The sequence below is a fragment of the Polyodon spathula genome, chromosome 1 (genome assembly GCF_017654505.1).
Source record: "Polyodon spathula isolate WHYD16114869_AA chromosome 1, ASM1765450v1, whole genome shotgun sequence".
Lineage (NCBI taxonomy): Eukaryota > Metazoa > Chordata > Actinopteri > Acipenseriformes > Polyodontidae > Polyodon > Polyodon spathula.
Genome location: NC_054534.1, coordinates 57366742 through 57438830, shown reverse-complemented (window position 1 = coordinate 57438830; position 72089 = coordinate 57366742). Strand labels below are relative to the sequence as shown.

The following is a 72089-nucleotide window of genomic DNA, read 5'->3' as shown; positions in this document are numbered from 1 at the left end:
GGTTGCTGTGTGAGAAAAGCTCACTTGAAGGTTTACTCAAGTGAAAAGAAAGGTAGTGTGTAAAAGCCTTTTTGTGTGTTGTGTATTTTGGTGCTGCAGGTAAACAGCTTAGCTGTCCCTTTGTACAGTTTAGGTTCCTGTTTATGTAGATAGTGCTCTGAAGGAGCTAGGTGTTTATTTTGTGTTTTGTTTATTTCCGTTTTCTGTTTTTGTGTTTATTAAAAACTTCTATTTTTGTGTCCTGGGTCCTGCTTAAAAGGGGCAATGAACCGTGTGAGTTGCAATCATTTTACTATATATATATATATATATATATATATATATATATATATATATATATAATCTATATATATATATATATATATAGTGCCTTGCAAAAGTATTCAGAACCTCTCACAGTTTTCACATTTTGTTGCTTTAAAGCTTGCAGTCATGACACTTTGAAGTAGGAATTAATATGTGTTATATACAGAACCTACTCCACACATTCAAAGCAAAAAGAAAGAAAGAAATAGATAATTAATGTGAAATAAAAATGGAAAAGTCATGATTGCATAAATATTCAAACCCTTTGCTCTTTAAGTGCACAAAATGACCTTTAACGAGCCACACAATTAGTTGAATGGCCTCTGTCTGTGTGAAATAATAGTGGTTCTCATGATTTCAAATAAAAACACCTGTCTCTGTGAGGTTCCTTGGTCAGGTAGGGAATTTCAAGCAAATCAAGACTCAACCATCAAGACCAAGGAGCTTTCAAAGGAAGTCAGGCATACAGTCATTGAAAAGCACAGATATATAGAAGTCTCTCAATATCCCTGTGAGCACAGTTTACTCAATCATCAAGAAATGGAAGGTGCATTGTACCACCTAGATCAGGCCGTCCCTCCAAACTCAGCAGCTGGACAAGGAAGAAACTGGTGAGGGATGCAGCTGTGAGGCCCAACAACAAGTTTGAAAGATCTACAGAGTTCAATAGCTGAGATGGGAGAAAATGTGCATTAGTCAACAATATCCAGAACACTTCACAAAAGTAGTCTGTATGGTAGGGTGGCAAGAAGGAAGCCATTAGTAATAATAAGCCATCTCAAAGCCTGCATGGAGTTTGCAATAAAACACCTGAGTGATCCTGCAAAAATGTGGCAAAAGGAGTTGTGGTCAGACGAGACCAAATTGGAACTTTTTGGTCTAAATGCCAAGCGTTGTGTTTGGCGCAGCCCCAACATAGCACATCTCCCAGTCAACACCATCCCTACAGTCAAACATGGTGACGGCAGTATCATGCTATGGGGATGCTTCTCCTCAGCAGGGACTGGAAAGCTTGTTAGGATTGAAGGAAAAATGGGTGGAGCAAAGTACAGGCAGCAAATACTAGAGGAAAACCTGTTTCAGTCTGCTAAAGACTTAAAACTGGGGTGAAAATTCACCTTTCAGCAGGACAATATTCCAAAGCACAAGGCCAAAGCTACACTGGAGTGGCTTAAGAATGAGAACGTGAATGTCCTTGAGTGGCCCAGTCAAAGTCCTGACTTGTCCTATTGAGAATCTGTGGAAAGACTTGAAAACTGCAGTCCATAAGTGATCTCCAAGCAATTTCAGAGAGCTTGAGCAAATCTGCCAAGAAGAATGGGCACAAATTGCACCAAGCCGGTATGCAAAGTTGGTAGAGACTTACCCAAAAAGACTTACGGCTGTAATTGCTGCCAAAGGTGCTTCCACCAAAAATTGAGTTGACGGGTCTGAATACTTATGTAATCAGCATATTTCAGTTTTTTCTCTTTTATTTTATGCTGACATTTACTGTAACTTATCTTACCCTGGCAAAGTCTTCAGTTTGAGCATTCAAGTTTTGAATAAAATATTAAGTTTAAAAAAATGTGTTTACATCATTTTGTAATTTCACAAAATGTGACACCATATGAAGGGTCTGAATACTTTTGCAAGGCACTATATATATATATATATATATATATATATATATATATATATATATATATATATATATATATATATATATATACACACACACACACACACACACACACACACACACACACACACAGTTGTAGTCAAAAGTTTACATACCCCAGTGGAAATATACAATTTCTAGAAATTTCTGAAAAACAAATAATTATAGGAAAAATCCTTTGTAGCAAAAGTTTTGCTTTTGTGGATGAGGAAAAAAAATGACAAGAAATAATCTACAATTATTTTTCAGCATTTTTTTTTTTTTTTTTTGTGCAAAATTCCAAAATTGCTAATTCAAATGTATTCACATCCTTTGATGCTGTGATTGTATTGTCTGCAAGGTGCTAGAAAGTTCAATATGATAATGCAGAACCTAATTCTAGAAAATGCTTGATTGCAGGTGAACATTCTTAGAGTTAAAAGGGTTTGGTTTAGGATGATTGCTGTCTTACCAATAAGTCAATATGGGAAAATGTAAAGAGCTATCTGAAAATGGAAAATTATTTATTGTCATAAAGCTGGAGAAGGATACAAGAAGATTTCCAAGCATTTGAGTATCCCAATTTCAACTATTGTTTCTATCAGTGAAAGTACAAGACTCATCATGGTACTGTCACACCACTCCATCGTCTGGAAGAAAGAAGGTTCTTTCACCAAGAACAAGCAGACAAATTATGAGGAAGGTTAATAACAATCCAAGATTGACTGCCAAAGATATTCAAAGTGAATTGTCTGCAAGTGAGACTGGGGTTTCCATTTCAACCATAGGACAAGTATTGCATGGTTAAGGTCTCAATGGTTGCCAGCCAAGGAAAAAGCCACTCTTAGGAAAATGTCACAAGGACAATTGCTTAAAGTTTGCAAAACGGTATTTGAATGATGGTCTGTGATTCAGCCTCCCGACAGTAGATGGCATCAAACCAACTCGGGACTTCCCTTACCAAGATCTCGTGACCATGGCAAAAGTCATCTTTTGAGGGGTGGCACCTTGGTGAGGGGCGGAAGTACGAGTATGTAAATTCCAGCCACTGGAGTCAAGTGAAGGATAAGGACACTTGTCAGTTGGGGATTGGTGTTCCACTGACTACAGAGGCGGGACATTACATACTAAAGGGAACGTACTACTGTGTTCGGGGTTGGTCCAAAAGTAAAATAGGAGGAGTAACGGGTGGAGGGAGAGTCTAGTTTGGTGCAGCGGGATTTTTAAAAAAAACACTAACATTTCTTTTGTCTTTTTTTGTTTATGTATGGTTTGCCACGAAGACGATTAAAGACGAGTTATCACGGTCTGTTTGGATTTCACCCCTGCACTCCTTCCCTCACACCATTTTGTTTTCTTTTGTTATTTAATTATTTTGTTGTGTATAGATAATAAAAATAAATTATTTTATTTCTGTACACATAAATTACTGTCTGGACATTCCATTTAATACACTCTCGCCACACAGATGGATATGAGTTCTGATCAAAGGTTTTGTGGAGTGAACAAAAATCTAGCTATTTGGTCACGCTGATAGTCGTTATGTTTGGAAAATGTCTTGTGAGGCATACAAAGAAAAGAACATCATACCTACTGTCAAGCATGGAGGTGGTAATATCCTTCTATGGGGCTTTTTTTTCTCTCTAATAGCACAGGACATTTAGTTTCAATACATGGTAAAATGGATTCCATAGCATACCAAAAGATATTGGCCAATCTTCTGAAACCCTCCATTACAAAACCTGTCTTAAAGCGCAACTGGATGTTCCAACAAAACAACAAACTAAAGCACATATCAAAATCTACTTCAGAATGGTTAAATAAGAATAAAATAAAAGTTCTTGAATGACCTAGTCAAAGTTCTGATCTAAATCCGATTGAGAATCTTTGGTATGAGTTGAAGAAGGCTGTGCACAAGAGAAGTCCTCAGAAGTCCTGGAATAATTTTGTATTGAAGAATGGCCAAAAAGCACTTAAGAATCAAGAACAATCATTTAAAAGAGGTTATTTGCAAAATGTTCCTCAACTAGTTATTAATTTAATTTTCCTTGTCAGGGTATGAATACTTTTGAATTAGCATTTCTAGAGTTTTGTAAAAAAAAAAAAAAAAAAAAAAAAAAAAGTTTGCTGAAATAAATAATTGTAGACATCTATTGTAACTTATTTTCCTCATCCACAAAAGTAAAACTTTTACTACGAAAGATTTTTCTTACAATTCTTTGTTTTCAAGAAATTTTTAGAAATGATAAATTTCCATTGGATTTGGTATATGTTAAAATTGGATATATATATATATATATATATATATATATATATATATATATATATATATATATATATATACATACACGGATGCTTCGGTATAAAGATTTTGGCAGCACTAAAATCCGGACAACACTGATTTTGGCTGTTGTGGAAGTGTAAAATAGTGCTATTGAACATGGAGTGTTGTTTTAGTGAAACCTATACACTGGCACAAAAAAAACACACATACGTAACCTAATAACAATAATAAATGCCCTGTGACGTTGGGTATAATAGGTGACCAAATATAGTCATTTTTTTGTAATGGCGACACACACAGTACGCACCGCTGTGCCAGCCCTCCTTGTGTTAACTGTTTGACCATCAGGCCGTTTGGATATACAAAATTAAATAAACCATTTCTCCCGTACTTTGTTGTTTGTCTTTCATTGTTGGATTACTGCACCTGCACTGCACCTGCTCTACACCTGCACACTAATTACCACATTGCCACTCCTTACATTATTACAGAAGAACTGTGGAGTCTGTGTTTAAATGGTCAAATATACCCTAAGCTTATGCTCTGAAAAACAACTTTATGTATATTATCAATAAAATAACACATCATTTTTAAAAGGGCATTTTTAAAAAGGCTGGTTTAGAATAAAATAAAAAAAGTATCCTTTTATTTTTCTTTTAATATTTATTCAGTTTAAATACACACACACACACACACACACACACACACACACACACACACACATATATATATATATATATATATATATATATATATATATATATATATATATATATATATATATATATATATATATATATATATATATATATATATATATATATATATATATATATATATATGTTTTAATGTATTCAGTTTATATTTTATTGTTTCTTTTTTTCTTGTGTATATACTGTATATTGTTTTAGTATTTATTCAGTGTATTTTTCTCTGTGGGTTTTCTGTGGATTTTAATGTATTTATTATTAAAGGAATACATACATAGCAAAGACAACTCTTAATTGCCTCTATCCTATTCCTGTGAGATTGTGAATCCCTTGTTGAGCGAATCTTGGGGACTTAGACTATGTGCATTTATAAAATAACATCTGATGATGACCTGTGCTATAAACAAGGGTATAATGAAAATATTTGCAAGGTAGTTACATTACTGTAGGTGTCCCAGGGAAGGGGGTGTATACATAAATATAAAGCACATAGCAACCCAAATACACCACAGAGTAGGTAGTCTAAACTATGAGACTGCATATTAATGCCAGTGATGAGTTTGAAAAAATGTGAGGAAGGCAAGGAGTACAAGAAACACTCTGTTTGAATACAATTCTATTGCCAATTGAACATACAATATGTTACACACAAGTTTTGACTATGCTAATGTTAGTTATTGGTTAAGACTACATAATGTGACAGGTTTAAAAATAAACAGCAGTGTGGCACAAGATGAAAACTGTCAGCTGAAACTGGGAGCCAGGCAATTCTTGCTTTAAATATCAAGCAACTTCCTTTTATAGTACCATGTTTGATACTCTCACGTGCGAATATGAAGACTTGTCAAGGAAATATCACTTAAAACCCTCCATGCAAAACTTTTATTTAGGAGTTTGTGGCTCATCCTTAGCAAAAACAGTTTGGGTCACCAAAGAGATCAACGTCAATCGAACTTCAGGAATGAATTATTCCAAATGCCTCACAAACATGTCATGTATCCTGCTACAGGAAGTCTGTGCCTGCTTCCTGTATCCTGACTGCCGTACACCTCTCCCTCACATAAGGGCTTCAGCTCAACCCCCTAGCATTTGTTTTGTGAAACTTAAGTTTAATTTAATGTCGAAGGCATGCAATTGTCCTGTTTAATTGCACGACTATATTGTTTAAAAGGTTAGGGAAACAGTGACAAGTGACTTTAAGGGTTTAGTTACCCATTGAGTTGCAATTCTATCTCCCGACCAGGAAAGGCGCTAAGTAAGGTTGGTGGTACGCTTTCATAGGGATGAGCCAACTCAATGGTAGGACAGAACCAGAAGCCACCTTGACGGAAGGGCGTAGTTGTAAGACTGCTAAACAAATCTATTGTGATCAGCTGTGGGGTACGCAGCAACTGGATATAACGTGGCGCCAGACTGATCACAGGGAGGAGTTTGTTGTTTTACTGTTTTTTTCTAAATGTGAGGTCTTGTCATAAATATTTTGTTTCAGATACAGCACATGGCGTACAAAGGGGATGCAGCTATGTGAGTACAGCCCCTTACACTGAAATAATGCGGCGGAGCTCTGTTGTTTTTGTTTGTGTTTTAAAGCACGAGTAGGTCCTGGGAGCTGTTGCCACGGAGCCAGCACAATCACCCACGAGCACCCCTACCTCTGCACAGCACAGCCACCACCCTTTCCTGTACACTGGGTGTAAAACTGAACTTTGGGATTGAAACACACACTGTTTGTAAACTCGTACTAGTGTTAGTAGAGGGGCCAGATTGGAGTTAAAAGAACGATTGTAAATACAACCCCGAGTTGGTACATTCACTTCCTTCACACACCACTCGTATCCGGACAACCATACAATTTTAGATATAATTGTACAGGTGTTTTAGAAATGTAATAACTCATGGTAAGAATATTATATGAGATATCAATGATATTTTCAAATAACAAAAGCAGCATATTAAAAAAACAAAGTTTTCTTTTGAGACTTCTTTAATATCCTGCTTAGGTAGTTGTAGTTCACAGGGTGACAGTGTCCAAAAGGCTTAATGGATGGAGGAATCCTGAACTGAAACCACATTTAGAGAAACTAAACTAACTTTGAGATGAATTTGAGTAAACAGATGAAAAACTATGAATGTAGTAAATTAATGTATAGTCACTAGGGAATCAGAACCACCTTCTTCTTTTCTGTCAATGTTGATTTTTTTTTTTTTTGGCAGCCAAAAATTGATTAGTATTTTGATTCCCAACCTGCATGTGTCAAATAAATATTGCATGAGAGTAGTATTCCCTTACCAGACACAATACACCCATTTATTTGAGTTTAGGAAGGGGCTGCCAAGTCAAACTCGATTAAATACCGTAAAAACGTTTTTTTTGGCTTGCATGGGCATGTCCATCTTGTACCAGTATAGTGTTCCACTGAAACACACTACACACACCCACAATGGTGGCATTTCATCTAAATCCCAAAATAATGCCGAAAATTGAATGTCACAGACCTGGGTTATGTTAAATCGAACATTTTCATGAAACGCAATGTATGGAAAGACATAAGGAATGCCTGATGTTAAAACAATGGTACAATGGAAATCATTTCTTAACACTTGTCATTTTTTTGCAGTTCACCGTGCTTTTACTGTTTATTTTCTGTACTTTACTGTGATTAATCATGATTTCCCCATTGCTTAACCTAACCATGCTTATCTGTGATTTGCCATTAGGTGCCAAGTCAAATAGATGAACATTTCAGACAGTTTTACCCTACAATCTACGTAAGCTATTTTATTTATTTATTGATCAACCCTAACCCACTTACCAATCAGGAGGACTAAAGAAGAATGTACAACCTTCCACTGAAGTCATTATGGTCTTTTGACATGCAGAACCAAATGTTGTCAAATTACTGAGCTCTAGAGGTGTAGCCCAGCCTGGCTAATACTCATCTAGCATCATTGGCTGTCTGAGAAGTAGGGGTAAACTATCCCCCAATTATCCTCCCTAACCCTTTTGTACAGTAAATTCAATGAGTCCCTATCCAAGGTGAACTTCTAGGGACCACAGAAAATAAGTGATTCGTGGGGGGAAAAAAGAGAAAACAACGAGTAGTTATATTGTTGTAGTGCAGTGAAACAACATTTAAAGTATAGGTAAAGAAATACAAAGCCCACATTTGTCTTCAGTTTCTCCAGGTATTGTAGCTGATTTAACAACATGAGATCCAGGCTTTAGTGATAGAGCTACAAGGAATGTTTGGCTCGATGCTAAGATTTCAGTGGTTTTATCAGCGACATTGGTGGGGTGTATATAATATATAAAGTATATGTGATTTTTATTTCTAAATACAGTAATCCATTGTGTATCTGCCCATCACATATCCTAACCATTTATCTACCATGATCAAGTTCTTCAGCAATGTCACCCACAAAATGGCTACAGGAAAGTGAGTTGTGCTTCCAATTGAAAAAAAAAAAGAGTGGGTGAAGTGCGATGAAGCAGATCCTGCCTATCATCTTTTAGATGAGGAAGAGATTGTGAATGCAGTAAATGGAAATAACAGCAACAAACCAGAATGTGACGAGGAAGATGAGGAAACAAAACCAGTCGTTTCCCACAACTATGGAGTGCTTTGCTATCAGAGAGATTTGGACTGGCGGGAACAGCAACCCGAAGATGATCCGACTCAACTTTTGCTTGTCCGGTCTTTGATAGAAATGGCAACTAAAAAGTGAACCAACCCGCATTCAAGACTTTTTTGCTCCAACACAGTAATGTAAGTACAGTAATCCGTCATGTGTCTGCCTGTCACATATCCGCTCTAAATGTAAATGTAAATCAATCTTTTCAGCAATGTTGATTTTTGAAGAAAGAAGATTAGTTCCGAGGTTTTAGATCCTACCAAAGTTTCCCTACACTGTGTTGTATGTGCTCTGTGCGCTGCCATTGCTGGTAGTGTCACGTGAGCTGTTCAATGTGTTGATATGTAAATAAATCCTGTTTGCCTGCGGGGCGTATCAGCCTCCATCTCAATCTCCTGCCCATCACTCAGCACTGAATGCACGCACCCACATGGCAGACGGCTACTCTGCCACAAGCATTAATACATTTTTTACTTTTCTGTTTTGTTTTTTTAATATTGCTTGAGCAAATGGACAATACTATTTATTTAGTAACCCTATGTATATTGCTACTGTGTAAATTACCCTACACTAATGCAAGTGTATATAGCACTAATACCCTACATCTAAACAAGGAATTTAGGAGAGCTCCCTAATAAAAGCTAAATCTCAAAACAATAATTGTGTGAATATAGTAATTGTTACAGCTGTGTAGAATGATATTTAAAACAGGATTAATTTATCTGACTTTTTACATATCCACCCTTACTCGTTTCCCACTGCAGTCGGATATAGAGCAGGTTCAGTAATCCAACAATGAAAGACAGACAACAAAGTTCTGTAAATGTATATACAGATTTAAATGTTTTCAGATTACTCAGGGGCCTTTCCCTAGTTGGGACCTTTTTCAGTTTTCTTTTTTTTTTTGTTTCATCTTGCATTATTTCTTGTAATGTTGTGTGACAAGCATTTTCTAACACAAGATTGTCAAAAGATTATTGAAGTGTATTCAATTTTTTTGAAGTGTATTTTTTTATTTATTTTTTTTATCTCAGTAAGGTGATGATTCTTCAATCTGTCCCAGGAATTTGACTAATTTTGGAATGATGTTAATCGAGACAGGCTCTGGCCTACCACCTCCAGACGTTCCTTGCTAGGAACACGCATCTCCAAAATCTAAAGAAGTATAGTACGATTATGGTATAATGACATCAACAATTTAGTGAGTGTAAACATTGTTTGTTTTGTTATTTGGCATTATTTAAAAGCTGTCATAAAGGCCACCATTTAACAGGCAATCCTTGGGAAAATCTGAATTATGTTAGGAATAATATCAGTGTACCTACACTGTTTTAGTAAACCTTTTGAAGACCCCCGGGCTTTTGCTAACAATCCCAATGAGTGTATACACAGGCTGACATTCTGACAGACTGGGGTGCCAAAGTGCACTCCGCAGTGCAGGATAATAGCCATTAAAGCCTATTAGGCCACCTCACAGACGTTGACTTTCTTAATCAGCTTAAAAAGTTGCTGATGCCACTCCCGCTTCTTTCTTTCTTTCTTTTTTTTTTTTTTCCTCTGACAGGAACCCCATGGAGGCTTGCTTTTCCTGTGCTGTATTTTTCTTACTAACAGCCATGGTAAAACTAAGTAGGGAGGGCTGTTTTTATTATCTCACACAGCTTGATAATCTTATCAGCAAAACTGCAGGCCTCCTTAGTAGTATAGGCTTTTGACCTGCTATGAATGTTTGGATATTATTTATATGTGTATTTATTTTTTTGCTCTGCTAAAAAAATGCAAACAAGATCTTGTTTTAAAAAACACACCCTAACCAACATATTTTGTCACTTTTTTTTTTTTTTTTTTTTTTTTTTTTTTTTTTTCTTGATTACTGTACATACAATACTGAAATTTGAAGAAAGATGTCTTATTGTCTACAAAGCCTCTAAAAACAGCTACCCTTAAGTAGTAGGTCACAATTGCATCCTTATATCGTTAAACTGTACCTATTTTTTCTTGTGCCTGTTTTCTTGGCCTCAGTTTGAAATGAGCCATCACCGTTCCCTCGCTCATCTTTCTTTTAAACTTGCCTCTATTTGCTACGACAGCTAATAAAATTATACATTTCCAATGAGATCAAAAAAGATGCCCCACACAACCAGAAAGAGGCTGTGTGTGTAAACGCCATATGCTGTATTTGAAACAGTAAAACAACAATTAACCTGTGTCTACTGTGTGCTGTATAACAAAATAAAACAGGAAAAAAAAAACTTATTACCATTCAAATGATTTTTTCCCATGACCTATTCTGAGCAATCTAGGAGCAGAGCCCTACGCAAACCTGATGAAAATGAGTGCGGAAGATTAGAAACAAAACAAAAAGAAACGATTCAGAATTTCAACAGGAATGAAAATGTATACACCGTCCTTTTAGCACCACTGAATTACAAATTGAAAAGATAATATGAACAGTGATAATTGTACTGAAGCTGCTAAAGGGGTAAGAATTGCTTTTTAAAGTTATAGTTAGAGATGCTACTGTTTTCCACTTCTGCAACTGTGACTGCCCAACCTTTGTAGCCACAATGAACTTCCATGGATGACAGACAACAGGATACCCTAATGTTAACAGAGCCCAGTGCAGGTGGAAATGATCCCAACATAAGTGGCCTGGGTCAGGAAACATGTGGAGTAACGAGATGTGATTGAGCAACTTTTTCTGCAGTTCTACACAACAAAAAGGAAGACTGGAGGCTATATAAACTGCCTTTCACTGGCTATGAATAACATTCTAAAACTGCAAAAATCACTTTATCTCCATTTTTTATTGGAGAAACATCAGAATGTTAACAGTGAGTTCAGTATTCAGTTGGATGCGGAAAAGTGGCAACAGGAAACTGAATGTGGTTTCAGAAACTACAATGAAAGGAAATAGCGTGATGCTGTATAGGTCCTGAATAGTAAATACAGGGCGTTTTTTTGATAGATAATCTTTCTTTCAGTTGATGAATATGAAGGCATGAGGCAATGGGCCTGCCCCTTTTTATGTATTTGTGTTGTATTATTATAATCATTATTATTATTGTTGTTGTTATAATTGTATTTGTGAGCAGATGGATGAAAGCTGTCTGACGTTATTGTTTATTATTTGTGGTGGGCTAAAAGCCAGCATTATTGTTATTATTTGGCAAGGATGGGGTTACTTCCGCATCCTTAAATAAACAGGGGAGAATGTGGCTGGAGCCTTACTAAGGTAATTGTTCTGTCAATGGGTAATTAAGACTCTAGCCACAGAATATAAAAGAGATCGCCTTGGCTCATTGCTGAAAGAGTTGTAAGGAAATTAAGAACGAATGCTACCAGCCAGCAAACAAGGTACTCGTGTGCTTAAAATAATTGAAATTGTTAGCGTTTATTTGGTTTGGCCAGAGAGCCCTTTTTTGGGTGTATGTTGTTTAAATCCTTATTTTTGTTATTTATTAAATAAGAGCGCAGCAGCACCGTTTTGCCTCGTACAACCTGTGCTTATCTTTAATTTCCGGGGAAACTGGGGGTGTATTTATTTCCCATATTTTTGTAATTTATTTTAAGTTTAAAAAAAAAAAATGGAAAAGAACGTCAAAAGAAAGACAATAGCCGCAACATCATCTGCAGCTGGAGGAACAGCAGCCCGGGTTCCACTGCTGTGCTGGACTGGGGCATTCCCATGTGAACTGTCCCTGATACCCTTCGTACAGCCACCACAGCTATGCCCCATCTTCGGGGGTGGGCACTTCTACCCTGTCCATCAGGAGAGGGAGGGGCAGGAGCCGCCTCGGTATCCACCACCAGCAGAGGGAGGTAGACTGCTGCTCCTACTGCCCTAACAGCAACAGCAACCTGATCTGGGAAGGAAGATCGCCGCTGCAGGGAATGCTCCGTCATTCTACCAGGCTGGTGTGGGCGATGTGAGGAGGGGGGACATGACTGGTCGTGATGCCCCTATGCCAAGCCTACAACACCTAGGGCTGTCTGCAACGCCTAAGGTTTGCCGATCCTGCGTCACCACGGGTTGCCACGCCTGCATGGAAAACAATAGCATGTGGTATGTTAAAGGGGAACTTTGTTAACTGAAAACATGTTAACTCTATACTCACACATAGTATTCTATTGAGTGGGTGTCCCGTTCCTATATTATGTAGCCATTGCTTTGCTATTGCCACCTTTTGTTGGTTTAAAGGCTTAGGCACACAAAAATACTTTTAGTTACTGTGTTTGCTTTTAATATTTTTTGCACCCGAACGCTTTGCATTCCAACATAATTCACCCAGCCGGTGTTCACTGGTGTGGGTGGCTCTCAACGATATAACTTAACAGCAGCGCCAGAAAGGTTCCAATAAGGCAATGGCCTGCATTTCCAGCTGACCCAGAAAACTAACATAAAAAGTGAAATACTGGTCAAATGCTAGACTTTGTAACATAAGTAGTGCAGCGAGACACATTTGTTATGTGTAGACAGCATTTAGAGAGCCTTATTTTGAGCACAGTTCCCCTTTAAAAGTATATAGCGTACATGTCCACAGGGGTTCATGTGTGCCGATCGCAGCGGATCCTAGATCTTGCACCTTTTTGACTCACAGGTGAGAATTATACAATTTGCAATTAACCGCATGAAAAAAAGTAAAAGCAAAAAAAATGGGTAAGAAAATTACTGTTTCGTTTTTTTTCACAACCCCAAACGAAGAAAAACACCAAAAAACTAGTGCTTGTCACTCCTATTCACCAGATTAGCTGGCCCACCGCTGGTATTGTTCAAACCTGAAAATTTTATTAAAACAGGGCTAGGCAAAGGCTGGCAGGCAGCTACCGACACCAGCAATAAGGCATGAAACCCAGACGCACATGAGAGCTTGAAGAGCATATATGGAAGCTACTGTAAATCACAGTCAGTGGAACATGGTGGAAGAAAGGCTATCCCTCATCCTTAATTATAAGAATCGGTACCTTTTTGTTTACAAATTAACCCCTGCATATACATGTGTTGATAACTGTGATGGAATACGCCCTGCCCCTATGTATATTATTATTATTATTATTATTATTATTATTATTATTATTATTATTATTATTATTATATTTAAATTTAAATGGTTTGTTTTGGGTTTGTTAAAAACGATGTTTTATGATTATTGTTGTTTTGTTTGGCAGAGAAGGACTTAAAAACCTTCTCTCCCAGAAATACTCACGTAGAGTGTGGCTGTCTTTTATTTGGCTAATTGTTCGCCAATTTGAGGACAGCCAGATCAATATAAACAGCAGCTGTACGCTGAGAAGGGGGAAAGTGAATCAGAAAGAAAGAGGAATGTCTCTAAAAGACAACTGCTACATGTACTGGAGTAAAAACAGCACGGTACTTATTGAGGTTTATGTATGTGTCACAAGTGACCAATTTGAGTGTGGGGTGGTATATACTTTGCAATTATTGTGTGTAGTTATGTGTTCTTTTGTATAAATTGTTATCATTTAAGATATTGGTTGAAATGTGCTGTGCGATTTATTTAGATTAATGTATTGTTTTGAACATACAACATTTATTTAAAAATCACAAACTTAGCACTGGTAAAATAAAACACAAAAAGGACTACCAATAAAACATATTGCACTTTCAAAACTAATATGTTTAGTTCCATTTCATCTTGTTACAGCTTTCAAGTCGATTATATAATTAATGCAAGTACCTCCAGTTTTGTTTTAACACATTCTAAATTTGTATACATTATCCATTAGATCACAAGTGAAACATGCTGAAACCTCAGTTTCACTGTACAAAGCAGAACTATCAAACTCGCTTTAAAACATATCGTTCGTGCAGCACTACAATTTCAACCCATTTTATTTAACCCAAGCCCTTTATAGCTCAGAACTTCTGTTCAAAGAGAAAATATCTATTTGTTCACGTAGCAATAGGGTTACCGTATTTCAGATCCTCAAGAAGAGGACACTACCCAGGGGGGTTGCTGACTGGCAGGACCAGTTTTTATTTAAGATTAATCTTTCATTGTACAAAATGAACACAGAAAGACTAAATTTAATTAAAACTAAACTAAAGTGTTTCTACTTTGAACATCTGAAAATGATATATCTGAAAAAAAGTATAATGGCCTGCATCAAATCTACATGTAACTTATTACAGTCAGTACTCTATTGCTTAGCAATCAAAAAAGTCTTTGCAATATAACTTTGTCAAATCTGTGCATCAAACATTCCTTTCCTACTGTGCTTCTTCAAGTGTGCCCGTGTATATTTATCTGCAGAGCGTATCTCGCAGCAGTGTGGTTGCTCATAAAGTAAATGTGTTCTTTATCCCTGATTGCTAGAGCTAGTGTGACATAATATAAATTTTATTGGGAGGTATGAGAATTCCCCTTAAAAATTATTATTATTATTATTATTATTATTATTATTTATTATTATTATTATTATTATTATTAATAATAATAATAATAATAATAATAATAATAATAATATTATTATTATTATTATTATTATTATATTATTATTATTATTATTATTATTATATCAATTAATAATTATTATTGTATCAATAATTATTTGATTAATAGGTAATTAAGGCTAAAGCCACAGAAGGGCCCACTCCGAGCGCAATGGGGAGGAGGAAAGAGACGGAGAAGTAAAGAGTAAAGAGTGAATGCTACCTCGACCAAATAAATACAAAGGTGCTTTTCAAACCTCCGGAATTGCCTTATGTGTATATCTTCCAGGTTTGTGATGTCATCCACCAGCCAGCTGTTCACAATGACATATTTTGAATATGGACCCCTGGAGAAGAATCTCTTGTACACTTATCATAAATTAACAAATGTTATCCACCTTTAACATTTCGGTGGATTTAAGGTGGACAAAATCTAAAATTGAATTCTTAGACACCTTGGTTAAACTTAATCAAGGATCTATTAAAACAGATCTTTACCTACTGATATGCATCAATACCTACATATATCATCTGCACATCCTATCCATACAAAAAGAGCCATTCCTAAAGGACTGGGTACAAGGATAACAATTATCTGTTCTGATGAAAATGACTACAAAAAAAAAGAGAAAGGAATTAAAAATAAATCTTAACAAAAGAGGATATAAAGAACAAATTATTGAGAGAGAATTGAGAAAAGTTGACAAACTCAGTAGGAATTAACTACATGATCATACGAAAAGGGAAGAGAGGGTTAAGAGAGTACCATTAACAATTGCACATTCCAAATTATTAGCCAACATTTCAAAAATAGTTTGGAAGAATTTACGTATACTTCATAATTCAGAAAAAATGTAACAAAAAAAAAAAAAAAAAAAATTTCGAAAGCACCTATCGTAGCTTTTAGAAGGGATGCAAATTTAGTTGACATTTTAGTCCACAGTAAACATAAAGGAGTCGTAGATACATTTAAGGTACATTGCAAACTGTAAAAACACATGTAAAGTGTGCAGATGTACTGGTAAAGATAAAAGTGAAATCGCAAATAAAGAAAATAAATATTTAGTCTTAAAAAACGTGTCATGTAAGGATAGCAACCCTATAATCAATGTATTTTACATGAAATAAATGGATAAATAGACTAGATACCGTGATGCCTGAAGGTTTAAATAGAAAGGAACAGTAGATTGTTATAGTGAATGACATCACAAAGACATTAGATTTAAAGAGAATGTTTGTTACAAACACACTTTCCCTTGACAGAGGTGTGTTAAACATACCGAAACATTGGAAAGTTGGCTCTTTGAGCAAAAACTTTTATATATATATATGGGCTGTCACTCGATTAAACATTTTTAATTGGTTAATTTATGGGAATTAGTTGATTAATCAGTAGATTAATCTGTGCACATTCTTGATAAATGTGCCTTCTGCCAGTTCTTTTGTCAATTCAATGCTTGTCTTTTTTTCTATTCCTTAAGGATATTATCTTCCAATATTGCTCATACTTGTTAGACAGCTTTTTGGGTCTTCCAGTCCTGTGTTTGTCAATTACAGATGATGTTTCTCTGTACTTGTTGACTATGTTTCGGATACCACACCTTGAAAATCAAGTGATGCTATTTCACTCGATGCTTTTTCCTTCTTTCTGCAAGTCATAATAGTAGAAAACACTAGTGGAGGCTTTGAGTAAATTGTTGATGCTCATAATGCATCAGAGTAGAGAAATGCTAAGACTTTTGCACAGCAGTGTGTGTTTGTGTGTATATGTATATATATACACAGTGCCTATAGAAAGTCTACACCCCCTTTCAAAATTTTCACCTTTTGTTGCTTTATAGCCTGGAATTAAAATGCACAATTTGTTTTGTTTTTTTGCATTTATCTACACATCCTACCCCACAACTTCCAAGTGAAAAAAATAGAAAATGTAGAAAATTAAATAAAAATAAAAACTGAAATAGCTTGGTTGGATAAGTGTCCACCCCCTTGTAATAGCAGTCCTAAGTTAGCTCAGGTGTAATCGATCGCCTTCAAAATCACACACCAAGTTAAGTGGCCTCCACCCGTGTTAAACTGTAGTAATTCACATGATTTCAGGATAAATTCAGCAGTTCCTGAATTTCAAAGAAAAGACTCAGCTATGAGCACCAAGACACTTTCAAATGAACTCCAGGACAAAGTTGTTGAAAGGCACAGATCAGCGGATGGGTATAAAAAAATATCAAAGGCCTTGAATATCCCTTAGAGCACGGTCAAGACGATTATTAAGAGTGGAAGGTGTATGGCACCACCAAGGCCCTGCCTAGATCAGGCCATCCCTCCAAACTGGATGATCGAGCAAGAAGGAAACTGATCAGAGAGGCTACCAAGAGGCCAAAGGCAACTTTACAAGAGCTACAGGCTTTTTTGGCCGAGACTGGTCAAAGTGTGAATGTGACAACAATATCCCAAGCACTCCACAAATCTGGCCTGTATGGTAGGGTGGCAAGAAGGAAGCCATTACTCAAGAAAGCCCACCTTGAATCCCGTTTTGAAGTATGCAAAAAAACAGCCAGGAGATTCTGTAGCCATGTGGCAAAACAAGTTTTGTGGTCTGACAAAACTAAAATGAAACTTTTTTGCCTAAATGCAAAGTGTTATGTTTGGTGCACACCCAGCATAGTGCATCACCCAAAGAACACCATCCCTACTGTGAAGCATGGTGGTGGCAACATCATGTTATTGGGATGTTTCTCATCGGCAGGGACTGGGGCACTTGTCAGGATAGAAGGGAAAATGAATGAAGCAAAGTACAGAGAAGTCCTTGAGGAAAACCTGCTGCCCTCTTTAAGAAAGCTGAAACTGGGACGGAAGTTCACCTTTCACCATGACAAGGACCCAAAGCACACAGCCAAAGCTACACTGGAGTGGCTAAGGAACAAAAAGGTAAATGTCCCTGAGTGGCCCAGTCAGAGCCTCAACCTAAATCCAATCAAAAATTTGTGGCATGACTTGAAGATTGCTGTCCATCAATGCTCCCCAAGGAACTTAACAGAGTTTGAACAATATTGTAAAGAAGAAAGGTCAAATATTGCCAAATCCAGGTCTACAAATTTGGTAGAGACTTATCCCAACAGACTCACAGCTGTAATTGCTGCCAGAGGTGCTTCCACCAATATTAATTCAGGGGGGTGGAGGCTTATCCAGTTATGATCTTTCAATTTTGTATTTTTAATATATAATTTTTTCTCAGTAAAATATTTTTTCCCCTTAACAGTGTGGAGTATGATATGTGGATAAGTGGAAAAAAATCCAAATTTAAATGAATGAAACTCTGAGGCACCGACACAACAAAATGTGAAAAAAGTTCAAGGGGGTGTAGACTTTCTATAGGCACTGTGTATATATATATTTTAGTAAATGTAACAAATTTTCACAGACCAATCGTTCATTACATTACCATTACAGCTATGTACTTCGCTTCTTGTATTTCTCCTTTTTATTGCATCTAGCAAAATCTGAGACACCAAAGAAATTAAGGGGTAGATGTATTAAAGTGTTGCACCTGTCACACTAGTTGCAAACCATTTGCAAATGATTCGGAAGTCTAGGGTGAAATGCAATAAACAACAATGCTGTTAGCGTCCTTTTAGGGAATGTTTTGCGCCAGCAGTTTAACTTGCAGTTTTTGGGAACTTCACACATGTGCCACTAACCCCTCCAGCTCATTCTGAGCATCTGTACAAGATCTTGATCTATTGTGAGTTAATTGTCTAGACTACTAAGTAGGCCAAGTTAAAAATAATAATAATTAAAATACAAAAATAAAAATAAATTTATAATAATGTTTTATCCGCATTGTACACCAATGTGTACAATGCAACAGCATGATTTATTTTGTGTTATCAGTAGGCTAAAGTAAAAAGAAAACACTAGGTATTCATTTTATTTTACTACTGTACTGTATACCGTACAGACCTCCTTATGTCGCACAGGCATGTCCGGTTTAGAGAGGGGCTACTGTATGATTATGAAAAGCTTTTTGGGAGTGAAAGTTGGGGCCCCACTATAGAATCTGATGGGATTAAACTGCCTTTCATTTTATATATAATACAGTATTAAAATAGGTAAAATAAATACAGAACAGAATGCATTGTACAGGTGATGTTTACATTTAACAGAAACTATGTTGAGTACTATTTTGAGTCTTGTACCCTTGTATAGACGTTATCCTTTGGGCTCCCTCTGCTGCAACAAACCACAACTCAACTCCCTCTATTTATTTGAACAATGTTGCACGACTCTCTCAATGTACGCTAGAGATCTCGCTAAGAAGCTGCAACAGATATTTAAATTATTATATTGCGGTTCTTTTCATTAACATATTTTCTCTTAGTACATACAACAGAATGTATACTTTGTGAATATTTGTTGCAATGAAAATGCTAACTGGGGTATGTTTGCGTTGTGACTGGCCCATATTAGTACATCTACCCCTAAGCTGTTCTGAATCTTGTTCAAGGTTCCCGAGAATACTGTGGCTATTGACAAGTGATTGCTTAACACGCTGTTGTAGAAAGTATCAGAGAAAGTAATTCCACATAATTACCTCTATTTGAGGAATTGGTGCCTTCATCATGCCCTTTGACAGTGGGTTCTTGCTCATTGTAATGTATTGTATCCCTACACTTCTGCTTATCCAGTAGAACATCAATATGGGCTTGTCCAAAATTTTTAGTATTACAGAGGTTCGCAAGTGAGTTTAGGAACGCTCATGTTTTTGTGCTGACTTGGTTAGATATCCTAGATTGCTGTAGACAGTGCTGTTCCATATCACCATATCTGTACTTTTTTCTAAAAAAAGACAGTTCCAGCAGTATTATTTTTTAATTGCCAGCTACTGGTAAGCCACAGATACCTTTAATAATTTAAATTTTTGAAGTGGTGAGTATATCCCTTCCTGCATCGGTTTGGGTATTTTTGGTATATACCTCCTTTTTTTTTTAACAATCTTCAGTTTTTTCTGAGAAAGTTCTTTTTGAAAATTGATTCGTAACTAAATCGACTACAATGCCTCTGTTGTCTGATTTAAAAAAAAAAAAAAAATTTGTGTAATGTAATTCGAAATAAGCAATATCGCGTGAAATTAACTATTCTCATGATTGGACACCTGTATTACAAGGGGCAGATCTTTAACTCTCCCAATGGTTAAACTACTCTCTGCCTACTTACTTCCGAGGAGAAAATACAGATCTTCTGTTGGTTGATTTTATTTTATATAACTTTTTTTAAAATGATTTTGCACGATTAAATTGTAAGTTTTGAAGATTCATTAAGGGAGAATGAAATGCTAGAGGAAAAGGGACAAGGGCCTCACATTGATTAATACTTTTTATTAAGTCAGTCAAGTCAATCAAATGAAATCCAACAACAGGAAGTAAACCATAGTTCGCAGGATATCAGCACCCCTGTGTGAACTGTGCGAGTGGTGTGATGAATAAAACAATGTCCAAACAGTCATTTCCCCAAAAATTTCTGAGTTTTTAATTATAGAATAGAAAAGAACCACCCCTCTAGCAGCAATGGTATCGCGGGGAACACGGCTGGTTTGCAGACCAAAACAATACATCACTAATCCCCTTGTCTCGTTTGCCAAATGCACACTTGCCCAGCTTGGCTGTCAGCCCTGCCTCCCTTAGAGATTGTAGGATGGCTAAAAGTCTAATAATATGCTCCTCCAGGTGGAGCTAAAAATCACCACATCATCAATGTACGTGGCTGTCCTGATCCATCAGTCTCTGAAAGGTGGCAGGGGCTCCATGCAACCTGAAGGGCATGGTCTGGAAATAGAACAAGCCATCTGGGATAGAGAAAGCAGTTTTCTCTCTCGAGCTCTGAGTGAGTTGAATCTGCCAGTATCCTTTCGTCAGATCCAGGGTTCATCTGGTCGAGGAGTTCATCCACTCGGGGCATTGGATACGCATCAAACTTGGAGATGGCATTAACCTTTCGAAAGTCCACACAGAACCAGGTGGAGCCGTCCTTCTTGCCCACCTTCACAATCGGGCTGCACCACTCGCTCCGGGAAGGTTCAATTTTAAACTCCAAGCTTGAGCATATCCTCCACCTCCCTGTGAACGGGCCCCCTGCGACTCTCCGGGATCTGGTATGGTCTCTCCCGAATCCTGACACCCGGTGGAGTAATAATGGCATGTGAAATAACATTAGTTCTGCCAAGCAAATCAGAAAAAACATCATTAAACCTTTTCACTAAATGGTAGAGCTCGCATTTCTGATCCGGAAGTAACTGTTCCCCCATCGGAATATTAGTTGTAGCCAGTGGATTGACAGTGGGACCAAAATCCTCTTAGTAACTGTCACCAGCTATAAATAGGGCCTCCCTTTCATTCCAGGGTTTTAGCAAGTTAATATGGTAAATTTGGGTTTTATTTCGGCGATCGGGTTGTCTGATTTCATAATTTACATTACCAATTCCCTGTATCACCTCATAGGGCCCTTGCCACTTAGGGTACAACTTAGATTCTGATGTGGGAAGTAGCAACACTACTTTATCACCTGGCCGAAAAGTCTGAATTCCAGCTTATATGTTGTACTGCTGCTCCTGGCGATGCTGAGCTAGTTTTAGATTTTCTTCCGCCAAACGACCAATCATTTCCAGGCAGTCTCTCAACATAATTACATACTTGACTATGTTTTTGGAAGTTTTTGTTTGCTCCTCCCATCCTTCTTTCACAAGATCAAGGATACCTTATTGTTGCCTCCCATACAGCAGCTCAAAGGGAGAGAACTCGGTCGAGCTCTGAGGCACCTCTCTCACTGCAAACATCAGGTAGGGGAGGAGCTTAGTCCAATGTTTCTGCTCTTGGTTGACAAACCGCATCAGCATCTGTTTTAAAGTCTGATTAAAACGTTCCATCAGACCGTCCATCTGCAGGTGATAAACAAAGGTTCGAATGGACTTAATTTGGAATAATTTGTATAATTATTTTAAACACTGTTACATAAAGTTTGTTCCATGATCAGTGAGGATTTATTTTGGAATCCCTACTCTCGCTATAATCTGTTACTAGTTCTCGAGCAATTGCTGCAGCACTAGTGGTACTCAATGGTACTGCCTCTGGATATATGTATGTCGTGGAAAGGCAGTGTTTAAGATAAGAACCTATGCGTTAGTCAGTGTGCCCACAAACAGCCAAGATAGATCAATTTATGCCCATGCCCAAATTACTTTGAGGACCACTGAATTAGATCATACATGGATGATATGATAATCATGACTACAACAGTAGCCTGTACTAATCGGTTGTTGGGCAAACTAATCAACAACACTGCATGGGCACGAATGCAATTCAAGCCCACTAAGTTAAGGAGCATCTCTATAATTAAAGGGAAAGTAGTGGATAAGAGGTTTTACATTAATGGTGAGGCAATACCAGCAGTGTCTGAGAAACCAGTGAAAAGTCTTGGGAGATGGTATGATGGGGACCTAAAGGACACAGTTTGTGTGGGAGAAGTTAGTCATCAAGCAGTGGAAGGGTTGAAGAGCATAGACAGTAGAGCTTTACCAGGCAAACTGAAACTCTGGTGCTTTCAGTTTGGTCTACTGCCAAGACTTCTGTAGCCACTCATTGTGTATGAGGTTTCCTTGACAACAGTAGAGAAGCTACTTAATCAGTTCATACATCAGGAAAAGGTTAGGAGTTCCACGCTGCCTCAGCAGAATGGGACTGTATGGTAAAGGAATATTGCAGCTGTGTGTATCAGCTCTAATTGAGTAGTTCAATTAGAAATTACATGCTAGGCTGTATAGTCCACTGGTTAAAGAAATGGGCTTCTAATCGACAAGTATCCAGTTAAAATCCCAGCTCAGCCACTGACTCATTGCTTGACCTTGAGCAAGTCACTTAACCTCCTTGTGCTCCGGCTTTGGGGTGAGACGTTGTTGTAAGTGACTCTGCAACTGATGTTAAAGCGCTTTGTGATGGTGGTCCACTATGAAAAGCGCTATAAAAAAATAACGATTATTATTATTATTATTATTATTATTATTTGTAGAGTGGCATGACTAATATGTGAGGGAGGAAGCACCTGTGTTGAAAACTGGAAGAAAGTGGGCGGCAAAGGAAGCTGTGGAAGATGCAAAGGCTGATCTTCATATCAGTGATATCATGGGGCAAGTACAGCATGGAAGAGGAGGCCTTGATCTCAGTTCAGCTCCTCCTACATGGCACAAAGCAGACCCAGCTCAATGGAGGAAACTGGTAGTCAAAGAGGTGCAAAAGCAGGAGGAGAGGATGAGGGCATGAAGGCAGTTTCCTAGGCCAAGCAGGGAGGATGGACAAGATGGGAGAGTGTGGAACTAACAAGATCGGCTGGTGAGATCTATGGACAATGGAACAGAGCAGGATCAGTTTGCTCATCATGTTAACATATGATGTTCTCCCATCACCACAGAACCTTAATCCCTGGGTAGGAGAGGATCCATGGTGTCCTTTGTGTTCATCGCCAGCTACATTGAGACACATTTTGACAGGATGTAAGGTGGGTCTTAGCCAAGGACAGTTTTCTTGGCATCATGACCAGGTGCTGCAATGTTTGGCCTTAGAATTGGAAGACAAGCATAGCATGACCAACAGGTTGCCACCAATTCCAGCTATATATGACACACAAACAACAGCATTCTTCCATCCAGGGGAGCAACCACCAAGAAAAGGCATTAAAACAAAAACTTGTCTCGGACAACCGGAAGCTCCTAGAGACTGGAAAATGCTGGCAGATGTTTGACAACGGCTTATTTTCCCACCTTTTGTCTTGTGGTCAGGATCATCACTCCTTGTTCACCTGATAGAGTTAACAGTGCCATGACAGGATGCTGTTGATGAGGCGTATGAAAGGAAGACACTTCGGTACGCTCAACTAGCTGCTGAAGCAGAACAGCAAGGATGGAGAGTCCACGTTTACCCAGTGGAGGTGGGTTGTCGAGTATTTGCGGTTCCTCAGAGATGTCGTATTCAGTGGTCAAGAGTGACACACTCCACAACCCGGTCTGCTCTGCACACACCTCCCCCCTATGTTGTACAACAGTACACTGGCGCACAAACATCGGCAACTCCGCCCTCCCCCCCCCCCCCCCACCCTCCTCCCCCAACGGAGACAACTAATTTCCTTTGCAATCTGTCATCGGGTGGTGGTCACGTGGGCCGGGGTTGACTCGGAGCCACCCAAGAGACCTCTCCTCCGGTGACGGGAATGTCCAGGTCTAAGATGACAACTGGCGGAAGGCTGCCTCCTGGAGAGGCAGAAATCGGCGGACTGACGGCGGCCCAGGCTCACACTCTGGTGGCGGCATAGGCTGGACAGACCGGCGGCCGCGCTACCCTCTGGTCGGGGGTGACGGAGGTACTCGGCCGGCCGACGGCAGGACCCCGGCATCCTCTATGGCTGGCCGGGAGGCACGGCAGGAGGACGGAACGGCCGGCTCCCTTCTAGAGTGGCGGAGGAGGCCGGACGGCCGGCCCGCCTCCCTCTGGTGGCGGATGTCGCCGCTGGGAGACGGAAGGCCAGGCAATCCCCTCTCGGCTGGCGGAGGAGGCCCGGCTCCCTCATGGTGTGGAGGACGTGGCGAGCGAAGAAAGTCGGCCCTGCGGGAACCCCCCCACCCCACCGTACGGCGGCCCGGCCTCCCTATGGCTGGCTGGAGGCACTTGAGCTCCATTGGCAGGCTTTCTCAGAGACATCAGATTCAGTGGTCAAGAGTTGCAATGCATAGTGAAGAACTTATCTGAAGCAGCAGAGAGGAGCAGCAACTGGCTGTGGTCGAGACAAAAAGATTATGGTTGGAGACCTCAAGCATTGTAGAAAGAAACCAATGTTGATGTAAAGGAAAGTTAGTAAGCTGGGCTTGGCTGAGTGGGGGGTGAAGGAGGTTGATGCTTGGATGCCAGAATCACTGTTGAGCCCTCTTAAGGTTTTGTGGGCTAGTCGATGAAACATCGAGGATGGAATGTGCCCACTTAAAGACCCCAGAGAAGTACCCTACTCAGCTCAGTCCACACGGTTGCCATGCTGATGTGCCAGGGAGGCAAAAGAGGCTGATCACTGGAGCCAGCATTACACTTCAGCTATCAACAGCAGGCAGAAGGATATCAACATCATCAGATGGAAGGAAACGCAGATGGATCACATTAGTTTACAGTAAAATAAAGCTCACTCCTCCCTCTCTGGCTTGGGATGCGACAGGCAGATACTCCTCCTCTCTGGCTTGGGAGCCGGGACAGCAGATCCTCCCTCCCTCTCTGGTTGGGATGTCTTAGTTGGTGCTTATCTTGGCGAGAGCTGAGTCCAATATCAGCATGAAGTTTTAACACCTACTCTCATGTAATGGAAATCATAAAAAATGAATCTGCTATCAACTTATTAGCTTAATCAATTTAACTGATTAATCAGTCAGATTAATCTGTTAATTGGAGCAGCCTCCTAATATATCATATATATAATATATATATATATATATATATATATATATATATATATATATATATATATATATATATATAGCTTTGCACACACATCAAGCACATATCTATAACACTGTTACACAGGTCGATACATATACAAGGATAATGTGACAACTTATATGACCATATATATATATATATAATATATATATATATATATAGACGGTTGAAAGGGCACATGCTGATGTGCCAGGGAGGCAAAAAGCAAAACTTACTGATTTCCAGGCTGGAGCCAGCATTTAGAAAATTCAGGTATATAATATATAGTAGATATATAATATATATATAATATAATATATTATATTCTAATAGATATATAAGCTGGCAGCTGGCTCATTAAGCATATATATATATATACACACACACACACACACACACACACACACAATTATTTTACTAAAAACCCTACTGAATAGTAGCTAAGCAAAAACTATAGCTTGCCCCTGAAATCGTGTTAAACTCAACTTTGTATGGAATACTCTACTTCTAATTCAAAAGTGCCATATTAGGGAGCTCAGTGAGCATTACAGTATACATCCATTGGACAGCCCTGGTGTAGATCATATTTTAATTGTCACATACTTTAAACCATTGAAAATAATACCATGATCAGAGTTACAGACATTTCAGCCCTCCTCTCAGAACATCCTCCTTTCCCAATATGTTTGTAAATTTTAGTTTCAACCATGTAATCTCAATTTTATTTGAAAGGGTTAAACCCTAAGCCTTATGAGCAAGGTGTTCCTGGTTTTAAAGCACTAGAGGTACATCAACTCGCTTTGTGAACCAGGGGACTTCACTTTATCCTGCTTGACTCCCGGCACAGTTGCAAAAATGGATACATTAAAAACCCATTGGAAGAGAGCTGAGACATTCCAGCTGGATAATCCTGCTAGACCATCCATCGTCAAAACCATGGCGAGAAAGGCAAAGCTGCACTAGCTGTTGATGGCTCTCCCGGAGATTAACCTTTGGCAAAGCTTACTTCTATAATGTGGCCCAAGATCACAGGTTCCCTGCAATGAGCAAGTCTTGTTGTTTCAGCTGGAAATTGTTGTACCACCTTAAAGCTTGGATCCTGAAGAGTGGAAATAATAACGTTTTTGTTACAACATGTAGGACAGCATGGAATCTTCCTGCATAGATTCTTTACATTGGCACACCAATAAAAATCTACCCAGGAATTTGTTATTCATTCATATTAACTGTCACTTGCTAAACAATGTCAATCTACATGTAAAACATGCAGTATAACATTGTAATAGTGTAGTGAAGCATAGGTACCTTCCAGAAGGAGGAGTAAGCCCATTTAGAGTAGTGGTGCTGTTATTTGTTGAATGGGAAACATATCTAGGGAGGATCACTGTGTGGAAAATAATAATAATAATAATAATAATATTTTTTTAGCTAGGAGGATATATCAGACTGTATACTGTGATGATAACCATGGGCAGTATAAAGCACCTAATGCAGAGATGCCTATTTTGTGGATGTGCCAGGTGAAGAAATCAGCGCCACGCTGGTGACAGCTGTCCCTTTGTAGACACAGAGAGCTTTCATTCTGTTAACAGGCAGTTTGTCTGTGAGTTATCTGCCAGTTATCCGATGTGTGTGCCAATTACCCTGGATCTTCCCACGATTTCTTGTGTCCTGGAACAGTCTGTTCTCTGTAGCAAAATTCCAGAAAATAGCTAATGTCCTGATGGAAGTATAAAGAAGAATTTATTTTTATACAGTAGTTTACCTTTTTATTTTTCATATTCGCTGAATGAGATGCAGTATAGCATTAACAGAATCATCAGAAGGGATAGATAAAACTGTATATAACAACGTGTGCATTTCTATGTTTGACAATTCAGCATTCAAAGTGCATTTCTGTGACTCATCACCGTTTATTTATTGCAATCTATCCCATATCATTTTTGCATTATTATAGCAACATATATTATGACAACGCACTGACAAAAAAGTTATGAATACTTACATTGATGTTTTGACAAGTTCTTTGTAAAGCGGTGTGACGGTGCAGTGGGTGTGGGTGTGGAGCAGACGTCACAGAGTCACTTCTGAATTTGCAAATGCCCTACCACAATGGTAGGGTGAACTTTATTAACAAAAAAAACACAGTTCAAAGCAACAAAAATATAAATCATAAGTTCCAACAGAGCGAGTCCCTCTCAGCTCCTTGGGTGCACTTCTGGGGTGGTGAAAAGTACAGGTGCTCAGGTGCTTAAGTGTCCAGTTCTGTTGTCCGGGGTGTGTGGTGTCCAAGGTGAAAAGTGCTGGCAGTGGTGCGGCAGCTCCTTGGCGTCAGGGATCACTCTGACAATAAACACAAACACGTAGCACAAAAATAACCAAATAAACAAACACACAGCTCAGGAACCTAGCTCCAGTATTATCTCAACAAGCCTCGCACTTACAAAATGACAGCCCTTATATACCAGGGGACTCCACCCCATGATCAGCGCAACTCAGCACACCTGCCAGTTGTCTAATGCAACACAGCTGATCACAGTGATTTTGTCCCCTAATATGGTCATTCCACCCTGCACCAAGATGGCCGACTTCCTTTTCCGCCCCTCTCTCCAAGCCAGCCCATCTCTGAACAGGCATGCAAGTACCTCTGCTTAGTGCCCTCTTGGGTCGGGAGGGAGATTTTCAGCTCAGATCCTCATGCTCCCTGTCACATATCCCTTTCCTCAGAGTGCAGCCGAAGGCACACTCGGCCAATACTACCTTTCCCAATTGGTCCCCCTCCCTAGAGAAAAAGTCTGCATTTGAGTGCTCCTTACCCGCACGATGTTTCATCCGAAAGTTGAAGGGTTGCAACGCCAGATATTACAGAGTTATTCGAGCATTGTTATCCTTCATCCTGTCTAACCACTTCAACAGAGCGTGATCTGTGACAAGGAGGAAACGACTCCCCAGGAGATAATACCAGAGAGAGTGCACAGCCAAGCACTCCTTCTCGATAACGGAATAGTTACACTCCCGAGGGAGCATCTTCTTACTGATGTATAAGATGGGGTGTTCTACTCCGTCAATCTCCTGGGACAAGACTGCCCCCAGACCTACATCAGACGCATCAGTCTGGAGGATGAATTCTTTGCTGAAATCAGGAGATATTAGTGCAGGAGCTTGACACAGTCACCTCTTTATCACATCAAAAGCCCCCTGACACTCAGCTGACCACTTTACCAAATTTGGAGCCTGCTTCTTAGTGAGATCCATTAACGGGGTAGCAATAGTGGAGAACTTGGGGAGGAACCTACGGTAATAACCCACTAACCCGAGGAGGGATCTCACCTGGGTTTTGGTCTTCGGAATCCGAGTGTCCACCAAAGCCTGGACTTTAGAGGGCATCGGCTTCACCTGACCATTACCCAAAATATAACCCAAATATTGCGTTTCTAGTTTGGCAAATGCACATTTCCTCAGGTTGGCTGTTAGCCCCGCTTTCCTTAGAGACTGAAGGACGGCTGCAAGTCTAACAAGATGCTCTTTCCAGGAAGAGCTAAACACTACCACATCGTCAATATACGTGGCCGCATATTTCTGATGTGGCTAGCACTTGATCCATCAGTCTCTGAAAGGTTGCTGGAGCCCCATGCAGCCCGAACGGCATGGTCACAAAACAGAACAAGCCTTCCGGAGTTGAAAATGCGGTCTTCTCACGAGAGCTTAGAGTTAAGGGAATCTGCCAGTATCCCTTCGTCAGGTCGAGGGTGGAGATGAACCGCGCCCCTCCTATCCAGTCCAAGAGCTCATCCACTTGAGGCATAGGGTATGCGTCGAACTTGGAGACGGCATTCACTTTGCGGAAATCCACACAAAAACGATTGATGCCGTCCTTCTTGCCAACCAAGACAATCGGGCTGAACCACTCGCTCCGTGAAGGCTCTATGACTCCAAGCTCTAACATATCCGCTACTTCTCGGCTCACCGCCCCCCTCCGACTTTCAGGGATGTGGTACGGTCTCTCTCGCACTCTCACACCTGGGAAAGTAACAACAGCATTTTTAATTATATTCGTTCTACCTGGCAAAGCAGAAAAAACAACACCGAACTTCCCAATTAACTCTTGTATCTCTTGCTTTTGACTGGGAACTAATTGATCCCCCACTACCATCTCCGTATTGCTAGGGGGATGAATGTCAGGACCAAAATCATCCTCGACACTATCTCCCGCAATGAACAGGGCCTCCCTTTTCCTCCAGGGTTTCAACAAATTAATGTGGTAAATTTCAATTTTATTCCGGTGGTCGAGTTGCCGAATCTCATAATTTACCTGTCCCATTGCCCGCACCACCTCATATGGGCCCTGCCATTTAGCAAACAGCTTTGATTCGCTTGAGGGCAGGAGCAACATCACCTTATCCTCAGGTCGAAAGGTCAGAGTCCGTGCATTTTTGTTATAATGTCGCTCCTGGCGATGCTGAGCCTGTTTTAAGTTATCATGCGCCAGTTTGCCAATAATTTCTAGTCACTCCCTCAACAGCATTATGTGTCGGACTACATTTTTGGTTTCATTTTGAGGCTCCTCCCAGCCTTCTTTTATTAGGTCAAGAATGCCTCTGGGTTGTCTTCCGTACAGCAGCTCAAACGGAGAGAACCCAGTTGAGCTCTGTGGCACCTCTCTCACTGCAAACAAGGTATGGGAGAAGCCTTGCCCAATTTTTCTGTTCTTGGTTTACAAACTGCCTCAGCATCTGTTTTAAGGTCTGATTAAACCGCTCCACCAAGCCGTCAGTCTGCGGATGGTAAACTGACGTGCAGATGGAGTGAATTTGCAATAATTTATAAACTTGAACAAGATATTTATACATGAAATTAGTCCCATGATCAGTCAAAATCTCTTTGGGGATCCCTACTCTAGACATAATCTTTACTAATTCTTTTGCAACCGCAGCTGCACTAGTGGACCTCAAATTACTGCCTCAGGATATCACGTTGCATAGTCCACCACTACTAAAATATGCATATATCCTAAGTCAGAGGGAATCAATGGGCCCACTATGTCCATTGCAATACGTTCAAAGGGAACCCCCACCAAGGGCAGTGGGACCAGCGGGGCAGGGCGAACTCGACCTGGCGCCACCTTTTAACACTCAGGGCATTCCGCTACATATTTCCTCACTTCGCCACATACCCCAAGCCAATAAAACCGAGCCAATATTCGCTCCAGCGTCTTTTCAGAACCGATGTGCCCCGAAAAAGGTATATCGTGTGCCAACCGCATCACCTCAGCTCAAAAAGGCCCCGGAACCAATAATTGTTTTACAGGAGAACCTGTGCCCAGGGCTTGGGTTACCCTATACAGTAACTGCCCAGATATGACATAGTGAGGAAATGTGAGAGGATGTGTATCATCAATAGCCTTCCCCTAGACAGACCAAACCTGCGCCCGGATGTTAACTAAGGTGGGATCATTACTTTGCTCCCACGCCAGGTTAACATCCCGGTCCCAGAACTTCGGTATATTGAGCGGGGTTATGGTAGCTCGTGCACTGGGGTTCTCAGTAACTCTGCCCCGCAGGTCACACTGCACCCCTATACCCTTTCCTCGGCTTTTAACAGACACAGAAGTTTCTCCAATCAAGCCCCACCCTTGTCTCGTTGCTATCCCCTCCCACTTCTCAGTCCGTCACTCTCATTTTGTTTTTTGGGGCCGGAAGCGAGGCGAGAACACTTCATCTTGCATCGGAAAAATCTGGCCAATACGATCCTCCTTTGCAACTACTACCTTACTCGGGGCTGGCCCTGTTTCACCCAATAACAGCTGTTTGAAACATGGCCAGTCCCTCCCCAAAATGACAGGATAGAGCAGACTATCCGCGACAGCCACGACTACGTGGTCTGTCTGACTTCCCACAGTCACATATAATTTTGTGGTCAGATATACCTTGGTTTTTCCATGAACACAGGAAATAGCCACCTGGGCATGTATCTGCCAAGATGTACCTTCCACGAGAGATGAGTACACTAAGGCATGGGTACTCTTATTACCAATCTTCACAGCAATGACACAAGGCCCCTCCCGACCCTTTCCCCAGGACATACCTGCTTCAAGAGCTGGGTAGTGGGAAGCCACATCACACTCCATCGCCGCAGGGTAGAATTGCTGAATGTGACCTGGCTCGTGGCATCTCCAGAAGACCGGGGCCGAGGACACCAAGGGAGCCAACCTGTCCCACTGCCCTTGAGCAAGCGGAGGGATGAACTCCCTGTTATACCCCAGCTAGGGGCCATCCTCGGCCTCCACTGTTTGGGAGGGAGGTGGCCCATCGGGGCACGTGCTGGAACAGGTTTCAAGGATGGTCTTGGTGAAGGTGGAGGTGGGCTGGGGAGCTGGATTCGACTCTTGGGAGGGGGAGGGGTTGATGCTGAGGAGGGCGACAACGCGTCTTCAAAGGCCTCAGCCAGATCGATGGCCTTTATAAGCGTGGTGGGCCGGTGCTGTACAATCCAATTCTGGGTCTCTGCCCCCATCACGCTTGTGAACTGTTCGATGTTAATCAGCTTGGCCACTTCCTGGCCCGATTTTTTGGTGGGGCAGAGCCACTGGTCAGATTGATCTTTCAGCTGTTGTGCTACCATGCGGGGGCAGGTAGCCGGAGGCCTTCGGTACTCACGAAACCGGCGGCAGTAGGTCTCCCCAGTGATGTTGTACCTCCGGAGGATGGTCTGCTTAATCAGTTTGTAATCCTGAGCGGCGGTGTTGTCCAGAGCCCGGTAGGCTGCCTGGGCTTCGCCTGTTAAGCACGGGGCCAGTTGCAGGGCCCACCACTCCTGGGGCCACCTAGCCATTAGTGCCACGCGCTCAAACATGACCAGGTAAGACTCTGGGTCCTCTTCCGGTAGCATCCTCTGCAGCTTCGGCTTGGGGACCGAACCTATGGGGAGTCCATCTTCCCCTATCACTGCTGGCCCCGTACCAAGTTGATGCAGCTGGGCCACTGTCTGGATGAGTGAAGTGTAGTGGGCAGCGAGCTCCTCCTGCCTCTTCACCTCCCGGGCTTCCCTCCTCCACTCAGCATCCTCCCTCTGTTGTCCAGCGTTGTCAATAACATCGTCAAGGTAGTCGGATCCATCTCTAGTGATCCCACTCTGACACCAAATGTGACGGTGCAGTGGGTGTGGGTGTGGAGCAGACGTCACAGAGTCAGTTCTGAATTTGCAAATACCCTACCACAATGGTAGGTTGAACTTTATTAACAAAAATAAACACAGTTCAAAGCAACAAAAATATAAATCATAAGTTCCAACAGAGCGAGTCCCTCTCAGCTCATTGGGTGCACTTCTGGGGTGGTGAAAAGTATAGGTGCTCAGGTGCTTAAGTGTCCAGTTCTGTTGTCCGGGGTGTGTGGTGTCCAAGGTGAAAAGTGCTGGCAGTGGTGCGGCAGCTCCTTGGCGTCAGGGATCACTCTGACAATAAACACAAACACGTAGCACAAAAATAACCAAATAAACAAACACACAGCTCAGGAACCTAGCTCCAGTATTACCTCAACAAGCCTCCCACTTACAAAATGACAGCCCTTATATACCAGGGGACTCCACCCCATGATCAGCGCGACTCAGCACACCTGCCAGTTGTCTAATGCAACACAGCTGATCACAGTGATTTTGTCCCCTAATATGGTCATTCCGCCCTGCACCAAGATGGCTGACTTCCTTTTCCGCCCCTCTCTCCAAGCCGGCCCATCACTGAACAGGCATGCAAGTACCTCTGCTTAGTGCCCTCTTGGGTCAGGAGGGAGATTTGCAACTCAGATCCTCACGCTCCCTGTCACAAGCGGTTATGAAGGACAATGCATGTACATGTTGTGATTTGCATTTATGAAGGTGCTATGAATGCTCTTATACATAGTGTCTAATTCAAATAAAGCATTACTATTATTTCCTCTTGCTTAAAACATTAATAAATACTAATTTAGTGTTAATCTAATGTTTAGTAGTCTTGTTGATGTACCTACTGTAGCTGTCTTTTCTCAAATATTCCAAGACATTGCTTGCTTTCTCTCCTCTCTTCCTCCTGCTGTAAGCCCAGTCCTGATGTAACACAGTGGTCACTGCTAATATATTAGTCATCCTTTTTATACCTATGCTGCATTTTACTTTTACATTTACCTGTACGTTAACAATTGAACAGCCAAGGTATACAAGTAATACTGGCAGACATACTTACAAATATACCAGCCCTGTTCTATAACAACTTTCCATAACACATACTGGTAACTGTTCACAGTAACAAGCACTATGTCTCCTTCTTGATTACATCTTTAAACTTAGGAAGTGATAGCGTTCCCTAACTAGACAGTCACATGTGTCAAACTAAGGACGAACACCCTGAGTTTTTTTTTATGGGACTTACACGATGCATATCTTTGTTACATTATGTATATCTTAGCGTGTATCCTTCTTTTTTTTTTTTTGCTTGTTTGTTTTTTTATGCAGGAGGATGCACAAGCACAATCCCGTTTTGTCAGCTTTTGTAGAAGCTTCTATTTATTATTTTGGGTGGAAACAAAGTTACCGGGGCTACTGAAAATACTGTATTCTTCCTATGTTTGACCTTTTTATAGTAGGTCAGTTAAAATTGTATACCAAAAGCTGTATATAAGATGGACTTAACTTATCAATAAACATATACAGAAAGGTACAGCAAGTTAAGCAGTATACAAATAATAAGCACTGTAAGGTACTGGTGCTATTAAGAAATGCTTCTTATTGAGATTAGCATAATAAATATGAAACAGTATATTCGTTGTACGTACCAGTGAATTTGTGCTGAAAAACTGGATTCTGCACACAAATAAATCTGGAAATAAGCTGGAAGTAACAATTTATTTTAAAACATGGGCCGATTCAACTTAAAGCTTTAATAACCCTAAAGATGTGCAGCATGCAGAGGTTGGATCTGAAATGACAACAAAAGTTAATGAATTGATCTTGTGTTTTTTGAGCACCATGTCTTCATATGCAGGGTATCACACAACACTTGCACTCCTTTGAACTATTGTAAAGGTGTAGGGCAGGTCAAACTTTTGTTATATTTTGTGATTTAATTACATAACAGACACAGGAAAGGGTACAGTTCTAAAGCCAATTATGACACTTTTAGTTATCTGTCAGAGATGTCAAGGATTGCATTGAGATTGAACAACTCTGTATCCCTCAAAAGATTGTCTGGACTGACATAGCTGAGAATTTCAAACAGTGGTGTATTTCTGTACATGCTCTGTGAATGCTGATTTGACTTCTTAAGGTTAACATTCAAATGATTTTATTACTTTCATGGTGAGGTATTAGACAGACATAAAAACGCAAATGAATATTTTGCTGTACTGTCCTCCTTTATTTTCTCACTGTGTAAATAGTTCATCATTGTTGGGCTAGAGAGCCATACCAGTCTAGAGAACGATACCAATAGTTTCAGCGATTTGATCGAAAATGAAAAGATTTTAACTTGGGTGGCATTGCAGTGACTAACGCTAATAGCTTATGTTTGCAGAAAATTATACAAGTTTGTTATTACTGCTAATAAAAGGAGCGCATCAAATAAAATGTAAAACCGGCAGCTACTGAACAATCGTTCATGTCTTTGCCAAGGTTCTGTCACCAGGATAGCTCTTCACACATTCATAACTCAAAACAAGCACCATAAATCAGTCACCTGATGTTCCATATATTTGAACAGCAACATTGATTTACGAGTATGTTTACTCAAATGGCCAAGGCGCAACAAAACCTGGCTTATTTTTTCATGTCATGCATGTAATTTGCTTGGCTCAGTGTCTTTTCAAAGTAAAAATCTTCACTATTTTGAAATGTCATTTTTTTCTTTTTATACAGTAAGAAAAACCTTATATATGACATATTAATTATAAATCACACAAATGAAGAATGTACACATATATAGCTATAAAACAAAAACATGTTTAGTTTTGCAAAACATAATTTTTGAAATGATTCGGTCAAGAATCAACTGCCACAGTCCCTGGATAATGTGTGTAGGCCTACTGGTGCAGTGTTGTGGTCAGACTACTTATTAAAAACAGTAGTGCAGCTAGAGTAGCATTAAAGGATCCTGAAGATCATCAACATTTAAAGAAAGAAAGTAATGGGATGACCCATTTTAACAAAGGCACCAGGTATGTTTTTTTATTTTAATTTTATTGTTTAGATTTTTGAACATTGGAATGAGGTGTGGTGTTCAATGCACAGGATAGGGATAGGGATGATGCCTGTACTCAGGATAAGGATGACACCTGTACTCAGGATAAGGATGACACCTGTACTCAGGATAGGGATGACACATGTGCTCAGGATAAGGATGACACCTGTACTCAGAATAGGGATGGCACCTGTACTCAGGATAGGGATGACACCTGTACTTAGGATAGGGATGACATCTGTACTCAGGATAGGGATGACACATGTATTCAGGATAGGGGTGACACATGTACTCAGGATAGGGGTGACACATGTACTCAGATAGGGATGACACATGTACTCAGGATAGGGGTGACACATTTACTCAGGATAGGGATGACACCTGCACTCAGGATAGGGATGGCACGTGTACACAGGATAAGATGTACTGGAATTTTGCTCAATGCTTCACTGTGATTGGTTGATTTTTTATATGTGATATATAATATGGATACTAAGTTGTGTAACGCTGTCTCTGACTGTGACATATAAATCAGCCCAGGGGAATACAATATGAAGCTTAATGGTCCAACTGGGTGTTCAGGTTAACTATCCTTAAAGGAAGAAGGAGAGACACCGGACAAAGTGAGCTAAAGAGTGCTGTGTGATATATTTATGTTCTGGCTACTTGTGTTTCAGTACATTTTCCCAGTTGTTATCCTGCTAATTCCCTTATCAAACCCATACAGTGACTGACATTAGAAAAGTGATTTGCATTGGAAGAGTGACATCACAACACATTCTCATGGACTAAACACGACTGTTCAATTTACTTTATTTTAATTTCTTCAATATGAGCAGCAGAACAGAATACTTTGTTACAAAAATATATATTTACATATGATATAATATTAGGAAATATTTATATTTATACATCAAAATGTCTGCACTGAAGAATTTTATATACCATGTAAGTTAGTGTTGTACACATATTACAAAGGTAACTTGTGTGTCTGACATCTTTGTCCCCCCACATAGCCCTGGTGTGTGTGTGTGTGTGTGTGTGTGTGTGTGTGTGTGTGTGTGTGGGGGGGGGGGGGGGGGGGGGGGGGGGGGGGGGGGGGGGGTGACTGTTTGGGAGCTAAAAGGAAACATAACAAGAGCAGGCTGCTGGATTTTTGGACTGACCTAAAAAGGAAACATAACCTGTATTCTACAAATGGGTCAGCTGAAATGTTTTCTTCAAGGAGCCAAAATGTATTATCTAAGTATATTCTGAGCTGCAAGAGGAAGGTAAATACATTTGACCTCAATCATTTAGTAAAGTTCATAAACAGTAGTACATGGGAGAGTATAAACATCATTGAACCAAACATGGCATGTGATCAAATCATCTTTCAAAGGTAGCAAATGCGCTTTGTTTTGTTATTCATATAGTGAAAACAGAAGGTTCTAGTGTTTCTAAAGTTTACAAAAAATATAAACATTACCAGGTTTTGTTTCTGTTCAAGACTATTTATTTGAATAATATGCTTCCAAAGACTATTTAAGCAGATAGTGACTTTCAGTTCTGGAGTCGTATCTTAGAGGACTGCAATTATCATTTAAGTTTCTGGGATTTGAGCTGATTATTTGAATCTCCTGATTTAGTGTGATCAATTATTTTGCCCCTATTTTCTCCCCAAATGGGAATGTCCAATGATGTTCCCTCTCCGTAGCAATCTCCACAACAACTCAGGAGATCTCAAGGCCAGCCAGATCCTCCGATCCCAAAACAAAGCCAAATGCCTCTACACCCAAGAACTCTACAACAGATGTTGCTGAGCTACACACCCCTGGAGGACAAAGGCCAGTCCAGCACATGACCACTTTGAGCTCTCCAGAACTGGTCATTAGAGTACCTGCCACTCCATGATGAATCCCCAGTGAAGATGTGACTTTGCATAGCCAGGAATGTGAATCTGCACTCCCCTAACTCTGCATATCACAAAGTTGTGTCTTTACCAAGCGAGCCACTCAGGGACCCCTAACTTCATTTTAATATTTAAATAATTTGCCATAATACCAGATACATTGCCCCACAAATAATACATAATTAAAATGGATCCATTTTGACACCATCAGAACAGAACCTTTTAACATCCTGAGGGTGTGAAAAAACCAATTTGTACAAGAGAGTGTGATTGTAAAGTTTAGTGTATCAAAGATAATTACTAAGGCAAAGTTAGGTTGTTTGCTTTGCAGCCATGACCAAATGAGCTCTTTCACTGGCAATGGACAGTATTTGGTTTTGTTTGGAATATATCGAGAAAAAGGTGGAGATGTATGGGGGAGTAACATGACTTTATTTTGAAAATAGTGCATTAAAATGTTATTCTTTTGTATGTTCTTACTAATTCTATAGTTGTCTAAAATGGATATGATGAATCTACATATTCGCAGCATTACTCTTAAAGAGAAAGAGGCAGGGTTCAGAAAAATATAGCATGTCGCTACAACTGTTTAAATAACATACCTGTAATTTTTCTTTTCATTGTTAACATCCTGACAACTTTTTACACTTATAATTTTAAAGTTTATGGAGATAAAGTATGTATTTGTGAACCCATTTAAAAAAAAAAAAAAAAAAATCTCTTCTATTAACTCTCTCACCAACATATTATGAATTTGCTGTTTTTTCATTTCATACAGGCACTCTACCTATGCTATACAGTGGTCCCCATAAGTATAGACAATCTTATAGTTTCAGATACTCAATTATTTAGCTGTCTGAATGTACCACCACAATTAATGAAATACTTAACTTTCAATTAACCATTTCCTGGTTAACCATTTCATATGGTTTTAGCCCAATTTCTTGTGGACAGGTGTTGTTTAAAGACCTAGCCTTTTGGTGAAAACTGACAATACCTCACATGTTAAGAACTCTCCCATATCACCTTCCGCAACCAGTAATGGATGCCTCCTTCCAAGGGCAATACGTAGATCTGCATAGTGGTTAAACATTAATTCCAATGGAGGAATTTGACCTGAGAGACAACCTGGAAGTCATAAGAAAAGCGGTAATGTGTTATTGAATTAGCCAGATAGTGTTGAAAATTCCAATAAGCAGGAATTTAAAAATATTTAGATTTTTTTGTTTTGTTCTGAATCTTCTTGAACACAACAGACACAGCAAAGTGCAAGTAATAGTACTGAAAGGTAAAACAGAAAATATTATAAATTGTCATTTTCAGGTACCATTACTTTGTGCTGTTCTCTAAGTATCTCTGCTGTATCTCACAAGCCTTTATAGCATTTTATGAGAATAGGGTGAATTACAGACCACGTGTGAGAAAAAGCTACACGAGGAACCACTGGATCCTGTTCATCATGAATAGGTCTTTTTTAAAAACAACATTGCATTCCTTCTTGGTCCACAGAATAAATACTGGTTAAAACAGTTTGATGTATAGGCCTATAGGCTATACTGAAGCAAAACAACCTTTTCTGCGCAGTTTGTCCAAATATTAGCTCAATAACAGGTTTTATAATAATAATAATAATAATAATAATAATAATAATAATAATAATAATCTAGTGTGTTAAAGTTTTTCATAAAATTAAACACATTTTAGATCCCCCTATGTGAACGAAATTAATTATAAGATGTCGTAAGACCTAACAAAATAAATTATACTATTCGTTATCATTATTCTGCAAAGTAACGGCTATTAGACCTGCGAGTTGTGTTCTGTGACGCCACTTAAAGGTCGGCAGGCCAGCTGTTAAGGCTCCTCCTCTGCTCATTTCCAGGAGTCGAATCTCTGCCCTAGTTCAGACAGTGTACCACAAGCTCCAGAAGGCAGAAAGTTATAAGCAGGTTCAAACGGATGCATGTGCTCCTTGTCTTTGTACTGATTCCGACAGGCACTATTGACCTCTTAAAGCATCTTAAGTGTTTGAGTGGGCTACCGTTATGAGGGATTCCTCGTTTTAAATGGAGGTGCCCTTGTACTAAGATCATTGGAAGCTAAATAACTGCTTGTAGGGCTATCTGGCCATCTTGATGCTGGGATTTCATTCTCTTTTGGATTACATAATGACAAATATATTCGTTGTCGTTTCCTTCGTGTACATTCTTCTTGGAATGAATCAGGTGACAGGTAAGAAACTGTACTAAGCTATATTAAAAAAAAAAAAAAAAAAGTTAGAAAAATTAAATTGAAAAAAAGAAAATGATTATATTGTGCATGGTATCACTAAATAGTAATTGTCAGATTTCATATTGGCATAGCAAAATAATATATATGTTTTAAAACGAGCCAGTTGAACACCCTGCTAATAACATTAAACAAAAGGGTAAATACAAAGGTAGCATATAGTACTTAATATGCAATTACAGGTATATATCAAACAAAATGCGTAAAACCACGCCTTGGATTTATCAGTAAACTACTTTGAAACAGGACATGGTTTGGACTGATGCATCTGTATTTGTTTGGTAAAGTGGATACTCAGAAAAAAAAAAAAAAAAAAAAAAAAAAAACACAAAAAACTTTTTGTACTTTAGTGTAACTATTATATGTATATCAGCATGCGACTGCCTACATTAACAGGGTATTAGAGTTCGAATATTTCTAGAAAATGCGCAGCATCCTGAAGACACTATTCGGATGCAACACCAAATAGCCACAGTCATTGTGTGAGAATGTTAAATAACAAATCCTGTAGTAAAGAATGATATATTGTTTTAGAACACCAGGGAAAAAAAATAGTTTGTTATGGCTGAATAAACACTGATGACTTTTACTAAGAAAGTGGGGATTACCTTGCTCTGTGACTTGCGAAGGGAGGCGGTGTTATTGTTAACCATTAAACATATACTATACATACAGCAGTGCAGCATGAGTGTAATATGTTATCTCACTGGGAATTCGGAAAGTTACTAATAGTTTACACTTTAAAAACAAATGTATTGACAAAAAAAAAAAAAAAAAAAAAAAAGGTTTTAACATTTTAACAAAGGTTAAAGGTAGATTATTGCCGGTAAGTGAAAATAGCCAGAGGCTAAGTCTGCCACAATTTGTAAGAAACCAGTCAATATATGGAAGGATTCTTCTATTCTCTTCTTATTAGTTAAGGGTGATTAGGGTACAAGTTAGTGGGGAGTATTATAGCTGGAACTTTCTGTGAACAGTGGTCCTGAAGTAACTCTTCATAGTCTTGCACCAGAAGTGGTTTCTGAAGTTTGAAGTTGCATGACATAATCGATCTAGTCATTGTTTAGGCTGGCTATGAACTTACTACATTAAGTGCACTGTTTTTCTTCTCAACAAGTCGTGTTTTGTAATCAGTGAACAATACTCTTTTGAGTTTAACATCATTCAAAGACAAATCCTGAGAATTTACAAATTAATAAGAATTTTCAAATATTTATTTTTAGTTTTGTTACATGCTCAATATGTATGCATTTTTGTTAAGGCTTTATTATTAGGCATTAATTAGCAAATGTAACGTAACCCCTCAAATTAACCAATTTTTAATGCATTTCATTTCTGAGAAACATTGGGACTAATAGATCATTTACTTATACATGACTTTGTATTCACTGTTACTTATTATATATGGCCAGTTATTCAATACTGTTGAACAGAAAATACCTGCCTATTTCCCAAGGGGCAAACATCATCAGTTGAAGGTCTACTGTTTCAATGCTCCATATCCGTTTTGAAGTTCTTGCAATTGGCAACACCACGAAACAGGAACTCCACCCCAATTTCAGAAAAATACAAAGCCATTGAATTAATGTGGGGCCATCTGCCTTCTCTTCCTGTTATGACAGAATGGGAAGATTTGCTGCTAAACCATAAAATAACTTGAAACCAGATAAAAAATGAATAGGGACTTCATGTAATATGTAGATTCCCAAAACTATAGGTAAATAAACACAATTTGTAATGACATTGCTGGTTCCCCGATGTGTGATGTGTTTTTGTTTTTGTTTTGTTTTTTTCAGGAATAAATCTGAAATATATCCCTGATCCACCAAGCCTTAGTATCCAAGACAAGATACACAAAGTAAATGCCAACAACACTTTAGAACTTACATGCAGGTATGGGGGCATTATAGTTTTATTATTTGATTTATAACTACAGTAGTTGACTAGTTTAGTGTGGACTTGGGGACACTGTTATAAGTTCTAGTGTAAAATAATGTGGTGAATTAGATTACTACATCTTTGATAGTAGACCATAAAGTTTAGGCTGGGTTAACTGGCTGCATTCTTCCTATATTAACTACCCACGTATGTTCTTGGGTACAATAAGCATGGGAAATAGGTAATCTGTTATGGGCTAGGCGTTTGAGATAAGACTGGAAACAAGCTGCAGGAACTGTTTCACTTGCTGAGTGAAAAGGTTTAAAAAATTCTCAAAATATGTTTCAACATTATTTCTACCCCATATAGCTCATTATGGGTCATGTTTTTGACATACCTGGCTTTCCAATGTAAAAAAAAAAAAAAAAAAAAGTAGTGAGAATGGCAATGACATTTTTGAAGCTGAATTTAGCTAATGAGAAAAGCATTGTATTCATTGGTCTGTTGAAGTTTCTTTGTAAAAGAAAAATCACAAAGCTTTTAACCTTAAAATCCTTATCATGTATGTGTGAGATAAAGTAGTAGGATGCCTAGCATAATGTATGTGCCATGCATGCTTCACAAGCCCACAGCACACTCATTGTAGAGCTTGTGAAATAATTGAATATTTACAGTAACTGAGAAGATACCATCCTCATATGTTGTCCTCTTGTTAGATATTTCTGAATCCCAAAAGTGTTGCGTTAAGATAGTGTTTCATTAATTAAATTTTTTTTTTCAATAAGGGGGCATCAATTTTTGGACTGGACGTGGCCCAGGAATAGGATCAGTTTCGAACACAGGATATCAGTGACTGATTGTAGTGGATCAGGTCTCTTCTGCAAGAAGCTTGTTCTGACCAAAGCTGTTGCCAGTGACACTGGAGATTACAGGTGTTCCTATAGAGATTTACCTGTTGAAGATGGGAAAACATCTGCTAGCGTCTACGTCTTTATCCAAGGTAGACTTATTTATGGCATCTTTATATTATATATAGCTACATTAATTCCAACTAACACAATATAAAAATGTGTGTAGGTTACATGTGATCTCTTGTTGTTAATATCTGATAGAAAGGACACCCAGTAGAGAGTTTAGAAGTTACGGTAGATTTAAAATGGGTCTTCCAGTTGGCTGTTCTAGTGTAACGTTGTAGATTTGATGTCTTGAGCAAAAAAAAAAAAAAGAATTAAACTGATAACAGATATCAGCACTATCAGTTAACTATAATAAACTACAGTAAATACTATAATGAATATGTGTTTCAAAAGTTACTTAGACTTTGCTTTTATTACAAGTTAGATAGTTCTATTATTAATAATTGTTTCCTTGGTAAACCAGTGTATTACAAAACAAGAAGCAACACACATTTATAGGTCAGTAGGACACTAAAATCACTGTGGTGAATAACTGCAAAAGGCGAAATCTGATTTGGAGTTCAATCCAATCGTTCAGTGAGAGTAGGTAGATAATATTCAGTTAACATATAATGATTAAGTTTTTGTTGACCTCAATTGGACTTCCTCCATGACCACTTGTTTGATTGCCTGATCCTGCTGTAAGCCCTCTTCAGTCTAACCCTCAGGAGACCGTTATCAGTGCCTGTGTACATGAGCATCTTACAGGCATGGGCAGGGCAGTTCAGACACATGAAAGGCTACCTCATGCTGAGTTCAGCCTGTACTAGATTCCTGTTTTTCAGCTTCCAATTGAACACAGTAAAACTAAGCCTGCAGCACTTCCTTCTGTCTTACCAACTGGACTGGCGTCAAAATGAAAATAATTGGGTCAATTTCCTGATTATGATCACCATGCCACAGAAATATTAATATTGTTTTTAATATTTTATTACTGGCCATTGCAGAAGGATCTCAAAGTGTAGTATTTTCATTCAATCTGTATACTAACTCTTCATGTATTAAACATGCCTGAACATGAGCAACATTGTTTTTGTTTTATATCATTTTTAAATACTAGTTTTATTTATAGCTACAGTTTTTTTGTTAGCTACAGTTTTTGTTATATTGTAAATGCATTGTGCATATGTTGTTATTTTACTAAACCAGATACAGTGGCCTCTGTGTTATCTCAGTGCCTAAGCAGAGTTCAGTTACGGATGACTGTAAATGATCTAATAAGACAGCAGTGCTATTAATGGGCTCATGACAGTTTAGTTAAATTCCCCTGTATTGGAATCTTCTTTGATGGTAATCTTTTGACTTAAAAAAAAAAAACAACTTAGGACTGTGGATTCAGAACTGTGTTTGGATACCCACATTAGCTCAGTTATGAAGGCCTTGTTTTATCATTTAAGGAACATTGCCAAATTTATATCCATTCTATAAGATAAAGATGCTGAGATGTGGGTTTGTGCTTTTGTTATTTCTCGGTTAGATTACAGTTATGCTTTGTGATCGGTTATTTCTGATTCTAAATGATGTCGGCTTCAACAGGTTGAAAATGTAGCAGCCACAGCGCTGACTCGCACAATTCTTTCCCAACACATCACTCCAGCTCTTAAACCACTGCACTGGCTTCCTGTTAAACTCAGGATTCATTTTAAAATTCTTCTTACTACTTATACAGTCCTTCGTGGTTTTGAGCCTTTATATTTACAGGAACTGTTGGCACATTATGCTTCTAGTAGCACTTTGAGATCGGTTAATGCTGAACTTTTAGTAATTCCTAAAAGTAAGTTATCTAAAATTAGGAGGGGCGAGAGCCTTTAGTCACCACAAGTCATATTAGGAATGCTGGCACTAATCTTTTAAATCTATTTTTAAAAACATATTTGTTTGAGTTAGCTTCATTTTTAGCTGGCTTGGTTGGGCAATAGTTTATTTATTTATTTGTTTGTTTATTTATTTATATTATTTAAAGCACCCTGGGATGCTCAGCATGAAGAGTTGTATAAAAGCAAACTGTATTGTATCGTATTAAATGCATTTTTACTTGTTGTATTGCTGTAGGTTTGAATATACAGTATTTGTCATTTATTTCTATTTCTTTCAGACTACAGAGCACCATTTGTCAGCTCTTCCATTTTTGAGGCTGTGTATATAGAGGAAAATACACCAGTGGTTGTACCATGTTTAGGATCTGTAGAATATCTCAATGTGACATTATATACGGTAAGAGGACATTTTGTATCTTTCCTTTACCAGACTTTACTGCAGACTGTAATACACACTAGTAAAGAGTATTATATAAAATAATAAGATTCCTTTATAAAAGTTATAAAATCCTCCACATCTAGAAACTATATATATATTAGTGCTGGGACATATATCTGAATATTTGAACCAATATTATTTTACACGTATTCGGCTACAAAAATCAAATGTTTGTATTTGCTAGAAATGACAAAAATACCTTGCAGCTGAGCGACAGTTTCAAAAATGGCAAATGAAAATTAGCTTTCAGTGTGATATATATATATATATATATATATATATATATATATATATATATATATATATATATATATATAAACAAACAAACAAAAAAAAACACAGGATCAAAAAGTAAACAAACCAGATTGTGCGCACGCACGCATAGTGATCTTTGTGGAAGGCCACCTGGGTCAAAAACGGGTTGTGCTGCTTTAGACCAAGTCAGAATCTCATGGGAAAAAAGGCAAGCGTGTCATTCTGAAATGCGTCGCTTAAGCAGTGGCCAACTTACTGGAAATGTTGGGTAGTGATTTTTATATAGATTGTGTATATTATATATTTTTTGTTATGACTTTCTGTTATGTGGAATGTAATAAACGAGAACCAAAATGATGAGTTTTTTCCCCCTTCGTTTTACAACACCATTAACATGTTTTTTTTTTTTTTTGAAGTGATTAAAGTTAAATTTCAGTTTTATTTTGCTTGTTCTGCTACAAAAAGCCACAAGTAAACCTCATGTTCTTACTTTATGAAATCGTGTCTATGGCCCCTGTTTACTGTGAAGAAACGGCAATGGCAAGGAATGAAAAAAAAGTAAAAAATAAATACATTTTTGTTTTATTTGTTTTACTTTAGTTTTTTCCCTTATTATCAGCTATTATCACCTCCTCTTCGGTAAAATTGCCCTCTGTGCTTTAGCCATTGTCTCACTTCATAACTATATACACATGCATCAATTGGGTATAGTCTGAGTTGTGATTAATTTGCTGTTTAGATTCATTTAAATGTATTAATTTTCACAGCCTTGCAATATTAGAAATTTACGGTCAACTCTTGAATTTCACAGACTTTGCGAATATATGCAAACCACTCAGTCAGTCTTTGAATATCTAGTCCATAATTTTTGATGTCTTAGAGGACAATTTGATTGAACTGTACTCTAATGGGATAACCCACAGCAAAATTGTTTAGAGCATTTTACAGCAAAGGGGAATCCCACCTATTTGGTGGTTCATGCTATCCAACTAATTCCCCTGCTGTAAAATGCTCTATAAATCAAGCTGTGGCTTATCCCTTTTTCATAGTTGTTAACCTAATAGACGTGCATATATTGCTTTCACATATTAATATCACATATTGTTATTATTGGTTTTCGCGTATTATTATCATGCCAGGATAAACAGATATGTAATGGGCTTTTGTTTTGGAAAAGAAGATGCAATTACTCAATTACCTAATCAGAAGGTAGGAAACATCTTTAACATCAAAGAGGATTTAGCTGTCTGTTTGTTTGTTTTCTTCAGAAATACCCTGGAAAAGTGTTTGTTCCTGATGGGAAAACCATTTACTGGGATAGCCGAAGAGGATTCATTATTCCCAGTTACTTAATCAGCTATGCAGGGATGGTGTTTTGTCAAACGACAATAGAAAATGAAATTTACCGGTCCCAATTATACATGCTTACAGTTGTTGGTAAGCCGTGCATTAATTTTCTTCACTGACACATTTGAAGAAAAAGCAAGTCAGGTTATTCAGATTTAGGGTGACATTACAGTACTACATCTTTACTATTGGCCGCCTTTACTTATGAAATTCGGTTTATTTGCCTTCCTTAATTAGTTTGCCATGATGTATTAAGGGCATTACTCAATTTTGGTGTTCGCTATACAGGGATGCAAAAAAAAATGGTCCTTATTAGGTTCCTAATTGAACCCGTTTGGGTTTACAGAGGATCACTTTAAATGTAATGTGTGTTTCCTTAGTAAGAAGCATATATTTTTCTCATTATCTGCGTCTGACAGGGTCCTTGGTGCCATAGGAGCTAGTCTAAAGGCTACAATCCTGAAAGGAGGAATGCACATAAAATATATATTAATCTGGAATATAAGTGTCTTTTTCTTCATTTTTTTCTATAACAATACAATCAATTAAACATTGGTTATACTTCAATAAAGTAGTTTACAGCATGCAGGCAAACATTTATTTAACATCATATGTACTGATGGTTTTTATTGGTAGAGCATCTTTTAGTACCCCATTTAACATGATTCCTTATCCTTCCCATAGGGTACAAGATTCACGAGCTCTCTGTGACCCCTCAACACCAGGTGGAGTTAGCAGTAGGAGATAAGCTGGTATTAAACTGCACTGCTAAAACAGAATTTAATGTGGGGATCGACTTTAAATGGAAATACCCAGCTTCAAAGGTAAATACTGGCACATGCTCCAGACTGTGGCCTTTTTGTTACACTATATTTTTATATATAAAAAGAGGGGGGGGTGGGGTGGGGGCGACGACTTCTTTCTTTTCTTGTTCTGACTTTATGTATTCAACATTTATTTGCATTCTGCATATTGTATTTAATAGATTAATGTATTACACATTTGTACCAAAATTCCAGGGAAGTAATAGAAACATATTTGAAAGACAAAAAAAGAAAGCTGCACGTAGCTCAATTTTTGTAAATCAAATCCAGACTTTGATAAAGGAAATTAATAAAGTGAGATATGCCTTGCCAAACATCAAAGCTAAGAGTGTGTGCTGCATTCAGGACAAGTTTGCAATATGCAATTTTTAAGTCTTGTGCCAATGATTTAACCAAACTACTGTTTCATCATTGACCCCGTGTTTCATAAAAGCTGTGCATGTTTGAGCTCATACATTCAGCTATTTCTTTAAACATTACCTACTGTATAACATTACCTTACACATGTACCCTCATTTCTGATGCAGGAGAACCGATCAGTAAACGACACCAATAAGAAAAAGTCATCAAAGGTGTTGGAACTGTCAAGCACCCTGACTGTTCTGAATGTAACGTTGAATGACACTGGGGATTATATTTGCACTGCATCGAGTGGACGCATGGAAAAGACTAACAAAACTACCGTGAAAGTTTATGGTGAGTTTTTATTTTTCAAATAAAAACTTGTCAGCCTGATCTGCCTGTTGTGTGAGTGTCTGTATTGTGACAGCAAACTTGTTTTTCTATTCTTCCAGCAAAGCCTTTCATCGCTATTGATTATAATTCTGTCTCTGTCATTGAGGCAAAGTTGGGTGATCGTCTCCTAAGAATACCAGTCAATTTTACTGCCTACCCTCTGCCAGAAGTGAAATGGTAAGGTACTTTATTGGACAGTCAGATTATATATATATATATATAGATATATAAATATATATATATATATATATATATATAAGAAAACACAACGGTGTATGATTAATAATAGGGGAAACACATACACAGTTAGCTCAACAAATCTTTGTTTTTCTTATCCTTCAGGTATAAGAATGGGATGTCAGTTTACAGAGATGAACTGCGGTACAGGATTAAAAGCAATGGCTACACGTTGACTATCCATGATGTTACTGAGAGGGATGCTGGGAATTACACCGTCGTGCTCAGTAACCCAGCAACTAAAGAGGAGCACAGCCGGACATTTCAGCTCGTGGTGAACGGTATGATTTGCTGTTGACAGTCATAGGTTTGGTTTACATATAGTGACTGAAAATCTGGATTTTCTCATACATTTTAATGTTCTGTTATGCCCAATCCAGTTTCCCCACACATTTATGAGAAGGAAGTGGCTCATGACACTGATTTCTACCAGTATGGCAGCAGCCTGACCCTCAGATGCACAGCTCGCGGGGTTCCATCCCCAGTAAAGATGAAGTGGCAGTGGATAGCACAAGAGAACTGCCCCTTAAACGACCCGTAAGTATGAAATGCATTTGTACGGAAATGCTTCACAACTTCAGTGTACTTCTTCAGAAACATTCCAGTTTAGATCTGCACTCTATACAGTGGATTTCTGGGCCATGAATCAGTTAAAGCAATAACACCTATACTGTACTTGATGGTTACTTTTTTCTACCAGAAGTGGCAAAGTAACCACCCTGTCTATTTCAGTCTGTACGCCAACATGCTTTGTGCTATGCACTGATTGACTCTACAAGCTAGCTGTTATCTCTGCAGCCATCCCAGCGGAAGCACTCTGATTAATGCAGTGAGTGAGAGACAGATGCTCTGCTGAGAGCCCATGAGGTAGGCCTTATCTTGGCCAAACACAGGGCCCAACTTCCTTCATGACAGTCCCGAGCATTCTGCTTTCCTGTTGTTGTTTTCGTCCACTGGCTTCCACTACTAGCTGCTTCCTGTGTTTTGCTGATTGTTGTAGTCTGGGCCCACCTTCCCTATGAAACTATTTAAGATTCCTCTGTCTCTTTGCCTTCCGCTAAAGTACATTGACATCTGTTGAAAATTTCTTTCAGCGTAAATTGACATTTTACTTCCCAAAACAGCCACTTCCTTCTAATAATCCGACAGGCAGAGAGAAACACGTTTTTCTAATTTATTTTACTGTATGTTTGATAGATATTTTAAGGTCATCACTAAAGTAATTTGTTTTCTTTTGGTTAATAGTCAAGGAGTTTATCGAACACCATTCAAATTCTATGAGTGTAAAGACTGGCGGGACATCACAAATGACACAGGCAAGAATCCGATTGACAGCCTTGTTACCCGGACAGATATAATAGATGGAGTGGCTAAGGTGAGTTATACTACTAAAGCAGGTCTGCTCTTTTAGTCCACACTGATAATACCCCATGCTGTTCTAGTTAAGAATGATATATGCTGTGATGTCATCCATAAACAAAACACCCGTGGTGGTATATGTGTTTCTACTAAAGTTAACTTCAATGACAAATGTTTCAACTTAAGAAAGACTTTTAGGTTGAAAGGTCATTTAATGTAATCTATTTCTTTTAGTTTTACTTAAGTAATATCAAGTATTGGCAAAGCATTTGTAAATGATTATTGTACAGTGCTTATAAATTATTTTGGCAGTTTATAGTGTAATATAGTTTTATGAAGATGTTAAGAAAAGAAAGCTTATGAATGCATGCAAAATCGTGTCTATCAACTTCAAGTTTGTAAAATGTGTAAGAATTTAATTTTTTTACACCAAGTGGTATTTAAAGGTTAACCCCTGAACTATCAAGTCAAAATTGAAGAGTGTGTTTTGGAGTTGGGATATCAAACTCAAAACTAATAGTTTTCTGAGGTCTACTTTATTTTAACAAAAAGAGGGAAATGAGCTTCCTGAACCCTTGAATGAGCCACCAGGGTCTGTTCTCAGTCTTTTGCGAAATTTCTTATGTTTTGTGTAATATTTCTGTGCTAATATGTAGTTCCACGCAACTCTGATGTGATGATACACATATTTAAGCAGATTAATTTCTTCCCAAGAAGATTCATGTGGATGAGGGTTTTTTTTCTGTTCCTTGTCTGCAGACAGTGAGCACACTGAAGATTCAGACAGCAAATGCTCCTGCCATGTACAGATGTTTGGCCACTAACAAAGTTGGACAAGATGAGAGGGTGATCTTCTTTCATGTAACAAGTAAGTCCGCCGTCTCGGCTGCAACGTCTCATTAAAGTAATCTCATGGTGTGTCAAGGGAGTGCAGAGCAGTGCTGAACTTTGAAACTCTAGTCCTGTGTAATTACAGATAGTTAAACTTCAGTTAACAAAGCCAGTGGCAGGCATTAACATTTTTCTAGGACTGAAAAGGAACTTTGTATGTGAGCAGGTAATAATTTATTTAAGTCGCTACTTAAGAGTGAACTTGTGTATAGGTGAAATACCTAAATATATGGTCTAAATAAGGTTTATCAGTTAAAATATAATGTACCAACATACTTTACAATAGTAGCTAGTGAATTAGTATGCACATTAAGGAGCTCTTGTTAATGGTTCTGTTAAACATTATTGAAATATTGGTGTGAAAGGAACATGTGTTTTTGTATGTTATTTTTATATATATATATATATATATATATATATATATATATATATATATATATATATATATATATATATATATATATATATATATATATAATGTTGTTTTTATCTTTTAAACAAAGTAATTTAATTTCACTCTAAAATGGTGAAGGAAATACTTCTTAAAACAAGTCCAAATACATGTTGACATAGGGTTACACTCGATTGCTAAGGTAGCTTTAAATGAACTGAACAACAATAAGTGGATGAAAATACATTTTCAGCTTATTCTAAGGAACAAAATTAGCTGTAGCAAGCACATTTTTTTTATATCGTTATTTAAATACAAAAATTAGCTAAAAGGAAGCACCTAATTTCGGGTCTGATTAGGGTCCGTTGCAGGAGACTTTAACTCAAAACAAAGTTTTCTGTTTCCAAGACTCAAGCATGTGCTAGAAATGACTCTGTAACTTAATATGATAACCCAGTCTTACCATTTCAGCCCCTGTGCAAAATTTGTGCAAGTCTTGGAGAAACAGTAACTTGATACATTTTTAGCATTTCTGTAGGTAAACCTTGTGAAACAGTTTATATAACTGTGAAACATAGTTGAAACAGAATCACTGGACATAGAATGGGTATGTGTGGCACCACATCTGGGAAGTCCTTGTTAAAATTAAATAAATTATGTGTTGTTATTACGTTTTAGGGGGTCTGGAAATGAGCATGCTACCTGCTGATCCCATAGAGTGGGACCATGTTGCTCTGAAGTGCAAAGCAGACAGGCTGACTTACAGGAACCTGAAGTGGTACAGGATGGAAAATAATGTCTTACCATTCCAGCACATAGGCCTCGCTGTGCTACCATGTAAACACCTCAGCCTTCCTGAGGAGAGTCTGAGTGAGACCACCAGTCACCTGACAGGAGAGAATGTCACTCTAGAGCTGAGCTTCAAGAACATCTCCAGTCAGGAAGAGGGGGTGTACATCTGCCAGGCAGAGAATATAAACACTGGAGTGAAGCACTGCCTTATCAAGAGACTCTCTGTGAAAGGTGAGAAGATGTACACAAGGCCAATTTCATATGTAAGGACCAGGGAGTTGTTTGTAGGTGAAGTGGCAATGGGGTTTTCTATGAATCCATAGTAGCTTCATGAAAATGCATACATTTTGGAACATCAACATGTTCCAAGTAGTTTGTGAACTTTATATGAATTCCATGAATGAGAGAGTTAATGAAAGTACCCAGCCTTACTGTATCTGCATCAAATCTTAAAGAATGTCTATGAAGTGTCATAAACTTGTGTTTACATTAAAAACATAGTATCAGTGTGCAACTTCTGTGAGTTTGTACTGTCTTAATGTTTCAGTATGTATTACAATACAGTATGCTGTTCTTCTTTCAGATCTACAGGCCCCAGCAGTTCTGACAAATTTGACTGACCAGAGTGTGAATATCAGTGAAACAATTGCACTGACCTGCAACGTGAGTGGGACACCGATACCAAATATCACATGGATGAAAAATAACAAGTCACTGATAGAGGACTCTGGTAAGAATTGAAATTCATATTCAGTGTTAGTCAGTGCATGAATATCAGTGCCAGAATGTTTTTTATTTGGAGACATGCACATTTAGATGAAGTGGGGCATATTTTGTGTATCTTTCTTCCCAGGTATTGTTCTCACACAACAGAACAGAACTCTCACAATCCAGCGAGTCAAGAAGGAAGACAGAGGCCTTTACATCTGCATGGCCTGTAATAACCAGGGATGTCACATGACACAGGCCTATCTCAAAGTTGAAGGTATTGTAAGGTCTAACAGTTCAGTCAGTTCTGAAAATAATCATATTATATTCTTTGCTCTAAAAAAATCCAGTTACTTCGAGCAAGACCACAGGGAAATACAAATGCTAAAATAATAAGGCTGTAAATGTATGTTTGAATAGATTAAACATTTAAACCTTCTTTGTAAACAGTCATTTACCATTTACATTATCCTGTAAATTCTCAAGGCTTGATTTCATGTTTTCAGTTGTTGTTTATGTTTTATTTTTGTATTTATTTAAAATGTTGAATCTTAACGTATGTCAATTACAGTGGCTTTCAATAAAATACTACAAGCAGTGGACTGGAAAATCAAAGCAAGATTTTAGTTTGAAAGGTGAAAAATGGGACTCGGTCAGAACCAAACCCTGAGGATGAATTATCTTGTGTTCAAGAATGTCAAACCATTTACAAGCACTCATCAAAAATGTAAACTCCATGTGACATAGAATTATGCGCTGCTAGAAAAGTGTACTGAGGCATCTATCAGATTAGAGTTAAACAGATTTAGAAGCTAGGTCATTAATAAGTGGATGTGTTGTTTTGTACAGGTGCAGAGGAGAAGACAAACGTGGTGCTCATTATCCTTATTGGCAGCGGGGTGATTGCCATGTTCTTCTGGCTTCTTCTAGTGTTCATCATCCGAACCATAAAGAGGGTAATGAAATGGTTCTATTGCTGTCCCATGGGCAAACTATCATGATAGATTTAAATTGACTGGAGCTCCTTTGTGTTTTTGTTGTTCATTGTGTCTAAAACAACAGGCACATTTTTTCATACCACTGAGCTCTTGCATGGCTTACTAAGGATCCTGTAATTCAGTATTAATTGTACAAGCTTTGGCTTATTAAAATGAAATTAAAGTAATTGTGTGTTCAGGCATGCATGCTTTGAACAGCTAGCAAAATTGGGGGTTGATTTGCTTAGTCAGTTCTTGCTCGTTGAACGATCAGCCTGTTGAACAACTGTGAATGTGACTTCTCATTCATAACAAGACATACAGTTTATGTAACCAGACTTCATTGTCTTCCAGTCCAGTGGAGGGGAACTAAAGACAGACTACTTGTCAATCATTGTTGATCCCGATGAAGTACCTATGGACGAGCAGAGCGAGCGACTGACATACGATGCCAGTAAATGGGAATTCCCCCGAGATAGACTTAATCTAGGTAAGACTGCTTAAACCGCCCCCTTTATATAGGGTATTTCAAGTATGTGCCATAGTAATTGTACCACGATGTCATTTTGTAACCCATTCATGTAGCATTCTCATACTGTAGGTAGTACACAAAGAAACATACTAACAAATACAATATGTGTCTAACTGCATTACTACATTTATATTAATACTACCATGCTATATGTATACATTGCTATCCCCAGCTTGTTGTAGCTCAGAGGACTATTCATTTCATTGTTGCTATTGATTCTTTTTGTTCCTGCATCTAAACATGATATTCTAGTTATGTCTAGGAATTAACTTAGGGTTAGTGACAACATTACTTAGTAACATTTTGTTAAAAGTTTGGTTACTAATTATTCCTAGTTTAGGATAATTAACTGCTTCATCCTATCCCTAAAGTTATACATGCACATGCTTGGTCTAATAAATGCAGGGTGTGTTGGAGTGAATAATGATTGCTTTGTTTTTTTCTCAGGAAAGCCCCTTGGCCGTGGTGCATTTGGTCAAGTTGTGGAGGCCGAAGCCTTCGGCATTGATAAAACAACTACGTGCAAAACAGTTGCTGTAAAGATGCTGAAAGGTAAGTAAATGGGAGACTTCCAAGAATGAACTAGTGTGTTGAAACCTGCTGAATAAAGTTACTTTAAAATATCTAATTACATTTATAGTTTTCCATATACTGACAAAAATTAACAAATGTGACATGAAATAGTTTACTACTATTATGGTTTGTGATATATTTTTGTAGTTTCTTTGATTACGTGTTAAATGAAATAGTTTATTTTTTATTATGTCTCAATTCTAAAACTGTAGGTGATGCAAAACGTTTGGCCATAGCTGTACTATATGTACTCTATAATAATATGATCCTACTCATCTTTTCAGAGGGAGCCACTTCAAGTGAGTACAGAGCCCTGATGTCAGAGCTAAAGATCCTAATCCACATTGGGCATCATCTCAATGTTGTAAACATCCTTGGAGCATGCACCAAACTTGGAGGTGAGAACCACCATTATAGTAATGATTCAATGCACCACTGTTTAATACAGTTCATGACATCAAGTGTTAGGCACACTTGAAAATGAAAACCATCTCAATATATTTGAATGTTGTTTTGTGAGGGTGAACCTGTAACTATTGAATGGATAAAAAAAAAAAAAAAAAATTATATATACTTTATTATTCTGTTTATTCCAGGTCCTTTGATGGTGATCGTAGAATGCTGCAAGAATGGCAACCTGTCAAACTACTTAAGAAGCAAAAGGGGGGAATATACTCCCTACAAGGTAAACAAAACATTATCAAGATTAGAACTGAAACTTCTTTGGTTTTGTTATCTTAAAATGTTTTGGGACTTTTTTGCATGAATGAGAGTTTTTTCCCCCTAATATTTTGCTCTAGTGATAAAACAGAAATAAACAGGAACTTATATTGTTCAACAGCAGAGCAAAGCCCTCAAATTGAAGCAAGCAAAAACCAAGAGTGTGAACGAGTTGAGTGCAGAAATGAAACATCGTTTGGACAGTGTTGCAAGCAGCCAGAGGTCTGGCAGCTCAGGGTTTGCAGAGGACAGATCGCTCAGTGACCTGGAAGAAGAAGAGGGTAGGAGCACTTTTGTTACTGTAAATGCTGTGTTTTTGCTCCCAGTTTTACAGCCTACAAACAAAGGATTGGCCCTTACGTTTGGGATTTTTATACTTTGACTCAAATGTGGAAAGCTGTACAAACATGTTGATATGAATGCCACATAAAATTGTCCGGGCTAGTTAGAATTGCTTAACAAATTGTAAAGTTACTGAAATAATTTTCAACATAAATAATCAAATTGCTTACTTTTGATTACACATGGGCAACTTGTAGTTTTTTGTTATTGTTAGGTACTGTTTGTGTTCAAAATAAACAATGAAAAAAGTCAATTAAGATAAAATCAGTTCCCTATTTTAAAAAGGAGAGAGAGCGAGAAAGCACATACTGACCTATCTCTGCACTACTACACTAATGTAAAAATCACAAGTGAAAGTGTAGGATATGCAGCTCCACATTATGAAAAATCTTAACACAAAAGTTAGCCTAACATAAGGTTTTATATTTATGAAATTGTTTTAGACTGAAATAATGTTGTAAATATGATACACATATAAGCAATCTTTATAGAGTACAATATCATAAATACATTTGGTAATGCAGTGTGGCTTTGGCATTTACCTCTTATATGAGACAATTCAATTTTCTGACTGCAGTCAAGCACTAGTATTATCAGGTACTTTTTTTCGGAACAACGTTCCTGTAGCTGATGTTAACAGAATCATCTTCTTGAGGATGTATTGTCTATGGATTTTTTCTTAGTAATAAATAAATAAATATGTACGATAAAAGTACCCAATTATTTTTAGAGCTCACTGAGTCAGGGAAATCCCAGTGGTTCAGTGTCTGTTTCCTGATATTACGAGAGACCTGTCAGCGGGCATTGAAAGATTCCCCTGTTTTTGCACATCACGTATGAACAATCCCATGCCCACTTCCTCTGCCCTTTCTTTGATAGGAGCGGAACACCTCTGCAAGACTCCCCTGACAATGCAGGACCTAATTTGCTACAGTTTCCAGGTAGCCAGGGGAATGGAGTTCCTGTCATCACGCAAGGTAACGTCATATTACTTTATACCCTTTTCATTAAAATATAAAAAAGAGTCTACACAATATTGCAGATTTTAGTAAAAACTAAATAAATACATAAAACAGTTGTTTGAACTGTGAAAACTGACAATACATTTGGATGAAATGCTGTTAATATATAATCAATGTGTACTTGATATCTGTCTGTCTCTAATATCCAAATTGAGCTGAATGGAGTTATAGACTTCCATGATTAATTGCATTGTTTTGCGCCCCCCCTCTTTTAGTCTGAGGTTGTGTACTTGATAAATGTGCTCGTGTTTGTATTTGAAGAGGCTTTGTGTTTCAACATAAACAGAAAGCTCCTGAGGGCTCTTAGGAACCAAAAGAGTTGATGTTGTATGTCTTGTTGGGAGTGGGGCCCCCACCTCTGACTGAGTGTACAGACTCATCTTTTTTCCATCTGTACTAGATAGTGTGTCTTTAGATAAGAGACGGGAATCTCATGCACGTTTTCTTCTGTTTGCAGTGTATCCATAGGGACCTGGCAGCTCGCAATATACTCCTGTCAGAAAACAATGTGGTGAAGATTTGTGACTTTGGACTGGCCCGGGATGTCTACAAAGACCCTGATTATGTCCGCAAAGGAGATGTAAGTGAAAGAGAAAATCCTGAAATTCATTTGATGAAGGGTTTGGTCTCATAGTTAGCATGTTTTTTATTACATATTTGTGTGAATTTATAAATATCCATTTAAATAAGGTGCTCAAATCTGATTAACCATTTCAAAGGATTGTTGCAGTTATATTTAAAAACAATTATAATTTAACAATTAAAAGAAAGTTAAGATGTCAACAGATTATTTTTTTGCATTATTTTAACAGGCTCGGCTTCCTTTGAAATGGATGGCTCCAGAAACTATTTTTGACAGACTTTATACAACACAAAGCGATGTCTGGTCTTTTGGTGTGTTACTTTGGGAAATCTTCTCTTTAGGTAAACAATTATTTTCACTGTAAGACTCAGCAATCTTTTCCTTACCTATTCTAAGTTGACCAGTGGCTTACCTGTACTCCAATGTAATTCCAACAGGTGCATCACCTTATCCTGGAGTAGGAATCGATGAGGCATTTTGTAGAAGATTAAAAGAAGGCACAAGAATGAGGGCACCTGAATATGCCAGCCCTGAAATGTAAGTATAAAGTAATAAAGTATGTACTTCACAAATAATTTAACAACGAAACATGCAGCCGTCTTGAAAGTATATATTTCTATGTATATATGAACTGAAGAAAGAACAAAAATGAAAAGTGAAAATAAACACAACGTTTATTATTTGTGTTCTCTGTATTCATCCGTGTTAATTATTCTTCTGTCTTGTTCTCTCGTCTGTTTCTTTGACCTTGCACCCCACTCAAGGATATTTCATCACATGTTGACTTTCGACATTGCTCACTGGTGCATGTGTATTTAGAAGCCAGATGTGCAGTTGAAAGTGAATTTCATCATTTTGAATTAAGTGCTTGTTCGTTTCGTGAAGACAATGGCATTGAGCAAACCATCCATGAATAATAAAGAAAAGTATGAGGCTTTAAACGAACCAGACTGGGAGAAAGAGTTTGCTTTCACTGAAAATAATGGTAAACCTGTGTCTGCAACAAATTGTACACACTGTAGCCTGTACAAGACGAGCAAACTCAAACGTCATGAAAACACATTTACATCTAATCCTCCTGGATCAGGCTTAAGGCAGATACTGCTTTCTGCGTTCAGTAAAGAAGTTAATTTAACGACTCCAGAGAGTTTTGTATGGCAAGCATGGAATATTGCTCATGGCAAACGTCCTTATTCAGATGAATGAATCTTTTTAGAAAATTGGAGTTTTGGCGCTAGACTAGAGAATGCTTGTTTAAATGTTATATTGCAGGTCTAAAAGTAATATTATATTTACATATCTACATCTCGTCATGAGCAGTTACTGCAATCCCTTTCAAAATAAATACAGTGCATTTGTCATCCGCAAAGCTCAACAGTATTTGTTTTTGTTGAAATCAGGTCAGTTACTGTATTTTGCTTCATAATAACTGAATATATTTTATTTCAAGTGCGTAATATGTGAAAGCCTATTGGAATATTTCAGGGGGTGAGATCTGGGGCTCTACCCAGCTTTCCCTGTCAATCTTCTCCTATTTCCTATTTGAGTCTGAATCCACACAGCTTGCTGTCTAGCATTTTCAGTTTGTTTTCGCTTTATAGCAACCGCTCAGACCCAAAAGTGCTTAAACTTTCTCTCTTTACTAATGTGTAAACTTCATCTTCTCATTCTCTCATCCGACTCGGATGATTTAGAGCAGTTTTCAAAGTATCGCTCCATTATTCAACCTCTATGAGTACTATAAAGCATTCTCCACTAAAGCCACAGCCATCTTATCAGCAGATAACCATTTTGTCGTTTGGTAGGTTAATATTTCATTCGATCTGAGCTGCGAAGCCATGTCCTTCCATTTATCAGTGTTTCAGTCAAAGCAGCCTCCTACCTTGTAATAGACAATACACTCATAGACCGCTCCTGATCAAATCAGTAGGTTTTGCAGTGGCCTCAGAGCAATGCAATCTACATCTCACCCAAAAGCAGCCTTATCTTTGGCTCCATCTGAGTCGCCTCAGCACTTAAAGAGCAACATCGACATCAAAATTCTGGCTGGCAGACAATCGTGCAACAACTTCGTGCAATCCCAAGGAAGCACTTCATGCAGCTTAAATTTGCTTATATCTCACAATTAGTTTATTTTCATTCTCTTCAGTAGACCTCTGCTCGCTACAACAGGCCACTGCCCACACTGACGGCAGTCCTCTGCACACTGTTACAGATCACTGCTTCAGCAGATCTCTGCTCTCAAGCTTCCACTTCCATCCACCGTCATTCTATTTCTACACATATTTGCCACAATATTATAGATCGGCAGATTTCTGCCAGATGGTTCCCACAGCATCTCCAGCACCTCTCTAAGTTCCACAATACCAGCACCTAATGTTCCTGTCTTCAACCATCTTCAGTCTTCTAGAAATTACATGTCTGCTGCCCTAGCTCCATCAACAAGATCATCCTACTGTACAGACTGGTCTTCTTTCTCCTCCTTCTGCACAAAAAAATAAATAAAATGAAAATTCAGCCAGTTCCATTTAATCAAGACTGGATCTTAGCCTTTATCGTCCACTCACAAGACATTCTACACCTCTCCGCTTCTACAATCAAGTCCTATATATCTCCGGAATCCAGTTCTATTACCATCTCATGTCAGTGTCCTCTCTGATTCTTCTAGCCATTCCAGCAGTCTGCCTGATGCTCCGTGGCATATCGAAGAGCTCCCCTCCTGCTTCCGCATCTCGGCTTCCCATATATTTGGATATTCTACTGCTGCTCATGTCAATCTTGCGAAAAGGCTGTTTCAACCCCTTTGACGATCTCCTCACAGAAGTCATGTGCTTAACTGCTTTCTTAGGATTCCTCAGATGCTCCGAATATACAGTTCCATCTCTCTCCAGCTTCCTTTCTCTCAGCATCCGTTCCAGTGACATCTCCTTAGTTCCAGATACATCTACTGCAAGAAGCTTTTCCTCATGACGGATCCTTTGTTCATTACTTCCTCCCATACAGTAGTTACAGGACATTGGTTCTCAACTCACCTTGCCTCTCTCATCTCCAAAGCAGGCCTTGCTCCTCAGTTCTACACTGCTCACTACACTACACTCCTTTAGAATCGGAGTAGCCACCTCAGCAGCAAAAGCCAACATTAATCAGCATCTAATTAAGAGCCTAGGGCGCTGGTCCTCCTCAGCATCAGAATCAAAAACCTGATCCGCCGGGTCCGCCAGAAATTCCCCCTTAATGAGGGGGATTCTTTTGTCCAACAACTAATCCATCTTGTTTATCTAGTATGTCTTTTTCCTCCTTCATAAATGTTATGCATTGGCACGTGAACTATTGTTTGTTCCACGGGTGTGGGGTTCTGCGGGGAGTTGTGGGTCCAACCTATGGGGGTAAGTGAGGCTCACTTCCCTGACCTCTATGGCGGCCGCCATCCATGCCTTCTCTGAGGGGGGGTTCTCACCACATGAATCAGGGGACCCAGAGCCACAAAAGCTATCCTTTAGCAGCTCCCTCTTAATCTTCCTTGAACTGAGACTGGGCTCCCTCTTCTGTCATTCCTTTTGCAGGTTCTTCAGTGCAAGAGCCTATTCCTCCTATACGACTGCTGCTCCGCAGAGGCTGTCGCGGGCTCCACTGAGCCAATCTATCTTAGGTGTTTTCTGGTTCCCGAGGTTGCTGAACAGCCAGCCTTCAAGGCCACTCCTTCTCCTCTGGCCAAGAAGGCTCCTGCCGGTCGGGAACCTCTTTCCTTTCCTATCCTATCCCCTGAGGTCACTCCTCAAACTACCTCTCCAAGTAATGATCTTTTACTCCAGGCCCGGCTCTCGTCCCAGTATAAATAGAAATAATGGAAAAACAACATAGTGTTACATTTAAAGTTTAATACACTGTAGATTTAATACAATACAATGTTCTATCTCTTGTTCGTGTATATTTTGCTGCAATCAAGACATGGCCTAACAACTACTGTGCTGCATAACAATGCTAGCATTTAAAATGTCTTGCTTTCGCAAACATTTCACGTTTTACAGTGTGTGTCTTGCGGCTCTCGATCATATGGAAATTTTGGCAGGGTCAGGAAGTTTGGCCACCCCTGCTATATGTGAAGAAATGTATATACTTACAAATGTGTGCCTGTTATACACTAAGTATGCTGTCTTATTTTTTTCAGATACCAGACCATGCTGGACTGTTGGCTTGGGAACCCTAAGGACAGACCCACATTCACTGAGTTAGTGGAACATTTAGGAAACTTACTTCAAGCAAACGCTGAACAGGTAACAGCTACATTATGCTTATTGTAACAAAAATATATTGTATATCCCCTTTTATTTATATGCCTTAATTATTTGGCTAATTTTGCTATATCAATTAGATCATTAAATTAAACTGTTTTATGATGTTGGATTAATGTCCAATTTTGAGTTTGTTGGCAGAAAGAGGAAAGAGGTTTTTATTCTGCAATAGAACTGGATTGTAAGTTTCAGGGTGGTATTATTAAGATATGGGGACCTGAAAAGACCCAATTTACAAGTATTTTATTCTTTTTTAGAAGTACAGTAGTCTTTATGTATAGGAACACCTCCTAAGAGAACACTTGGGCTTAGGGAACAACCTTGTGGTGAAACAGAATTTTCTCACTGTAATTGCTCTGCCTAAAGGAACAGGAACTCTGCTTAAAAGAACACCTTTTTAGACCGATAGCGATTTGTTGCTAACCGATTTCAAACTGATACAGTACTGTTTTGTAACCTGATAACTCATCATCATCAAATTCAAATGGTTTATTAAATTTTTTCAACACTGACTCGTCATCATGAGAGTAATCTAGAACTGCATTTTTTAATGTGTGCAGGGGTGCTGTTGTTAATTTAGTTTGTCAGTTAGTTTATTAGCATTAGTTTATTATTATAGTTTATTTACATATGCTTGCCTATTGTTTATTTCTTACTTACTCTGTTAATTTCTTATGTTGATGAACGTGTGTCACGACATAAGTCATAAATACATTTTTATGTATTGATTCATATTGTGATTGGCAGTGGCATATTGTGTCCGGTGGTCAATTCTGTCTTAAGCTGCAACCACACTGGACGCAAATGACGCTAGCGAGCAAAGCCGCCAAATGTCAGTTCGCACCAGACCTGGAAATGATGTAAAAGACTGCAGACAGCTGGACAACAGTAGTATAGTTGAATTGATATTTTCAACAAAATTTGTTATACATTTATATATACAACTTACTGCAATCTCAATTGTGTTTCTTTACAAATTCCTTCATTGATCTTTTTTATTAACTTGTTTAAGTATTTTAAAGTGCAACTTTATTATTATTATTATTATTATTATTATTATTATTATTATTATTATTATTATTATTATTATTATATTATCCGCAAGTCACCACTTACCTTGTGTTACTACTGATGCTGTTCTGTAAATCTATTTTTCTACTTTATTGTAAACTCTATTGAATACTGTGATGCATCAGATCATGGGTGAGTGTTTGAGCTGTCTCTGACTTGATTTATTTTCTGACTTCATTTATTTATGAATAATTATAGACAGAACAAGGTCGTGTGCCATGGCAAGACGCAAGACTTTTATTTAGTTTTTTCTTTTAAAACAGTCCGGTGAACAGATATGGCTCATAATCTTCAAAACTGTGAGCTTGGTAATATTGGGATGTGTCACACAGAGTACAAACGTGTTGCTGGCTTTGTTTTACAAAGTATAGAATAGTAGGACCTCAATAATATGTGTGTTTGTTTGGTGACTCTCTTTATGCATACAATAAGTTCAATTTATGCATATGTAAAGACATTCTTCTTGTCACAGATTTGTGCCACAGAACAATTTAGTGAACAAAACGTTGTTTATCATAAAAGAAACAAACCAAAAAACCCATAGTTTAAAATTAGGTCACATATTCAAGTTGTGTGAGTGCGGGTCCTTTTTTATGTCATTTTTAAAAGCCAGCAAAAGTGCACATTTTTCATTTAAATTCTGGATATATAGACTGCATAACTGGAAAGAAAATGTCTCGGTGCTGCTAAAGGCACCACCTGCAAACCATGACTACTGGTACTACAGAAAATGATTAACTTGTTTTGAGGTGTGACATGTTTCAAGGGTGTTAACCTTGCTTCCGATTGGTCAGTTTCATTCTAGTCGCGCCACTAAAAAAAAAAAAAAAAAAAAAAAATAGAAACAGATTCTGTTTTAGCAACGCAACATTTTCTCAAAGCGGCGTCGCTTGCATCGCTCGCTGGTGGTTTGGATACTCCCATTTGACTGCAATGACTTCTAAATTATTCGCTCGCATTGCTTGCGTCCAGTGTTCAGCTTTAGAGAACTCTGCAGCTAAGAGAACTCTTTGCTTGCTTCCCAAGGGGCGTTCTTTTAGCCGGGGACTACTGTATAGTGCTCCCCCTTTATATTGATATAGAATGATATAGACTATACTGTGATAATGAGAATGAAACTGCTAGTGGTGTGGCATTATGTAGCAAATGGTAGCCACAACCATGCCACTTATCACCTGCTCCACGGTATAAAAGGTTCTTATAAGGGGCAGCACTGTAGTTGTTTTGATTTGGTAGTGCAACAAATAACAGTTTTCTAAAGGATTTATTTGTAAATTATACCACAAATTTATACCACAAACACAACCACAGATCAATGTATGTCTTGCAACTTTTTTATTTAAACATTGTTTTTGTTTTACTTATAAGTTGTCTTTTAGGTAGTTTGAAAAAGAGATTAATGTCATGCTTATGTCTTTGGGTATATTATAGGACGGGAAAGACTATATTCCTCTGACCACGTCACTGAACTTAGAGGAGGATTCTGGTCTTTCGCTCCCCACATCACCTGCTTCCTGCATTGCAGAAGAAGAATGTTGTGACCCAAAATTCCACTATGACAATGCTCCAGGGCTTAGGTATGTACATCAGCTTACAATCAAGTCAGGCTTACACAGTGTGAAGGGCACTGAACAAGGAAGGGAACAAAGGCAGCTTAGATGTGTGTGTTTAAGTTGGAGGATCAAAATTACCATAATAATATATTGAACAAATACTGCCCCCCTCAGACACAGAATAAACGTGTTGCATGTTCAGCTTAATAAAGCAAACAATTGCTTGTGAAAAGAAATTGATTAAATGAGTTCAAATGTATTTTCTGGTGAAACTAATAAGTAAGGTTGAATATTTTCTAGAATAGCAGTGGTCACTCACTGTGCAACACATTTTCAAAAAAGCGTACTTCGTCCATTGTTGATGTAGAGAGCTCATATCAAGTGAATCGTTTTGTTTGCTTGATATCGAGCAATATGATTTAGTCCCGTTATTCTAGATGGCTTTACTAGCAATTATGCATGTGAAGAGACATTTTTAAATTAATATTCTGACAAAATAAAATGCCAACAGGGAAATGTTTATTCAAGGTGAAAAACTGCACTATCCTTTTTGTTGTTGTTTCTGTAGCAGGTACGAACATGGGGGTAAGAGGACAAGTAGGCCAGTGAGTGTGAAAACCTTTGAGGATGTCCCTGTAGAACAAACAGTCACTGTAAGTCTGGCTTTGTTTTTTTTTTATACTTTCCATTTTGCAAGAGGCTGTAGGTCTTGGGTTCAGTTGCCATCTGTGAGTTTTGGATTTAAAAAAATGATTCAAAGATGGAAGCCCGGGGGGGTGGCGTGAGAGAGAGGGTTAAATGCTCTTGTACATGTCCATGGTAGGCCAGGAACTGGGCAGGGGATTCTCTTCTACCAAGTGATTTGTGTACACTACAGAGAGACAAATGTCAGGCATGTTGCTAAAAGATTGTTAAATCAACAGGATAATCAGACAGACAGTGGAATGATTCTTTCATCTGAGGAACTGAAAACTCTGGATAACCAGCAGAACCAAAAGCTGACCTTTAGGTGAGTGCAGACTATCAAACAGATTTTTGTCCTGGGAGTCAAGGATACCCATGCAGTCATTCAAAAGATACTGTTTATTATGCAAACCTATATACAAATGATTTCATATAATCGTTTCAGCTAGTGTCTTGACTTTGTTGATGAATGTTTCACTTCAAAATTGTATTTATACTGTACTGGCTACTGTAAAAAAAATAGTTGTTAGAGATTAAATGGAAATAACATTGCAAAACTGTTAAATGGAATCATATAGGTTATATATAACATTATAATAATGAGCCAACTCATTATTATAACTGTAACAGTTTGTTTATGTACATAGATTTGTGTTAAAAGTGGGAGAGTAGATTCAGTGACCAACCGTCATTCCTAAAATTCTGTTCCTTCCACAGCCCCATTGTTCCCTGCAAGAGCAAAGAATCTGTGGCATCGGAAACCTCTAACCAGACGAGTGGCTACCAGTCAGGATACCACTCTGACGACACCGACACAGCCATGTACACTAATGATGAGACAGAATTCTTACACAAGCAGGAAGCTCTTAAATCCGGCTGCGTGCAGCCTGTGCAGTACAACCATGTCATTCGCTACAGCGCGCCTCCGGTGTAGAAGGAACAGAATAATCAGGGGGCCCTGCTGCATAGCCTGCTCGCTGTAGTCTTTTGAAAGACATTGCAAAGGACGATGAACTGTTGCCACTTGGTGTCTTATGAACTGCATAAAAACATTTGTGCGTGCAGATGGATCTGTGCAAGTCTTCCAATTCCAGGCTCATAAGGGCTAAAGACTGTAAAGAAGAATAACAGTGTGTTTCTACTTTTTTTTTTTTTTTTTTTTGTATTTCCATCAGCAAAATAAGCTGTGCAAACCTCACAGCAATAGAGCACTATTTTTTTCTCATTGATTTTGTTTGTAAGAAATTATTTAACATGTTTGTATTCCAAAATTCAGAACGGGTCTATTACAGGAATATCTTACACTAAAGTACACAACATCCCCTAAGGTTTGCTTCTGACTGAATCTGGAGATCTAGAAGCATTAAGTAGTAGAAAACACTGAATTTATCAATGCATTTTCTGTACATTTTTCTTTTTCTTCTTCTTATTATTATAAATAGAACTGCAGCTTTGTAGCATATGACAATGTATGTTTTTGGGTGATGCATAATCTGGCACATATTTATATAGCAATATGTTGACTGTTTTCTTAATAAATAATATATTATGTGACAAAACTAAGTATATGCACAATATTGTATATATGTTTAATTTTTCATGTGCTTAGAAATGCATTAGTGTTGTTTGGATCAAATGTTTACTTTTTATGTAAAAAAGAAGGATAATAAGAAACTGAAAATACAAAAGGGCACATTTATCCATAACTGGGCAATTTGGGGACTTTAGTCTAATAAAAACTGTTAACTGAAAAGTAATATATTTTAAAAGTACATACTTCATGACTAGTGTTCTGCATTTTCAGTTTTTACCTTTAAAAAAAAGAGTTTATTTTATATATATTAAAACAGGGATAAAATCGGTAATTGAAACATTGATAAGAATCGGGGGTGGAGAGAATTTAAGTATACACACTTTACAAGTGGAATATGATGCATAGCAGTTCTGGTTTCTGATTGTTTAATGTCCCTGGCATGTATGTTGAAGCAGAATCTGTGCAAGTCAAAGCCACATCCCAGGTTATCTGGTACTTTGCAAATGTTTGGTCAGTCGATGTGCTGACGGAAATAGGAGAAGGTGATACAGATACAGAAGGTGTGAACATGACATCAGCACAAAACAAACCAGGTTTATTCGCCTTGAAATCATAAAAAGAAAAGAAAATTAACAGAACTGGGCAGTGCAAGCCATCGGGAGACCCCTCAAAAATAACACTGGACATTTCCATCATTGCGTTCCATAAGTTTACCAACTATAGCAGGGGTTCTCAAACTCGGTCCTGGGGACCCCCTGTGGCTGCTGGTTTTCATTCCAACCGAGATCTCAATTACTTAATTAGACCCTTAATTAAACTGATAATTTGCTTAATTAGACCTTTTTACTTGTTTTCAGCTCTTAAACAAATGCAGTTCAAGTTACTTATAAAATGTTATAGCTATGTTAGAATGTTAGAAGTATAGATTAAATATTGATTATATTATATTATTATAGAGATTAAATATAGATTTTATTATATAAATGACATTTAATAGATAAAAGTGTAAGGTACTGCACACAGGCAATAAAAATGTGCATTATAAATATCAAATGGGAAATACTGAAATTGAAAAAGGAATCTATGAAAAAGACCTAGGAGTTTATGTTGACTCAGAAATGTCTTCGTCTATACAATGTGAGGAAGCTAGAAAAAAGGCCAACGATACTCAGATATATAGTGAAAAGAGTTGAATTTATATCAAAGGAAGTAATGTTAAAACTTTATGATGCATTAGTAAGACCTCATCTAGAATATTGTGTTCCGTTCTTGTCACCTTGCTACAAAAAGGATATTGCTGCTCTAAAAGGAGTGCAAAGAAGAGTGACCAGAATTATTCCAGGTTTAAAAGGCATGTCATATGCAGACAGGCTGAAGAATTAAATCTTTTCAGTCTTGAACAAAGTAGACTACTCAGCGATCTGATTCAAGCTTTTGAAATTCTAAAAAGTATTGACAATGTCGACACAGAATTGTGAGGGTCTGGAACCAACTTCCCAGTAATGTTGTTGAAGCTGACACCCTGGGATCTTTCAAGAAGCTGCTTGATGAGATTCTGGGAACAATAAGCTACTAATAACCAAACGAGCAAGATGGGCCGAATGGCCTCCTCTCGTTTGTAAACTTACTTATGTTCTTTTGAGTATTGCAATTTTCTATGTGATCCTCAGTCACCAGGCATTTTTTCAACAGCTCCTGGATACAACATATATGGCAAATATTTTTCAGGATTCAGGAAGGGTCGGTGAACAGAATCCTCAAGTTCTCGATTGTTTCATTGAGCAGGTATACATGGAAATAATACTGAACCCACATCAATGACAGGTTTGTAGATCAAAAACAAAAACAAAAATGTTTGGGAGAAATACTATTTAATCAATAGAAAGATGTGTGTTTTGTTTCAGGAAGGGCAGCCAGGCCTCCAGTGTGAGAACATTTGACACTGATTATGTCCTATGGGACCTTCTCTAAGTTGCTGGGTTGGATTTGTGTGGGAAGATAAACATCTGTCTGCTCCAGTTAAGAGGCAGTTAATAGTGTTTGGAAAACAAAGTCTAACTTTACTAACTGATAAATAGTACTTTAGTAACTGTTAAAAAAAAAAAAAAAAAAACCCCCCAGAGACATGGACTTGTTTTTTAATAATGTGATGCTGGAAACAACTCAAAAATACATTTTTAATATGTATAGCACTAGAATTGCTAAGCTTTTTAAAAGCAAAAAAAATATTAAAATAAGTTTTTTTATATTTACATCTAGGCTGCACTGGAGTAAAAACTTACTACTTTTTTTGTTAGATAGGTTGAAGCATTGCTGGTAAACTCACAAAATAGGTCAGTTGCACCAGATACACGAAATTATACAGCGCTCCACATAAACTGCATAAAGGGTGTTTTACACACTGAAGAAATATGAATTACTTATGATATATAAGGCATATACCACGACGGGCCGTGTGGTTCCCATGATATATACCACGCCTGGTGTGGAGCTCAAAATATGTTTCTGTTAGTTGTCGGACACCCTCACATCCAAATCGTGCCAGATTAAGTTGATGATCTAACCAGACTTTACGTACCAATTCGACCACAGTGTCAGGGGACAGTATCTTAGTTTCCCGCAGACGCTTAAAATCCAGGCTGGTAATTCGGGGGGGGTCATGTCTGGCCTTGTCGTTATCTGCTTTTCTAAGGGATTTCCTGACTGACAGGAATACATTATTGCTGGTTTTAAACACGCTGTCAGCAGAGATGTTAAAACTTCCACTGTTAAAATACTGTATGTATTTAGTCCAGCTCAGCATAAAATACATGTGTATAAACCTAGAGACTGAATACTGGTCCTTAGCTGAACTTCTTGCACTGGCATAAAATCCCTTTATGTTGTTGAGATTTATTGGACTTGTTTCCATAAAATGAATGTCCATATTTGTTTCTTTAATAAGTACATTAACCAGCCCATGTTGTAGTTTTTTTTTCTTCAGTCTTTGTTTTCTTCTATTTTATTTAGCTGTTCCTCAACTGTTGTGTCTGTTCTTGCTGGTGTAATTATTTTATTTATTTATTATTTTTTTTTTCAGATGAACTGCTGCCTTCCCTCAGAAAGTTGGTTTTGTACCAGTTATGTGGATTTTTATCCCCAAATACATTAAAGGAAATAAGTGAAATGCAACTCATTTTTGGCAGTGGTTTTGTAACTAATAACAAATAAAATGGCAGTTTGTCATGGCATTTAGAATGTAGTGGTGCGTAGTGATTTATTCAGTGTGAAGCGGCTCATTAGTATACAAGCCATGGTATACGCTATATATACACACGGTCATGTGATGCTGTTTAACCAATCAGAGGTGGCTATCTTTCCAAGCGTGTTATAATTAAATGTAATGCGTAACTCATCTCAACGTCAATTATGAATACTGAATGCTGTAGCTAGAGAAATGGTGGGACAGTTTGTAGCCTTCCAGAGAATTCCCCAAAACACACAACCAATAAATCTTGGTTTTCAATAAAAAAATAAATTAAAAAAAGAAAGAAATGGTTGAATCCACTCACTTGCAATGCGTGTTTGTGACTGGTGAATTAGCGACTGGATTCTTGACTTTGGATTCTGGCTTTCTCTGTACCGTCATAGTCCCTCTCAGCCTAATCTACCAATTTACTTATCTGTCAACCACATTTTTTGGATATACTCATCAACTTGTATTGACAATGTCTAGTTGCAGACACCTTAGTCTATATAAATATTTTAAGAACTCCTGTATTTCAAATGAAAACTGTATTACTCTGCTATATTTGAATTAAACATACTGTTGCATTGCATGGAAATGAAGGAGGCTCACACAGGATATCCAGGTTCTCGATTTTCTGGTTTAATAAGCCGGGAGCCTACACTGGACATGTTTTACCAACCAGTGGTACAATTACAACTGAGCAGTGTAGTGCTATTCAGACTGTGACAAAATAATAAAAATAAAATAAAAGCAAGTCCCAAAACAATGTTGCGGGCGTGTGCTACAGCCCCTAAATGCACTCTGGTCCTTTCCAATCTCGCTTCTCTTGCTTTTTCCCGTGGTTTCTTCTGCTCTTTTTCTTTCGCTTTCTCTTGCTCTCCAGCTGGTGTCTCTCTTTGCGCAGCTCAGCAGCAGCAGTCTGCTACTTATTTATGTGTCTTATTTATGTAACCCTCGGTGCACCAGCCACCAATCCCAAGCAGACAAGGCTTCCTGTTCTTGATCCCCTGAAGTTGCAACATCTTATGATTCTGCCAACACTTGCAACTGGGGACACTGGCGCGGCAAGACGAGCCCCTGATTGGTGGCAATTCTCCCATCTCTGAAGTCCCTGAACACCTGCTGCACTGAGATGTTGACCATGGGCCAGAGCCTTCCCGAACAAGGTTACAGCAGACCCAGGGTCGTTACACAGCTCCTGAGCTATCCTGTGGGTGGTAACTAAATCCAATAGACCACCTCCTCGATTCACTCCAAGACCTGGCAAGGTCCTAGCCAGTGGCGGTCCAGCTTGGGGCAGTGGCCCCACTTCCATCGAGGGCTGTACACCCAGACAAGCTCCCCTGCTGTGAAGTGCATTCCTCTTGCCCTGGTATCGTAGTTCCTCTTCTGCCTGCAGCTCGCAACCTGTAACTGGTGGACCAACTCCAAGCAGTCCTGCATCCAGTCCTGTACGGAGGAGAATGAGGGGCATTTGGGCATCCCAGCACGTGTTGGTGAATGTCGGTGGTGATGGCAAGCTGTACCACGAGATTGCAGTTAAAAGACTCGACCAAACCATCACTCTGCAGGTGAAGGGAGATCATTCGTACCTTGCTGATGCCACAAACACCCTTCATTCAAAGTTTCACCCCTGGTCACTGTGGAGCTCCTGGGGGACCCCGGATTGGCTGTAGTCAGGCAGTGCATAAATTTCAGGCCACTTGGTAAAGTAGTTGAGGGCTATTAGAACGTATCGGTTCCCCTTGTCTGAGCGGGGTAACAGGGGGGGGGGGGTGCTGGGGGGGGGGGGGGGGGGGGGGGGGGGGTGTGACCAATCCGTGGGTAATTTTCATCCTCAGTAAAACCCTTGTCGCACCCGTTGCAGGATTTTAGTGATCCCAAAGTGCCCGGAGCCGGGGTGTGCCACAGTGGGCCTTCAGCACATCTCCCCACATTACCTGAGGGACCAACACCTGCCACATCACCTCTCCAGTAGCTGGCTCCTTCCATTGACACTGCAGAACCCCAGAATGAATGTCCAGTCCAGGCTAGTACAATTACAGGCTCTTCATCACTGGGGACTGCAGTGCCACTTCTTCCCAGGAGGGCCACCGCTGGTCCACCAGCCACTGTAGGACAGGCTGAATGTCAGGAACCTTTCCCTGCCATTGCCTCCACTCTTCAGCCCTGACTGTGGTCGTCTCCTGACAAGCGACTGCCCCGCCCCCACTTACTGATGCCTCCTGACTTGATTCTGGGTCATGGCCATCTCCTGTCTCGGTCTTTATCAACTCCCTCTCCCGGGCCTCCCTCTTCAGTGAGTGGCTGCATTCCTCTGTGACGCAGGGGCAGAGGGCCAGGGTGTCTGCACTGGCATGGCAAGCCCTAGCCTGGTGCTGGATCTTGAAGTGGAAGGGCTGGAGCTGCTCAGTCCAACGGGTGACCTGCCCCTCTAGCTCC

The 72089-nt window shown here is 38.6% G+C and overlaps 1 protein-coding gene across 3 annotated transcripts; it reads left to right on the top strand.

The window, feature by feature from the left end:
• Positions 1–39516: 39516 nt before the first annotated feature.
• LOC121320053 (vascular endothelial growth factor receptor 2-like) lies at positions 39517–66599 on the top strand. Of its 3 annotated transcripts, none has more exons than XM_041258215.1 (30): positions 39517–39849; positions 41703–41799; positions 42570–42784; positions 44836–44954; positions 46520–46688; positions 47283–47422; positions 47950–48118; positions 48217–48334; positions 48500–48675; positions 48775–48931; positions 49640–49769; positions 50513–50621; positions 51714–52058; positions 52411–52557; positions 52681–52812; positions 53385–53491; positions 53867–54002; positions 54492–54596; positions 54902–55015; positions 55214–55302; positions 55462–55618; positions 56559–56656; positions 57159–57281; positions 57514–57625; positions 57722–57821; positions 61453–61558; positions 64079–64224; positions 64769–64853; positions 65124–65209; positions 65602–66599. In XM_041258215.1, exons 1-30 carry the CDS (start codon positions 39753–39755, stop codon positions 65816–65818), a joined length of 4101 nt encoding a protein of 1366 aa, XP_041114149.1. In that variant the 5' UTR covers positions 39517–39752; the 3' UTR covers positions 65819–66599. The 3 variants fall into 3 exon arrangements, with proteins under 3 accessions (XP_041114149.1, XP_041114157.1, XP_041114142.1); XM_041258223.1 differs by having other exon boundaries at positions 55459–55618; positions 64772–64853; XM_041258208.1 differs by having other exon boundaries at positions 55459–55618.
• Positions 66600–72089: the final 5490 nt, after the last annotated feature.

What these genes read in the sequence shown, in the direction of transcription:
- LOC121320053 (XM_041258208.1), top strand. Translation starts at nt 39,753, where the DNA reads ATGCTGGGATTTCATTCTCTTTTGGATTACATAATGACAAATATATTC. An exon ending in CCTCTGCCAGAAGTGAAATG is followed by an intron (nt 48,335 to 48,499) that starts GTAAGGTACTTT and finishes CTTATCCTTCAG; the next exon opens with GTATAAGAATGGGATGTCAG. An exon ending in TCATCCGAACCATAAAGAGG is followed by an intron (nt 53,492 to 53,866) that starts GTAATGAAATGG and finishes ATTGTCTTCCAG; the next exon opens with TCCAGTGGAGGGGAACTAAA.